We start from the raw sequence: 72,089 nt of genomic DNA on the forward strand, positions 1-72,089 counted from the left end.
TCCTATCAGCCCCTCTTGCTCTTCTTCCTCACCTTCTCCAGCTCCCTCTTATCGTGGTCCTGGAAATTCATCCCTTCTTGATATGACAAAGCTCTAGAAATAGGGAAAAAAATCTTTTGAAGGCTAACCCTGAGTGATTCTGCATTTCTGAAGCATCCAACCTTGTTGACTAGAGTGTAGTGAATCTGTCTCAAATGTCTAGCACCAGTTAGAAAGCACTTTTAAGGAAAACTCATATTAGTCCTTGACATGACACAGCCACCTTTCTAAAAATTATGGCCTATGACCTGAGATATCAAATGCTATTTAGAAACACTAAATAGACTAGCAGACCACATCCATCCTCAGGTTAAAACACTGAGTTTGCCATTTTGGAGGTAACAGGATAACGAAAGAGAAAAACCGCCCATGCTCAAATTTATGGTACCCAAAATTAAACAGCTTGAGGGAAACAAAAGATCCTTCACAAATGCAAAACAGATCAATAAGAATATGAGCACATATTGGGAAAATGGAAATAAAGAGAGAAAAAGGGTTACAGGGTCCACAGTTATCATACTTTGACAAATGGACTACTCAAATCAAAACAAAATGACTCCCCTTCCAGAAGACACACTCTAGTTTCAACACTGCCTTTGGACCAGCAAGAAATAACCAGTTAGTAAATGGTTATTTGGATCAGTTAGTAAATGGTTATTTAACCTCCTTGTGAGTAGATACCGGTGCCAAGTGCAAATGCAGCAACGCATGTTTGACAAGGGCATAGTAAATGGGGACTCAGGTTCTTCACAGATGAAGATCCAGATCACTCTACCAGATAAGCCACCTGGACAAGAAATGCTGGTCAAGAGAGCTCTGTACGAGATGGACAAATTACAACATCGTAGAGTGGCCATCCTATTGATCCTCTACTCATGCGTCTCTCCCCTCCCCTTTGGTAGCTACCCTCATCTGAAATATTGGACTCCATATTTTCAGAAAGAGATTTGATCTAAGACCTGAGGCATTTAAACAGCATGAATGTAACACTTATCGTCTATCAGACCCTGTTCTACTGCACTCTTTTTGAAACGGTCGTGTCCTGTTTCTACCTAAACTTTTCTCTCTGTCCATCTACCAGTAAGTTCCGTCCTGTACTTTATATACAGCCGTGCTTAGACAATTCCTGAGATTTTGACTGTGAATACTACGACATTAATAACTAGATGCCTTAAGAAGTGATATATCAGTGATCAATGGCTCCTCATGTGATGGTTTTACAAGATACAATGCCAAGGCAGTATATTTGGAATACCCCAGGTGTAGCACAACCCAGGACAATAATGAGCATGATAGCGTTAGCATGTATTAAGTGCCTAAGATGTTCTGGGCTCTTCTTAGTTGCTTTCCACTGATGATCACAAAACTCTGGAAAAGTACATTTCGTCTGTCAATGTAACATGTAACTTTGAATCTCTGAAAGCCTAATACTTTGGTCAAGATCACATACTTACCAGGTGGTTGAACTACTGTTGACATTCACGTGCCTGTGACACCAAAGTTTTGTATCTTCCTACTGGATCTGTCAAGGTTTCTTCTTATGCTTATTTAACACGAGGAAAAACATGAACAAATCACAAAAATCTAGTACATAACCCATTGGGAAAAAGTCCAATGAACTGTTAAACAAGTGCATACCAATACAAAGAAGATTCGCTACAGGCATGCCTATAAAACATTAGAATCCACGTTTTAAATAAACACAGATCCTCTTGTTGGTGAATCCAAGAGTTCCCTCCATTATCTACAGGAATAGTAATACCATGACCAGACATGAAATGTTAAGTGGATTTAAACACACAGATCCATTTTTACCTGCCAAGTCATTTTATTTCAAGATGACAACCTCAGAATAGTTATAGGATTATGTGATTATCAGAGTGATTATTGACCATTTCTTCCAGCAAGGGCCAATGTGAGTTTTGCCATTTTGTGCATTCCAGTTAGTATGTACTTGGATTGAGGCTGTTAGCCTTCTTCAACACTTTCTTCCTCCATTCTCTTTTCTAGAGTTCCTTCTAATTTTGAACAGACACCACCAAGAATTGCAATCCCGAAAAGAGTGAAACGTATAAGCAGTAGAAATATTCCCTTGTTGAGAGAAAATATTATTTTGGTTTGAAGACGTAGTGTTTTGTCAGGTGGAGGGCCACTGTCTAGGCTACCACCTGGTCCTCTCTCCGCGCATGATGGTGGTTTCCAACCGTCCATACAGTGGCATTGTCTCCTGTTGTTGCACACCCCTTTGAAGTTGCATGTCTGGATATCACAGTCAAAATTAATGTCTTGATAAAAAGTACAGTTCTGATTTAAACAATATCTTCCTGGCCCACATGTTGCACCATCCACTACAAGCCCAAATTCTGGCAGTTCTGTCCCATCGTGTGCATCGTAGCCAAAGCATTTTTCATTATCTGCTAGTATATGACGAAATGTAGTATGGTCACCTCCACCAGGAATCTGGCCAACTGCACTACAGTGTAGCATCCCACAAAAAACGTCATCACCTTCACATGTCACAGGTTTTCCTCCTCCTCGTGTCACCCTCACCCCACAGTTTCCAAATCGGTCACCAATTAGATTCAATTTTTCATAGCATATTGCTGCAGCATCTTTTATTTGGTGGCCAAAAAGGGCTTGACACTGCATATCACGGTCAGTACAGTTTCCACTCACACAAACAGCTAATGGTGAACATGGGGTTCCATCCTGGATATAAAGGTCATCTGGACAAACATGTGTTCTCCCGTTACAGTATTCTGGTAGATCACAAATACCAGGCGTGTCTCTGCAAACCTTTCCAGGCTGAGCATACCTACAGCCAATGCAGCAAGGTCCTATACTACAAACACTGCCGGTGCTGAGGGCACAATGGGTCTCACAACATTTATCGTCACTACAAGCTTTAAGGGAGCCACAGTCACATTCTTCATCCATATTTATGATCTTGTCACCACAACGAGGAGCTACATATGGAAAATTTGTGTATGGGTTATTTCGAACACTCCCACAAGGATCCCACATAGAAGCCCGATCATGCATTCTGCCATATGTACAATTGCTCATCATATCTAGAAGACCAGGCTCAGCAGACATGACACAGCTGGCTCTCCGAAAACAATGACAACCAGCTGTGTCATGATTAACACCAAATAAATGACATAGTGAATGCGCTGCAATAGATGAAGCTAAAAATATGTGATAATTTGCTACTAATGCGTATGCTACTCCCCAATTGGGGTTGCATATTCCATCTTGGAAAGCATAATGTGAGACGCGACTGATTTTCCGTGCTGTAAGAATCAATGAACTATCATGAGGAAGTGAGGTATACCATCCATGCCATTTCCACAGCCCAAAATCATTTAAAGCTCCCCAAGCAGTTGCCCAATTATATAAGTTCACCCTATCTGAATCATTCCATATGCATATAGCACGTACGTGAACATGGTAATGAGCTTGGCTGAAAATGGTATCCAATATGTTGTCTATAAGCACTACATTCTCTACTATACGTGTCTGGTTTGTATCCAGAACATATAGTGAGTTAGTAACCGTGTAGTGAAGTTTTAAGTATTTCCTATGTGGCCACCACAAATACACAGGGGCTGCTCTAGGAGTTTCAGCAAGTGTTGCCTCTTCATATGCGTGATCTTTATCTTCCTCCTCAATCGTACACCTTTCCACCTCTGATCTTTCTTCTGACACAAGCAGAGAAATCACATGCTCAAATTTGGAAGAAGACTCCAGTGGTTTGATCTCATAAGTGAAGTCATCCACCTGCAGCATGCCATGCAGACCCCCATAGCAGGTGTCCAGGGTGCCCATAGACCCAGGAACCCCTTCCAGGTAGCTGTAGTAGTAACAGTCCCGGGGGACATAAGGGTAGTCCTCCTGCATGGCACCTTGGTCGTCATCGGTGATAACAGGAAAATGTCTGGGCAGCAAGTTCTTCTTGACTTTCAGGTGAACCACATGTCTTTGGCCCCTGAAGTGAATCTTGTAGGAAAGCTGGCCTTGTATCTCAGCTCCACTTACCCTATGGGAGACCTTCCTGGGGATCACAACTTCAGAGGAAGTGAAGCGCCATCCTGGTCGGGCATGGGAGCAGCAGACCGGGGACAGGAGCAGACAGAGCAGAGGCAGCCAGAGATCGCCTGTCTTGTGGGCCTGGGCCCAGGAAGGCCCCATGAGTGTGGGAGACCGTGACTCAAAAAACAGTGCAGTCAGGTGGGAGGCAGGCAAGACTATTCCTGAAACAGCAACTTCTCTAGCAGTGTAGTCATGAGGAGAGCAGAGACAGGCTGAAGGCTTGGCACCCTGGGGAGGTTGAGGAGGGAGGGGGGAGCTATGACATAACAATGTGTGTTTATTAGGGGAGGCTGTGCTCAGGCATCTGGGGATCCTAGCTCAGGGGACTTAGAGAAGGAAAGAAAATGGGAGGAATTAGGAAAATTAGTGTGTATACCTGGGCTCAAAAGTGCCACGGACTCTTGGAGAAGTCACAGGGGAAGAATAAGTGGGTTTGTTGCAATTTTAAGACACTTATGACTTTTTTCCCCTCACACCTTAATAAGATAAGGGATCAACATTTAACTAAAATAGAGAATGGAGAGGAGAGTGGAAGCTTCTCTTTATAAGAATTTTGAGGAGAGACTTAGATTCATAAATGGTAAAACTTGAATGCTGTAGGGGGTGGTTGATGGAAAGAAAGAGTAAACAGAGGTCATGAGAAGACAAATTAGAGTGCATAATAGTAGTTTCTTATAAAGGGAAACTTATACCTACCGTATGTCCCAGCAATTCTAGGCCTAGGAAACTACGCACAGACACTTGTATATGAATGTTCATAGCAGTGTCATTCATGAATTTATTCCACAACCTGAAACAAACCACCAGTAATCAGTTAATGAATGGATAAATAAACAGGTGCATTCATCCAGTGGAATGAAACTCAGTAAATCTGAACAAATTTTTGACACATGTAAGAACATGGATGTAAATCACAGAAATTAAGATATGATTTAATTTGTGTGAAGTTCTATTATACTCCAAACTAATTCCTGGGAATAGAATTCATATCAGTAGTTCCTGAAGTGGGGGAATGGAGGAATAGAGGGAACTTTCTGGAGTGATGGGAAACTTCTGTATCTTCTTTGTTTTTGTTGAGCCAACATTGGTTTACAACATTATATAAGTTTCATGTGTACAACATTACAATTTGACTTCTGTACATGCTACGGCATGCTCATCATCAAAATCTAGTTTCCATTCGTCACCATACAATTGACCCCCTTTACCCATTTCACCTTCCTCTCATCCCCTTCTTCTTTGGTAATCACCAATCTGTTTTCTGTATCTGTGTTTGTTTTTGTTTTGTTTGTTCATTTATTTTGTTATTTTCATATTCCACATATGAATGAAACCACACAGTATTTGTCTTCCTCCATGTGACTTATTTCACTTAGCATAATACCCTCTTCAACACTTGTTACTTCTTCTCTTTTTATTTTCATTCATTTTTATTTTTTATTTTTTCCTGAGGAAGATTAGCCTTGAGCTAACTGCTGCCAATCCTCCTCTTTTTGCAGAGGTAGGCTGGCCCTGAGCTAACATCCGGGCCCATCTTCCTCTATTTTATATGTGGGACTCCTGCCACAGCATGGCTTGCCAAGCAGTGTCATGTCCGTACGCGGGATCCCAACCGGCGAACTGCGGGCCGCTGAAGCCAAACGTGCACGCTTAACCGCTGCGCCATCGGGCAGGCCCCTCTTCTCTTTTTAAAAAATATTTTAATTTACTAATTTTTTATTGAGGTAACATTGGTTTGTAACATTATATAAGTTTCAGGTGTACTTGATTATATTTTAATTTCTGTCTAGACTCAATCATGTTCGCCACTCAAAGACTAATTTCCATCTGTCACCATACACATCTGCCCTATCTCCTCTTTCACCCTCCTCCCTCCCTGCTTCCCCTCTGGTAACCACGGATCTAGTTCCTATATCTATGTGTTGGTTTGTTGCTGTTGTCTTTATTTGCCACTTAGGAGTGAAATCATATGGTATTTGACTTTCTCAATCTGACTCATTTCACTTACCTTAATACCCTCAAGGTCCATCCATGTTGTCGCAAATACCAAGATTTCATTGTTTTTAATAAGTGAGTAGTATTCCATTGTATATAAATATATATAGAGAGAGGCCACATCTTCTTTATCCGTTCATCTGTTGATGGGCACTTAGGCTGTTTCCAAGTCTTGACTATTGTGAATAATGCTGCAATGAACATAGGGGTGCAAATATCTTTTAGCATTAGTGTTTTTGTGTTCTTTGGATAAATACCCAGAAGTGGAAGAGCTGGATCACATAGTAGTTCTATTCTTAATCTTTTGAGGAATCACTATACTATTTTCCTTAGAGGCTCCACCAGTTTACGTTCCCACCAGCAGTGTATGAGGGTTCCCTTTTCTCCACATCCTCTCCAACACTTGTCATTTCTTGTCTTTGTAATAATAGCCATTCTGAGGGGAATGAGGTGATATCTCCTTGTAGTTTTGATTTGCATTTCCCTAATAATTAGCGATGTGGAACATCTTTTCATGTGTCTGTTGGCCATCTGTATATCTTCTCTGGAAAAATGTCTGTTCATATCCTCTTCCTATTTTTAATTGGGCATTTTGTTTTTTGTTGTTGTTGTTGCTCAGTTGTATGAGTTCTTTGTATATTTTGGATACTAACCCCTTATCAGATCGATGATTTGCAAATATCTTCTCTCAATTGTTAGGTTTGTCTTTTGTTGATGGCTTCCTTTGCTGTGCAGAAGCTTTTTAGTTTGACATATTCCCATCTCTTTATTTTTTCTTTTGTTTCCCTTGCCTGAGGAGACCGGTATTCAAAAAGACAGTGCTAAGACCAATGTCAAAGAGTACACTGACTCTATTTGCTTCTAGGGGTTTTATGGTTTCAGGTCATACATTCGCATCTTTAATCCATTTTGAGTTAATTTTTGTGTATGGTGCAAGATAACGGTCTAGTTTCATTCTTTTGCCTGTGGCCATCCAGTTTTCCCAACACCATTTACTGAAGAGTGTTTCGTTTCTCCATCATGTGCTTTAGGCTCCTTTGTCAGAAAATTAGCCGTCCATGGATGTGTAATTTATTTCTGGGCTCTCACTTCTGTTCCATTGATCTGTGTGTCTGTTTTTGTGCCAGGACTGTGCTGTTTTGATTACTATATCTTTGTAGTATGTTTTGAAGTCAGGGAGTGTGATACTTCCAGGTTTGTTCTTCTTTCTCAGGGTTGCTTTGGATATTTGGGGTCTTTTGTTGTTCCACACAAATTTTATGTATATGATTCCTTGTCCTATTTCTGTGAAAAATGTCATTGGGATTTTGATAGGGATTGAAATGAATCTGTAGATTGCTTTAGGAAGTATGGACATTTAAACTAAGTTAATTATTCCAATCCGCGAGCACAGAATATCTTTCCATTTCTTTGTGTTTGCTTTGATTTCTTTCGACAGTGTTTTATAGTTTTCACTGTACAGGTCTTTCACTTTCTTGGTTAAATTTATTCCTAGGTATTTTATTCCTTTTGTTGCTAGGGTAAATGGGATTGTATTCTTAATTTTTCTTTCTGCTATTTCATTGTTAGTGCAAAGAAACACAACTGATTGCTGTATGTTGATTTTGTGCCCTGCAACTTTACTATATTTGTTTATTATTTCTAACAGTTTTCTGGTGGGTTGTTTAGGGTTTTATATGTATAAAATCATGTCATCTGCAATAGTGACAGTTTTGCTTCTTCCTTTCCAGTTTGAATCCCTTTATTTCTTTTTCTTTCCTGATTACGCTCACTAGGACTTCCAATACTGTGTCAAGTAAGAGTGGTGACAGTGGGCATCCTTGTCTGGTTCCTGTTCTTAGAGGAATAGCTTTCAATTTTTCTCCATTGAGTATGATGTTAGCTGTGGGGTTGTCTTATAGGTCCTTTATTACGTTGAGGTACTTTCCTTCCATACCCATTTTATTCAGAGCTTTTATCATAAGTGGATGATGCATCTTGTTGAATGCTTTCTCTGCATCTATTGAGATGATTTTGTGATTTTTTATCCTTCCTTTTGTTAATGGGGTGTCTCACGTCGATTGATTTGTGGAAGTTGAATCATCCTTGCATTCCTGGAATAAATCCCAGTTGACCAGGGTTATGATCCTTTTGATGTACTGTATTCGATTTTCTAGTATTTTGTTGAGGATTTTTGCATATGTGTTCATCAGTGATAGTCGCCAGAGTTTTCCTATTTTACATTACTCTTGTCTCGTTTTGGTGTCAGGGTAACGTTGGCCTTGTAGAATGAGTTAGGAACGGTCCCCTTCTCTTCAGCTTTTTGGAAGAGTTTGAGAAGGATAGGTATTAGGTCATTGCTGAATGTTTGGTAGAATTCACTGGGGAAGCCATCTGGTCCTGGACTTTGGCTTTTTGAGAGGTTTTTGATTATTGTTTCGATCTCTTTCCTAGTGATCAGTCTACTCAGATTCTCTATTTTTTACTTCTCCTTTTTATAATAACAGCTAACCTGTTTTGTTTTTGTTTTTGTTTTGCAGGGAACGATTGGTCCTGAGCTAAGATCTGTTGCCAATCTTCCTCTTTTTTATTTTCTTTTTCTTTTCCAAAGCCCCAGTACATAGTTGTATATCCTAGTGGTAAGTCAATCTAGTTCTTTTATGTGAGCTGCCACCACCACATGGCAGTGTGTTCTGCCATGTTCAGGTAGCGTGGTTCTGCAACTGGGAAGTGAACCCGAGCTGCCAAAGTGGGGAGTGCTGAACTTTTAACCACTAGGCCATTGGGACTGGCTCTTTCTATTTCTTCTTGATTCAGTTTTGGAAGGTTATATGATTCTAAGAATTTATCCATTTCTTATAGATTATCCAATTTGTTGGCATATCGTTTTTCATGGGATTCTCTTATAATCCTTCATATCCCTGTGGTGTCCTCTGTAATTTCTCCTTTTTCATTTCTGATCGTATTATTTCAGCCTTCTATCTTTTTCTCTTGGTGAGTCTAGCTAAAGGTTTCTCAATTTTGTTTACCTTTTCCAATAACCAGCTCTTAGTTTCATTGATTCTTTCTAACCCCTTTTTTGTTTCAATAGGATTTATTTCTGCTCTGGTTTGATAATTTCTCTCCTTCTGCTGACTTTGGCTTTTGTGTGTTCTTCTTTTTCTAATTCAGCTAGGTGTAATTTGAGATTACTTATTTGGGATTTTTCTTGTTTGTTAAGGTTTGCCTGTATTGCAACGGATTTGCCTCTTAATACAGCTTTTGCTGCATCCCATATCAGTTGGTATGGCTTGTTATCATTTTCATTTGTCTCCAGATACTTTTTGATTTCTCCTTAATTTCTTCAATGCTCTATTGCTTGTTCAACAGCATATTGTTTAGTCTCCACATCTTTGTCCCTTTCTCAGCTTTTTTCTTGTAATGAATTTCTAGCTTTATAGCATCACGACCAGAGAAGATGCTTGTTATTATTTCAACTTTTCTAAATTTATGGAGGTTTGCCTTGTTTCCCACCATATGGTCTATCCTTGAGGATGTTCCGTGTGCACTTGAGAAGAATGTGTATTCTGTTGTTTTTGGATGGAGTGTTCTATATGTGTCTCTTAAGTCCAACTGTTTTAGCTTTTGGTTTAATTCCACTGTTTCCTTGTGGATTTTCTGTCTAGATGATCTGTCCATTGATGTGAATGGGGTGTTGAGGTCCCCTGCTATTATAGTGTTATTTTTGATATCTTCTTCTTTTAGGTTTGTTAATAGTTGCTTTATGACCTTTGGTGCTCCTGTGTTGGGTGCATAGATATTCCTAAGCGTTATTTCTTCGTGATGGAGTGTCCCTTTGATCACTCTATTGCCCCTCTTTGTCTCTCTTTACCTGCTTTATCTGGAAGTCTACTCTGTCTGATATAAGTATTGCAACATCTGCTTTCTTTTGTTTGCGATGAGCTTGGAGTATCATTTTCTAGCCCTTCACTCTGAGCCTGTATTTGCCATTGGAGCTGAGACGTGCTTCCTGGAGGCAACAAATTGTTGGATCTTGTTCTTTAATCCACCTTGCCAGTCTGTGTCTTTTTATTGGAGAGTTCAATCTGTTTACATTGAGGGTGAGTATGGATGTATGAGGGCTTAATGCTGTCATTCTATCATTTGTTTTCCGGTTTTCCTGCATTTCTTTTGTTTCTCGTCCTCTGTGTTTTGGTCTACCCATTGAGTTATGCAGTTTTTTATGATGTGTTTCTTTGTTCTTTCCTTGTTTGTTTTTTGTGTCCCTGTTCTGCTTTTTAGTTTAGTGGCTACCATGAAGGTTGTATTCAGAATCTCACGTATAACATAGTCCACTTTCTGATGGCCTCTTATTCCCTTAGTCTAAACTGATTCAGTCCCTTTCCTCCTCCCCTCCTAAGTTATTATTCTGATATCTTATTCTAACTTGTGTTGTGAGTTTGTGGTTAAAGTGACAAGATTGTCTTTGTTTTCAGTGTTTTCCTTCCCTCTAGCCTAATGCTATAGTTGAATATTTGCTATCCTATTCTGATTCTGTCTATCATATGTCTCCTTGCTCTGTGTTTTGTGACCCCTTTCTCCTGTTTTTTCTTTTTTTCAGGTATGATGGCCTTCTTGAGGATTTCTCATGGCAGTGGGGGTCTCATGGCTACGAAGTCCCTTAGCTTTTGTTTGTCTTGGAAAGATTTAATTTCTCCCTCATATCAGAAGGATATTTTTGCTGGATAGAATGTTCTTGGCTGAAGATTTTTATCTTTCAAAGATTTGAATATGTCATTCCACTCTCTCCTGGTTTTTAAGGTTTCTGCAGAGAAATCTGGTGAAAGTCTGACAGGGGTAACTTTGTAGGTTATTTTCTTCTGCCATGCTGCCCTGAGTATTCTTTCTTTGTCATTCATTTTTGCCAGTTTTACTACTATATGTCTTGCAGTAGGTCTTTTTACATTGACAGATCTAGGAGATCTGGAAGCTTCCTCCACACATATTTCCCTCTCATTCCCTAGATTTGGGAAGTTCTCTGCTATTACTTCTTTGAACATGCTTTCTGCTCCATTCTCCTTCTCTTCTCCTTCTTGAATACCTATACTTGATGTTGCATTTCCTCATTGAGTCGGATATTTCTCAGAGACTTTCTTCATTTCTTTTTAGTCTTACTTCTCTCTCCTCCTCTGTCTGGAGCATTTCAACATGTCTATCTTGGATTATGCTGATTCACTCCTCTATGGTGTCCACACAAACATTCAGTGGATAGTATTTTGTTTCGTCTCTTCCGTTGTGTCTTTCATCTCTAATATTTCTGGTTGATTCTTCTTTACAGTTTCAATCTCTTTTGTGAAGTAGCTCCTGAATTTGTTGAATTGTTTCTCTACGTTCTCTTTTACCTCATTGAGTTCTTTGATGATAGCTATTTTGAATTCTTTGCCATTTAGTTTGCTTATTTCTGTGTCCTCAGGACTGAGTTCTGGGTGCTTGTTGTTTGCTCTCTGGTCTGGAGATGTGAGGAATTACCTGATGTTGGAAGTTTGTGTCTTTCCCATTCTGATATTATTTGGTTGCAGTTACAGCCTATCGCCAGTGGATGAGGGGTCAAGAGCCGCATATTCTGAACCCTCTGCCTTCAGCCGAGATGGCGCAAGGTGGGTCAGGGGAGGGGCGCTTTCTCCTGTGTGCAGTCCCGGGTTTCTGGATCAGCTCTCACTATCTGGTCTCCTGGGTCTTGGTTTGAAGCACTAATTCTGTTAAAGCTTTCGCCCCATTAGAGGGCTTCCCTCTAGGCTGCAAGGACCCTAGGGAGTCCTGGATGATCCTGTGGATTCGCGACCCCTCCCCCACTTCTTCCCTCATGGAACCTCCCACGGCAGTGACTGCAGTCTTTAGAGGAGGGAGCGAAGTTCTCTCTTACCCTGTTCCAGCTCCTCTGAGTGGGGCTCCAGCTTCTCCGCCCTCTGTCCTGTGGCTGCCATGACCCTCCGAGGATTTTTGTGCTTTTAGGGTATTTTCTGTTGGAATGTGGTTGCTCCTTTTTGTTGTCTGTTGGAGGGGAGAGAGTCCCGGTCAAGTTCACTCCGCCATGACGCTGACATCTGTCTAATACTTTTGTCTTTTGACCTAGATACTAGCTTTATAGGTGGTTGATCCACTACCTTTACTGTATATGTGACCTTACCAGTGATTTTTTTCTGTCATAATTTTCTCATTCTTAGTTTTGGTATTTTCTTTTCCCTTAAATACGTCCCTTTAACATTCCTTGTGAGGCCAGTTTAGTGGTGATAAACTCCTGTAGTCTTTGCTTGTCTGGAAAACGCTTTATCTCTCCTTCCATTCTAAATGATAACCTTGCTGGGTAAAGTATTCTTGGCTGTGGGTTTTTTCCTTTCGATGGTTTGAATATATTGTGCCACTCCCTTCGAGCCTGTAAGGTTTCTGCTGAGAAGTCAGCTGACAGCCTTATGGGGTTTCCTTTGAGTGTTAACTTAGGACTCTCTCTTTATCTTTAATTCTTGATATTTTAATTATAATGTGTCTTGGTGTGGACCTCTTTGGGTTCACCTTGTTTGGTGCTTTCTGTGCTTCCTGTCCCTTGATGTCTGTTACTTTCCTCAGGCTAGGAAGTTTTCAGTTAGTATTTGTTCAAATATGTTCTCTGCCTCTTTGTCTCTCTCTTCCGCTTCTGGAACACCTATAATATGGATGTTAGTACATTTGGTTGTCCCAGTGGTCCCTTAGAGTGTTTTTGTTCTTTTTAATTCTTTCTTCTCTTTTATGTTCAGCTTGCATGATTTCCTCTACTCTTTCATCCAGATCAGTGATCTGTTCTTCTGTGTCATCTTACTCTGCTGTTGATTCCCTCCAGTGAACTTTTCATTTCCATTATTGTCTTCTTCAGTTCTGATTGGTTCTTTTTTATATTTTCCAATTCTTTGTTGAATTTTTCACTGTGTTTATCTATTCTTTTCCCAAGATCAGTGAACATCCTTATAACTGTTAGCTTGTACTCTTCATCAGGTAGATTGTTTATCTCTGTTTGGTTTAGTTCTTTTTCTGAGGATTTGTCCTGTTCCCTTATTTGGAACATATTCCTCTGTCTCCTCATTTTGCTTATTTCTCTGTGCTTAGATCAATGTATTAGGTAGATCAGCTATGTCTCTCGATCTTGGAAGTGTGGCCTTATGTAGGAGATGCCTTATGGGATCCAGCAATGTGCTTCTCTCTCATTACCCATTCCAAATGTTCCAGAAGTGTCCCCTATGTGGGCTGTGTGTGCTCTTCTGTTGTGGTGGGGTTGCTCTCGCTGCAGGCACAAGGATAGGCTAGGCTGGCCCCCGGGCCAGCTGCATTGTAAGGCTCAGCCATGTGCGGCTGCTACAGACACTTTACTGGGTGTGAGCAAGCCCCAACGTGACTGACTGTGACGTCTAGTAGCACACAACTATTGCTGTTTTGCTTTGAAGTGAGTCAGGTCTGCAGTGTGGCTGGTTGCTAGGCTTAGGGGCTCACATTGCTGCAGGCTTCTGGTGTGGTTCTCTACAGTGTGCAGCTGTTGTCAGCTCTCTCAGGATTGCAGATGGGTGGGGCTGGCTGCAGGTACATTGGCACACAATCATTTCAGGCATTCGAATGTGAAGCAGATCCCCTGTGTGGCTGTTTGAGATGGCCAGCAGCATTATTCTGCTGTGACTGACACATCCCACCACCCACGGGTCCACATGCCCTGCCAATGCAGGCACACCCTACTGAGGTGGACCCATCTGCCTTGCTGCACATGTCCCGCAAACCTTGCCTAAGCAGGCCTGTAAGTTTGCTGCAGGCTTGCTGGTAGGTGGGGCCAGTCCTGCCCCACCTGCAGGCAGGCTGCCTGCCATGGCTGTGCTTGATTAAATCGGTGCTCTAGTGGCTGGGGCAAACCCCTGCTCTAACAGCCTAGAGGAAGGAATCCAATGGCGGCTGCCAGAGTCTGTGTCAACATGACTAAACTAGGTCACGTTAATGGCTGCCACCAGTGTTTCAGTCCCTGGGTGGCTGGGGGTAGGCCCAGCCACCTCCTGCCCCTGTGACATGCACTCTGAACTTAGTAAGCAAGTCTCTTTTACCAATGGACTATGCACTTTTCTTTCTACTGTTTTTGTGTTAGTTTCTGGAATGGGTGAATCTGTGTGTGGGCCCTTTAAGAGTGGGTTTTTCTTTCTCTGAAATTCAGTCATTTTTCTGGGCATATTCCCTGTTGGTTTTGAAAGCCACCAAAGCCAGATATTATGGGATCTCCTCTCGGTTGTGCTAAATCTAAAGGCTGGGATGCCTATTGTAGTACAGCTCCCTCACTCCTCCAGGAAAAGCTTCATCCCTTTGAGATTGCTGCTGGTCATGAAGGGTTGCAGCTAGGACTGGTTTTCTCCTCAGCAGAGATGTATTTCTGCCTCTTCCATCGTGTCAGCGTTGTCCCTTGTTGTGGGGGTTCTTTTTATCCAGTTTCCAGATCTCTTTCAGAGGAAATTGTTCCACAGGTAGATGTAGCTTTGTTGTGTTTGCGGGAAGAGGTGAGTTCAGAGTCCTCCTATGCTACCATCTTCCAAACTCCCTCTCTCTATAGGAAATGCTGAAGGAAGTTCTTCAGGCTGGCAGGCCTCGTGGGCAGAAAGCTGCCCTCCTCACACCAACTTGGTGCACAGCGAATGCATTGCAGCCTCAGAGGGGAGTTGCAGTCAAGGACTCAGGCTCTTGTCTTTTTGATAATAGCCATTCTAACGAGAGTAAGATAATATCTTCTGGTGGTTCTGATTTGCATTTCCCTAATAATTAGTGTTGTTTAACATCTTTTCAGGTGACTGTTCACTATCTGTATGTCTTCTTTGGAAAAATGTCTATGCAGATCCTCCGCCCATTTTTTAATCATGTTGTTTGTTGTTTGGTTATTGAGCCTTATGAGTTCTTTATATATTCTGGATGTTAACCCTTTATTGGATATATCATTTGCAAATATCTTCTCCCAATTTGTAGGTTGTCTTTTCATCTTCTTGACGGTTTGCTTTCCTATGCAGAAGCTTTTTAGTTTGATGTAGTCCCATTTGTTTATTCTTGCTTTTGTTTTCCTTACCTGAGGAGACATATCCAAAAAGATATTGTTAAGACTGGTGTCAAACAGTGTACTGACTATGTTTTCTTCCAGGCGTTTTATGGTTTCAGATCTTACATTCAAGTCTTAGATCCACTTTGAGTTAATTTTTGTGTATGATGTGAGACAGTGGACTAATTTCATTCTTTTGTATGTCACTGACCCGTTTTCCCAACACCACTTATTGTGGGGTCTTTCCTTTCCCCATTGTGTGTTCTTGGCTCCTTTGTGGTAAATTAGTTGTCCATATATGTATGGGTTTATTTCTAGGCTCTCAAGTGTGTTCCACTGGCCTGGTTTTTCTGCCAATATCATGCTGTTTTGATTACTCTATCTTTGTAGTATAATTGAAGTCAAGGAGTGGGATTCCTCCAGCTTTGTTCTTTTTCTCATGATTGCTTTGGCTGCTCAAGGTCTTTTGTGGTTTTATACACATTGTCGGATATTTTGTTCTATATTGAATCTGTAGATTGCTTTAGGTAATATGGACATATTAACAATGTTAATTCTTCCAATCCATGAGCCTAGAATATCTTTTCATTTCTTTGTGTCTTCTTCAATTTCTTTCAACAATGTTTTATAGTTTTCAGTGTACAGGTCTTTCACTTCCTTGGTTAAATTTATTCCCAGGTATTTTATTCTTTTCGTTGTGGTTACAAGTGGGATTGCTTTCTTAATTTCTCTGCTAGTTCATTTTTAGTGTATAGAAACGCAACAGATTTTTGTATATTGATTTTGTACCCTTCAACTTTACTGTATTCATTGATTATTTCTAACAGTTTTTTGGTGGAGTCTTTAGGGTTTTCTATATGTAAAATTGTGTCATCCACAAATAGTGGCAGGCTTACTTCTTCCTTTCCAGCGTGGATCTCTTTTACTTCTTTTTCTTGCCTAATTACTCTGACTAGGACTTCCAGTGCAATGTTGAATAAGAGTAGTGAAAGTGGGCATCCTGTCTACAAAGATAGTTCTCAGTTTTTCACCACTGAGTATAATGTTAGCTGTGGGTTTGTCAAACAAGGCCTCTCCAGTCATGCACCACATTAATGATATTTTGGTCATCTAAGGACAGTGCTCCTATAAGATTATAATAGAGCTGAGAAATTCCTATCGCCTAGTGATGTTGTAGCCATTTTAACATCATAGTGCAACACAATACTCATGTGTTTGTGGTGATGTTGGTGTAAACAAACCTGCCACACTGCCAGTCATAGAAAAGTATAGCACATACAATTATGTATAGTACATAATAGTTGATAATGATAATAAACAAGTATGTTACTGCTTTATGTGTTTACTACAATTTTTATCATTACCTTAGAGTGTACACTTTCTACAAAAAAAGATAAAAGTTCACTGTAAAACACTATGCTGGATTACCTCGGCAGCAACCTCATACATCTCGTGTTTACTGCATCTCTTGATTGCATCATTTTCTCTTGTGCTTGATTTAATCTTGTGTTGTTTCGTTCATCATAGCCCCTAAGCTTACAAAATTCACTGGTATTGTTGACAGTAAGAGACCACATCAAGTGACTGACCTGGAAACAATATTAAACGGAATTAAGGACTACAAAGATGGAAAGTCAGTGATGGCTATTTCTCACCAGTCAGGCATGTGCCATGCCACCATAACTATGATCTTGAAGCATGAGAAAAAAGTGATAGAAGCTGTTAAAGGATCTGCTTCATTGAAGGCACTGAAACTAACAAAAATTCAAGTAGGGCCTCTATCACCCATGGAGAAACTTCTAATGACCAGGAATGAAGAATAGACACAGAAGCATATCCCTCTCCACACCATGATGATCACGGCCAAAGAAAAAAGTTTCTCTGTGATAGTGAAAGAAAAGGCTAGAGCTGACTATGATGCTGAATTACTGCCAGTGTTTGGTGGTTTAAGTAATTCAGGAATCATTATTCATTACATAATGTGAAAATTGAGTGGTGAGTCTGCAAATGATGCAAGGGAATGCTGCTGAAGAATTTTTGGAAACTCTGAATCAGCTGATTGTGGAGGAAAATTTCTTGCCAGAGCAAATATTCAATATGGATGAAACCTCCCTATTCTAGAAACAGATGCCTGAAAGGACTTTCATCCTTAAGGAGGTCAAGTTAATGCCAGGTTTCAAGGCTTTTAAGGACAGGATAATAGTCTTGCTTGAGGGCAGTGTTGCAGGCTACAAATCGAAACCCTTCGTGATCTGGCACAGTGAGGACCCCAGGGTCTTCAGGCATAGCAGTAAGCACACACTGCCAGTGTACTACAGGAGCAATAATATGTCATGGATGACCAAGCTCCTTTTCCAAGGTGTCCTCTTAGTTACTATACCAGTGAAATGGAGAAGTACTGTTTGGAGAATAGCATACCTTTCAAAATTTTGCATATTGTTGATGATGCTTCCAGACATCCTCCTTTTATTGGTGATGTTCATCCCAATATCAAAGCAGTGTTTCTCCCTCCAAACACCATCTTTTTGATCCAACTAATGGATCAAGGAGTTACAGCAGGTTTTAAGGGCTACTACCTGAGGAGGACCTTTGCCCAAGCTATTGCTGCAATTGAGGAAGGCACTGAGAAGACAGTGATTCGATTCTGGAAAGATTACAACATCTGTGACTGCATCAAGAACCTAGCTGGGGTTGGGGTGATATCACCAGAAAGTGTATGAATGGCAGCTGGAAGAAGACACTAAAGAGGTTCGTCCATGACTTCAAATGATTTGCCATGGATGAGGAAGTTGCAAAAATCAGCACTGCTGTGGTTGAGATGGCAAACACTTTAACATGGATGTAGATGAGGATGACATCAAGGAGCTCCTAGAGGTGGTTCCAGAGGAATTGACTAATGAGGAGTTGTTGGAAACAGAACAGGAGTGCATAGCTGAAAAAGAAGCAAGAGAAAAGGAAACTACAGGAAAAGAAAAAGAATGCCCAAGAAAATTCACAGTGAGGGGCTCTGCAGAAGCTTTTGCAGACCTCAACAAGCTCCTTAAAGAGTTTGAAAAGGTAGACCCCAACACGGAAAGGTTTTCATTAATAGAGAGGAATGTTCATGATGCATTATCTGCTTACAGGCAAATCTATTATGGAAAATAGAAACAAACCAAGCAAACCACCACGGATATATTTCTGAAAAGAGGTACACCTCCTCAAGAAGAGCCTCAGCAGGTCCTTCAGGAAGTGTTCCAGAAGAAGGCATAGGAGATGACAACTCCGTCTTTGTGTTGCTCCTGAAGACTTTTCAGTGGGACAAGATGTGGAGGTGGAAGGCAGGGCTGATATAAGTGTAGCTACCCTCCAGTTTCTTTTAGATAGCACTTGCATGGAATATCTTTTTCCATACCCTCACTTTGAGCCTATGTGTGTCCTTAAAGCTGAAGTGAGTCTCCTGTGGGCAGTATATAGTTGGGTTTTGTTTTTGTTTTTTACAAAGAGTTACAGCCTCTGTGTAACTTTTGATTGGTGATGGATTGGATTGGAATCCATTTTTTTCCTTTGGTGAGGGAGATTGGCCCTGAGCTAACATGTGTTGCCAACCTTTCTCTTTTTGCTTGAGGAAGATAGGTCCCGAGCTAACATCTGTGCCAATCTTTCCTCTATTTTGTATGTGGGTCGTCACCACAGCATGGCTTGATGAATGGTGTAGGTCTGCACCTGAGATCTGAATCCACGAACCCCGGGCCACCAAAGCAGACTGTGCTGAACTTAACAACTACCCCACCGGGCTGGCCCCTGAATTCAATCCATTTACACTGAGAGTTGTTACTGATATGTAAGGACTTACTAGTGCTATCTTCTTGTTTTCTGGTTGTCTTTTATTTCCATTGTTTCTTTTTCCCTTCGTTTCTGCCTACCTTTGTAAATTGGTGATTTTCTGTTTCCCCCTTGTGTATGGATATCCAGTTTTCTCACAACCATTTGTTTAAAAGACTAGGGTTTTTTTCCATTGAGTGATCTTGGCTCTTTTACCAAAAATCTTTTGACCAAATATGTGAGACTTTATTTCTGGGCTCTCTATTCTGTTCCATTGGTTTATATCTCTCTCCTTGTGTCAGTACCGTTGTTTTCACTATTGTAGCTTTGTAGTAAGTTTTGAAATCAGGACTGTAAGTCCTCCAGTTTTGCTCTTCTTTTTCAAGATGGTTTTGGCTATATGGGATCCTTTGAGATTCCTGATGAATTTTTGGATGGGTTTTTCTATTTCTGCAAATACATGATTGAGTTTTTGATAGGGATTGCATTGAATCTGTAGAACACTTTGGATAGTATTAACATTTTAACAATTTTAAGTCCTCCAATCTATAAACATGGGATGTGTGTCCATTAAGGTGTGTGAGTAGACGTATCTTACTGTGGATTTCTTATTATTTGATAGCACTTCTTTTTTATGTTCTGGACACAAGCCTTTCAACAGTTACGTGTGATACAAAACTCCCCACTCTGTCGCTTATCTTTTTGCTCTCTTTATGATACCTTTTGATGAACAAAATTCATTAATGTAAATTAAGCTGTATTTGTCAGTCTGTTCCAATATCGTTAATGTTATTGTGTTTTTTAAAAGCCCTCCCTAAAACCTGAATTTCTGAAGATATTCTCCTATATTATCTTCTGAAACTTCCAGTGTTTTGCTTTTCAAATTTAAGTCATTAGTTGATCTAGAATTGATTTTGATTATGGTATGAGTGGAATTCTAAAGTAATTTTTACATGGATACCCAGTTGTCCTGCTGTCACTTACTGAAAAGTCTGTCTATTACCCTACTCCTCTACATGCCATCTCTGTCATATATTAAGTATTAGTACATGAGTAATTCTTTTCCTAGGATCTTTATTCTCTTCCATTGGCCTATCTGTCTATCCCTGCATGAATGCCACCCCACATCAATTACCACATGAGAGTCAAAACATCTGACAGAGAATGTCCTTCCACCATTTGTACTTTTTGAAGAGTGCCTTAGCTACTTATTGATCCTTTGCAATTCCATACACGTTTTAGAAGTAAATTTTCAAGTTCCTCAAAAATAGTGCAATTTTATATGGATTTCATTGAAATCATAAATCAATTTGGAATGAACTGACATCTTTAAAACATTTTCTTACAATTCATTAGCATGCCACATCACTTCACTTAATTAAGTCTTTTTAAATATCTCTCAATGAAATTTCTTAATTTTTTCTGTAGAAAATTTATACACCTTTTCTTGGACTTCCTAAAAATTCTACTTTGCTAAATATTTTCTATTTTTCACACTATTGTAACTGGTATCCTACAATTACCTTAATTTCATTTTCTGTTTCTGGCATATAGAAATGCAATTATTTCTTTGAATATCGATTTTATATGTCTCAACCTTGCCATATATAGTACTTTTATTGAGGCATAAATTTGCATAACATACAATAGAATCTAATTTTTTTGGGTAAATGTATAGAGTTATACAGACATCATCATAATCCTGTTTTAGAATTAAATTTTCTCCAACACGTTATTTTCCTCAGCACATGTTATTTCCACCTTTCGGCTGTTGTGAATAGTGCTTCTATGAACATATTTGTACAAGTGCTCATTTGAACATTAGTTTTCAATTCTTTGGGGTATATACCTAGAAGTGGAATTGCTGGATCACAGGATAATTCTCTTAAACTTTTTGATAACCACCAAACTATTTCCCACACGGCCGCAGTATTTTACATTCCCATCAACAAAGAACAAGTGTTCCAATTTCTCAAAATCCTTGCCAAGATGTGTTAGTTTCTTTTTTTTGAAGTTAGAGCTAACTTAGTGAGTGTGACCCGGTATCTCATTGTGGCTTTGATTTCTGTTTCCCTGATGACTAATGCTGTTGATCCTCTTCATGTACTTGTTGCCCATTTGTGTATCTGCTTTGCATAAATGACTGCTCAAATCCTTTCCCTATTTTTAAATTGGATTTGTCTTTTTGTTGTGGAGTTGTATGTGTTTTTTAGGTATTCTGGATACTAGACTCTTACCAGGTAAATGATTTGTAAATGTTTTCTCCAATCCTATGGATTTCCTCTTCACTCGGCAGATAATGTGATTTGATACACCATAGTTTTAAATTTTGATGAAGTCTAACTACTTATTCTTTTGTTGTGATATCTAAGAAACCACTGCCAACCACAAGGTCGTTAAGATGTATCCTATGGGCTTTTAAAAAATAGACTTTATTTTTTAGAGTAGTTTTAGTTTCACGGCAAAATTGAGCAGAAAGTACAGACTTTCCGTATACTCCCTCTCCCAGCCCCACATGCACAGCCTCCCGCACTATCAACATCCCACAACAATGGTATATTTGTTCCATTTGAAGAACATACATTGACACATCATAATCAAACAAAGTCCACAGTGTTTACATTAGAGTTTGTTCTTGGTGTCATATATTCTATCAGAAAGGACAATTGTATAATGGCATGTATCCACCATTATAGTATTATACAGAGTATTTTTACTACCCTAAAAAATCCTCTGTGTTCCGGTTATACATCCCACCTTCCTCCCTAACGTTGGCAACCACTGATCTTTTTTGCAGTCTCCATAGTTTTTCCTTTTCTGGAATGTCATATAGTTGGAATCATACAGTATGTAGCCTTTCCAGATTAGCTTCTTTCACTCAATAATATACATTTAAGGCTCCTCCATGTCTTTTCATGGCTTTATAGCTCATTTCTTTTTAGTGCTGAGTAATATTCCATTGTCTGGATGTACCACAGTTTATTTATCCATTCACCTATTGAATGATGTCTTGGTTCTTCCAAGTTTTGGTAATTATGAATAAAGCTGCTACAAACATCCATGTGCAGGTTTTTGTGTGGCCATAAATTTTCAACTCCTTGGATAAATACCAAGAAGCATGATTGCTAGATCATATGACAAGTGTATGTCCACCTTTGTAATAAACTGCCAAACTGTCTTCCAAAGTGGCTGTAGAATTTTGCATTCCCATCAGCAATGAATGAGAATCCTTTTTTTCCTCATCCTCACCAGCATTTGATGTTTCAGTGTTCTGGATCTGGGCCATTGTAGTAGTGTGTACTGGTATCTCATTGTTTCAATTTGCATTTCCCTGATGACATATGGTGTGGGACATCTTTTCATATGCTCATTTTCCATCCGTATGTCTACTCTGGTGAGGTATCTGTTCAGGTCTTTGGCCAATTTTTAAATCAAGCCATTCATTTTCTCATTGTTGCATTTTAAGAGTTCTTTGTATATTTTGCTTAACGGTTCCTTATCACATATGTGTTTTGCAAATATTTTCTCCCAATCTGTGGCTTGTCTTCTCTTTCTCTTAACAGTGTATTTCACAGAGCAGAAGTTTTTAATTTTCAAGAAGTCCAGCTTATCAATTATTACTTTCGTGCATCATGCCTTTGGTGCTGTATCTAAACAGTCATCGCCATACCTAAGGCTATCTAGGTTTTCTCCTATGTCACTTTCTAGGAATTCTGTAGTTTTGTGTTTTACGTTTAGGTCTAGGATCCATTTTGAGTTAATTTTTTGTGAAAGGTGTAAGGTCTGTGTCTAGAATCATTTTTTTTAAATGTAGATGTCCCGTTGTTCCAGTACCATTTGTTGAAAAGTCTATATTTTCTCCGTTAAATTGCCTTTGTGCCTTTGTCAATGATCAGTTGGCTATATTTATGGCAGTTTATTTCTGGGCTCTGTATTCCACTCCATTGATCTATTTGTCTATTCTTCCGTCAATACCACACTGTCTTGATTACTGTAGCTTTATAGTAAGACTTGAAGCTGGGTAGTGTCAGTCCTCTGACCTTGTTCTTCTCCTTCAATATTGTGTTGGATATTCTTGGTCTTATCCCTGTCCATATAAACTTTAGAATCAGTTTGTCAATATCCACAAAATAGCACTGGTTTCTCAGAGGGATTTTGTTGAATCTCTAGATCAAGTTGGGAAGAACTGGCATCTTGATAACATCGAGTCTTCCTAGCCATGAACATGGAACCTCTCTCCACTTATTTAGTTCTTCTTTGATTTCTTTCCTCAAGCTTTGTATTCTTCCTCATATAGATTTGTACATTCTGTTTAGGTTTATACCTATTTCGTTTCAGGGGGTGCTAATGTAAATGGTATTGTGTTTTTCATTTCAAATTCTACTTGTTCATTATTGGTAGATAGGAATGTGATTTCTTTGCATATTAACCTTGTATCCTGCAACCTTGCTAAAATTGCTTCTTAGTTCCATAAATTTCCTTGTTGACTCTTTCACATTTTCTACATGGATGATTATGTCATTTGAGAAGAAAGACCGTTTTATTTCCTCCTTCCCAATCTGTATGCATTTTATTTCCTTTTCTTGTCTTATTGCACCAGCTTGGTCTTCTAGGATGATTTTGAAAAGGAGTAGTGAGAGGGGACATTGTTGCTTTGTTTCTGATCCTAGTGGAAAAGGTTCTAGTTTCTCATCATTAAGTATGATATTAGGCACAGGTTTTTTGTGGATATCCATTATCCAGTTGAGGAAATTCCCCTGTATTCCTAGTTTGCTAAGAGGTGTTTTTTAAAAATCATGAATGGATGTTGGATTTTGTCAAATGCTTTTTCTGAGCTATTGATATTATCTTGTCTTCTTTCAAATGCTGAAAGAGGGTCCCTGAAAAAAACTCAAAAGACTTCTTCTTTCATCTTATAAAAAGAGAAATGTTAAAAACAATTTGATGTGTTGAATTGTGTGCAAAGCATTGTCAAATAAGAGATGCTTATTCTTCTCCAGGTTATAGTTGTATGGGTAAATATTATTAATATAAATATCTCAGAAATTGTATGACGTTCATAGATATGTGTCAATGACCTCACTGTGCATATGTTCTGATATAATGATATGAGTCATAATTCCAGTTATCTTAAAATTTTGTATGTTAGGGAAATAACCATATTTCCTTGTGAAATGAACTCTCATCAGATCTTTAACCATGGCCATTGGAAGTCCTTTGTCATCCATAGAGCATTTTTAGTTTGCTCTGATTCTTCTCTGAAAATGTTTGCAATCTACCACAGGCCAGAATGCATCATCAAAACCTTCCTTAAATAAATTTTAGGCTACTGGGCAAAGCAAGGATTTCCAGAACTTTAGTGAAGAAGTTGATGCGTTCATGAAGCTGCTAACCAAAGATCAAGCAAAACAAGAACGATTATATGGCACTGAGTGAACCAATGAAGAATAAATATAATTATACAGCTTTTGTTTCAAACTTTCTGAATCTTTAATGTTCTCATTTCTGCTTATAAGAATCAACTTTCTCTTTTCTCTCATACCATCTGTAGCTTACAACAATTTAATAGAATATACCTTCGTAAAAACAAACATTTTTTTTCTCCCTATGTAATCACTCCAGATTTCAGAAACTCTTATTGAGTGTTTTTACTTTTTTGGCAATATGGTTATTTAGCATTAGTTCAATAAGGATCTGTTCTCCATGAAACACAACACAATTGAAAACATTGGTTATATCACCAAGGCTTTATGTGGAATGCCATATTTGAGAATGATGTATAGAATCAGATACGGCCAGGCAGCTTTAAGGAACAAAATTTGACTTTATGGACCCACTGCTTACAACGTCCTCTTGGAAAAACCAACCTGACGCCTGGCTTCCAGTGTTTCCAGTCTCCTAGGTGAGTGAGGAAGGTTATTTCCTGGCATGCCCAGAAACTTTGGGACCTTTTGGGGACATTGAGAAGAGAGGAATTCATCCAAATTTGTAGTTACCACAAGTGAAGTCTAGTGCTGAGTTTCTCACTTGACTTCTTAGCCTTGAGAGGCTTTTAAAAGTCTAATCTGAGTTTCTTTATAAAAAGTCTCAGCAAAGCAAACTCAAAAAGGCCTTTGTGGTCAATTAGCATTCTTGCTGCACTTATATAAATAATCAGGCCAAATATAATGAGATGACTTATTTTGTAGACAAGAATAACCTTACTTTGGTTATCTTTGATCAAAAGCAGGATGACTGTGGAGAGAAATTTTATGTTTAAACAGAAAATTATAGTACGCCCCTGTGAATTTTCAATTCTTCTAGCTTCCTCCAGTGTCTGGCTAAAAGTGAGAAGTTGTGACATCTCCAAATGGTGATGAGAATTTGAAGAAATGGGGTAACTCATACGTTAATGGTGGGAATGTAAAATTGTACAATCACTCTTGAAAATATTTTGGCAGTTTTCAAAAAAGAAAACTATAAAGGTAACTAATATACAATTGATAAATTTTATGCCTGGCCATTTATCCTGGAAGAATGATTTGTGTTCACATAAAATCATGTGCACGAATGTGTACAGCAGCTTTATTTATAATATCCCCAAATTGGAAACAACCCCGGTGTCCTTCACTGGGTGAGTGGTTAAACACACTGTGGTACATTCCTACCACGAAATGCTATTCAGATATAAGAAAGATTGAACTCACAATGCACTCAATAACCTGGATGAATCTCCAAAAGACTATGCTAAGTGAAAAAGGCCAATCCTGAAAATTTCCATATTGTACGATTCCATCCTTATATTACAAAATTATCGAAGTGGAGAACAGATTAGCGGTGGCTGGGGTTAAGGAGTGGGTGTGGGTGTGGGAGGGGAGGAAGAGTGGGCTTGGCTGTAAAAGGGGAATGTGAGAGATCCTGTGGCGGTGGGAATATTCTCTGTGTTGACGGTCTCAATATCCATATCGAGGTTATATTATACTAAGGGTTGCGAGGTGGGTTTTTTTTTTTTCTGCTTTATCTCCCCAAACCCCCCCTGTACACAGTTGTATATCTTAGTTGCAGGTCCTTCTAGTTGTGGGATGTGGGATGCCGCCTCAATGTGGCCTGATGAGCGGTGCCATGTCCACGCCCAGGATCTGAACCCTGGTCCGATGCAGCGGAGCCCACGAAGTTAACCACTCGGCCATGGAGCCGGCCCCTGCGAGATGTTTTTATTTGGGGAAGCAGCATAAGGAGTACATGGGATCTCTATTATTTCTTACAACTGTATGCGAATCTACAGTTATTTCAAAATATAAAGTTTATTTTAAAATTGAAGGAGAAATAAAGATTTTTCTCAAGCAAATGAAAGTTGAACAAATTTTTTGCCAGCATAATTACCCAAGAAGAAAGTTTTAAGAGACGTCAGCAAGATGGCAGACTAGGATGCTCAAGGCCCTTGTTCCCCTATAGAGATACTGAGTTAACAACCCATATGGACCAAAATACCTTTACAAGAACTCTAGAAACCAATTAAGAAGCTACAATACACAGCCAAATGCATGGCCAAGAAAGGACTGCATCAAAAAGAGTGAGAAAGTTGGTGGCATTTAGCTTGCCTTTGCCCCTACAGACAGTGACTGAAAGCCATACAAAAGTAGAAAGTTCTCTGGTAAAGCTAAATACACAGACAAATAGAAAAAGTTGTATTATTGTAATTTTGGTTTGTAACTCCACTTTTAATTTTTTAAAGGATTCATAGGACATGTGCAAATCATTCTATCCAACAACAGTAGAACACACATTCTTCTCAAGTGCAAATGGAACATTCTCCAGGATACACCCCATGTTGGGCCACAAAATAAGTCTTAATAAATTTTAAAATATTGAAGTCAAAGTATCTGTTCTGATCACCATGGAATGAAACTAGAAATAATAGCAGAAGGAAACAGGAAAATGCACAAATATGTGAAAATTGAACAATACAGTTTTAAAAACCAAGGGGTCAAAGAAGACATCATAAAGGGAGTTAGAAAATATCTTGAGACAAATAAAAACAAAAACACAACATACCAGAACATGAAATGTAGCAAAAGCATTGCAAAGGGGGAGGTTTACAGCTGTAAACCTTTACATTAAAAAGAAGAAATATCACAGACCAATAACCTAACTTTATACTGCAAAAGACTAGAAAAAACAGAGTTGGGTTTTTAAAAAATTGACAGAATTGGCAAACTCTCAGCCAGATTAACTTTGAAAAAACCACCAAGTTTGCTATTTATTTCCTTATCTTACCTTAGTAAGCTCCAGTACAATGTTATATTGGGGTGGTGAGATGGACATTTTTACTTCTTCTCCATTGCAAGTTGGTGGACATTCAGTGTTCAGCATTAAGTATTTTGATTGCTGAAGGTATTTCCTAGATGATCTTTAGGAAGTTGAGGAAATTCTCTTCCATTCCCACATTGCCAAACTGTGTCTTTTTTTTCCTCATCAGTGGTGTTGAGTTTTAGCAAATATATTTTCTGCATCTATTTAGATGATCAAGCGGTTTTCATTTTTTGTTTTTCAAACTGGTGAAGTACAATGGTTGCATTTTGAGTGTTATAAAACCTTTCCTTCCTAGAATAAACCCAGGTTGGTAATGAAGTATTATGCTTTCTATATATCATTACACTTCATTTGCTACTGCACTGCTAAGGCTGTTTCTTCCTGACTTCTTGAAGGATGGAGGTCTGGAGTTTTCTTGTCTTATAACATTTTGTCTGCATTTGGTGATGAGGCAACGTTTGGCTTCATAAAATGTGTTGGGAAACTTCTCCTTCAGTTTTATTTCCTGGAAGACTTTGTATAGAATTGGCATTATTATTTATTACTTAAATTTTTGGTAGAATAATCTATGAAGGAATCCAGACCAAGAGATGTTTCTAACAATAAATTAAATTTCACATATATCATATATATACTTAGAAATACATATTATATATACTTATATTTATGTAACATAATAAAATATATTTACATACATACACATATATTTAGATTATCACTTTCTTTAGTGATCTATGACTGTTTCTGTCTTTCAAGAAATTTGTCCATTTCATGAAAATAATCAAAATATCAACATCAGTTTGTTCATAATATTTTATTTTTGTCTTAATAACATAAGGATCTGTAGTAACATATCCTCTTCCATTGTAGGTAACGGTAATTTGTTATGTCTTATTTTTTCTTGATTTGTCAAGCTAGGCATTTACCAATATTACATATCTTTTTCAAAGAACCAGCTTTCAGTTTCATTGATTTTGCTCATTTGTTTTCTATTTTATGTTTTATTTTATTTCATTTTTTGCAGGGGAAGATTCACCCTAAGCTAACATCTGTTGCCAATCTTCCTCCTTTTTTCTTCCTTTTCTCCCCCTAGAGCCCTAGTACATAGTTGTGTATAGTTGTAAGTTCTTCTGGTTCTTCTATGTGAGCCACCACCACAGCATGGCTACTGACAGACGAGTGGTGTGGTTCTGCACCTGGGAACTGAACCTGGGCCGCCAAAGCAGAGCGTGCCGAACTTTAACCACTAGGCCATCAGGACTGGCTCTCTATTTCCTATTTTACTTATGGCCATTCTTATCTTCATTATTGTCAGTCTTCACTTTAGGTGAAGCTACTTGCAACTACTTTAGTGTGTAATCTTATTCCTCCCTTATCAGGGTTTGTACATGTTCAGCCAGATCCTGCTGGGTATGGCACAGCAGCCCAGACATAAGGTAGGCAGCCAGGAAGAGAACTAGGGACAGTTCTTTCAGGATTCATCTGGATCTGAAGAGCCAATATTTTCAGGGGCATCCACCCTCACATCACCATGTCATGTAGAATCATCCTGGGGTTCCCCCCTGAGCCCTGACAGCATAACAGACTTGCTCTGGATGAGCATGTAAAAGGCTTTAGAGCTCTTGGACCCTTATCTATACCTGTGATTTTTCCTCGGCTGTGATTTCTCTTCCCCTCCAGGAGATAAGGGCCATTTGTACCAAACAGCTTCCCAGGGAGTTGACTGTTCTATGTTTACCATTGGGAAAACATTTCCATGATTCCAAATCTCAGTCCCAATCAAAATCACATAAGTACCCAACTGCTGATAAATGGAATCCACTATGTTGACGACAAGAAATACATCCTCCTGCACTTTTGAGAAGTTACTTTGGGAGTAAATGAAGAAATTGTGATCTATCACCACAGCCAGCTCCAGAAACCATGAGTGGGTCCACCAGTTATCAGTAGAATTTTGTTTCAGAGTTGATTTCTCAGCCTTTTCAAATTCCAACTGTTGGTGTGCTATTTGCTTTTTTGTTAAGCCACATCTCATAGATGGGAATTGTGTCTCATTAGTGTTTACCGTATAAACCACGTGTTCAAATGTGGTAGAGTGCCTGATGGGCTCGATTTCATAAGTAAGGTCATTTATGTGTAACGTTCCTCGAAAGCCCCCACAACAGGTACTGAGGGCAACCAGGGACTCAGGGACCCCTTCCACATAACCATGATAGTAGCAGTCATCAGGAACAAAAGGCTGATCTTGCTGGAGAGCGTGCTGGTCCATGTAGGTGAACACCGGGAGATGTCTGGAAACCAAGAGCTCCTTGGCCTTCATGTGGACAATGTGTCTCCAGCCCCCAAACTGCAGGCTGTAGGAGAGGCAGACTGGAGTCTTTGCGCCTCTGCCCCTGTTGGTCACCTTCAAGGGGATCACCACTTCTAAGATGCTGAGGTGTTGGGAGGACCCAGCCTGGGAGAGGTCAGTAGGGAACAGAGACAAGCCATGCCAGAGCAGTAGGAGAACAACTCTCATGGACACCTCAGCCTCACTAGCCACCATTATGGAGCTGCCATTATGGAGCCATCTGTCCAGAGGAAAAGAGCGGGAGGCACTGTGGTCTGGCTCCTCCATCTGAGCTGGCCATTGTGTAGAGCTGAGCTTTAAGGATCTGTGTCCTGGCAGAGGTGAACCATCAGAGCTGAAGTGCTGAAAGTGAAAATAAAAAGAAGGATGGGGATGGTGGCAGGATTGGTTAAGGAAAGTGAGAGACAGAAAGAATCGAGTGGTGAAAAAGTGATTAACGAATCAAGGAAATGCTCTGGATTTGCTTTCAGTGAATAGTGGGAAGTTAGGGAGTATAGATATGACAGTGTTGACCATATGTTGATAATTGTTAAAGCTGGATGATACGTACTTGGGTTTTCATTATATATCAATTCATATAGGTGGTATGAAAATCTCCATAGTAAAAAGGTAAATCAAAGCTAACAAAACTTCAGAGTACGGTGACTCTATATCTCAATTTGTCCAAGACCATGTTGGGGAGTTTATGCCTGTTACCCTTGCATAACTATCGATACTTTTTCCCCTTTGACTATCAATACTGGAGAAGTCAAAAACAATCACAACAATCTGACATCAATTTGCGTGGGTCTCATAATTTACTTTAGTCTTTATCTCAAGTTATTGACTTGTTTCCTTGCTGTATTCTCCTTCACCCATAATGCTTGGTCTGCAAGGTCGCTGAGTGCAGGGTTTATGATTTTAACTCATGTTAGTATTCTCTATAACGCCGAGTATAGTTCTCTATACAATGAAGAATGGAAAAAAGCGGGAGAGGGCGGTGAAGCACTTAGGTTATAGAAGAATGCTACTTAAACTGTATTCATATTTGACTATAATTTTTAAAAGAGGAAAAAAATCTTAAAAAGCTGACATCTTCTAAAGGAACAGGAAGAATAATATTGTTCTCACCAGTTACCTGTAGGAGGATACTGAAGACAAAAAGAAATGCCCTAAGAAGAGAAAATGAGAATCCATGAAGTTTAAAGGCTTGGGAAAAGGACCTCTGTCTTCTTGGGGCAAAGGCCTCAGAGTGCCTGGTATTTTAGAATTGCCAGGTAAAATTCCTAATGTTTGCTCAAATATATTTACCAATAGTTTTTGAAAGTGGAGAATTTCTGTACCTGGCATACAATCTGGCTGTCAACACACATCCATTTCTTTCCATATTCATTAAACAAGTATTTATGTGTTTGGAGCATACAAAGTACAGGACATTGTGTTAGATACTAGGGAAATAAAATAAAAATACAGATCATTATATAACTTATCAATTTAGTGCAGAAATTTGTGGCAGGAGCAAGAATAAGCTTTAAGGGGCCTAGAACATTGTATTCAATATGTCATATATTATGTGCCCTTTTCTTTTGCCGAGGAGTGTGTCATCCATAGACTTCATCATAGTCTCAACTGAGTGACAAAAATGAGGCTAAGAAGCACTGAGCCTGGGGAAAACAGACAAGCAGTGAGACTATTATAATCTGATCTGAACCCGATCTGAGGCTAATAAAGTCTATGATTCAGCGACCCTCATTGTACAGACCTCCATGAGCCCCTGGGAGGGGCTTAGCAATGCAGTTTATGACTGTTATCAATATAAGAGTATTCAAAATTAGTCACTATGCAAGAAAATAGGAAATGCCTTGAAATATTACAACTCATATGTAGAAGACTTGATAAAGGTTTTCTGAAATTCAACAGTAATTTATGTAATTATTTATCTTATTACCAATAACAAGTTGTGAAGCAGAATTTTTCTCTAAACTATCAATAATAGAGAATAAGTTTTGATCAAACATGCTAGGGACAGTCAATTACTTTTCTGTTCTCTCCAGAGACAATATAACAAAACAGTTCTCATAAGGTGGGTAATGAAAGGGGAAGTGATTATAAAACTGCAGGGAAAACATGTTACAGAAGTGTGTCAAAAAGTTAATGAACATAAATCGTAGGTTTAAAATTTTTTGTGATGTTTATGGTGTTTTCATACTTTTGAAATTTACCAGTTGTGATTTCTTCCTTATGCTAAATAAATATTTATTTTCACCCTTATTTTTGCATTTATAATTTTGTATTCTTTTTCTTAAGGTGACCTCTCTTCTTGTAGATGCATCAGGTGCAAAAATCTGATTCCATCCCTGACTGTGATAAACTTACTGATAAAGAGAAGCACAGTTTCTTAGGAGAAAACATAGGAAGAGCAACTAAGCCAAGCTAATCTGAGTAGCCTTGCATGGGAGAGATGAAGCCAAAGATGCCTGATGCAGTACGAGTCATCTCCTAGACTCTAAATCCATTCCTATTCAATAGTTTCTTTACCCTGAATTAAATTCCTCTATATCATCCCTCCATGAAGCTTCCCCGATGATTTCTGCAGTCTTCCTCTGATGACAGAGAGAGAGAAAAAAACCAAACTCGATCCTCAACCTCTTCATAGAGCTCCCTGTGTCTACTTACCTCATTAAACTTGAGTTCCAACAGAATTTACTGCTTGCCCTAAAGCTCACTCTAGAGAAACCCAATTCATAGAAGCCCTATGTACCACATGGTCCAGAGGTTGGGTTTCTGTTCTCCCCAGCCCACAAAGTCAATTCCAAACCATTCCTCGTGCTACATTTGACTACACTAATTTTCAAGCTTTCTCACTCTTCCACCAACCACTCCCTACCATTCTTACAAAAACTGCAAAGACTTTGATATCTGACTGATAGAATTATTCTCCACCCAAAATCCTACCTTCATCATAACTAATGATAGCACGTATATAGACAACCATCTGAAAACCAGGAGGGTTTTTCAAAGTTTTTTTTAACCTCTTCAATTCATATTCAATATCCTTCAGTTTAGCCACCCACAGCCATAATCCATGCCTTGTCTTCACCAAACAAAACAAAACCATTTCTTACATTCTAAGCAATTTACCCATAATTTTAATCCTCCCAGCTCTCCCTTACTCCTGCTATACCTATTCCTCAAACTCAAAGAGAACCCAAATGCTTTTGTCTTTTATTATCTCCTGTTTCTCTCAATCTCATGCTCCTGCCTTCTATTCCATTCCATTTGAGCCTAGCCTACCAGTTCCATCACTTCAACCACTTTATGCCAAAACCTTTAACTTCCTAAAGCATTACCATAACACAAATTTGCAAAACAAACAAAAACTTGGATTAATTCTGTCACATACTTTTTGCACTTCTACATCAAAACTACCATGCACAACTGGGGACAGGGGAAATCTCAAAACACTGTGTTTGTGAAAATTTTACAAAGAGAATGCACAATTGGAACTGGAGTGGTTTGTTCTGGCTGCCCACCCTAAGGGATGGAGGCAAGATGTCAGCTGATATTTCAAACCCTCCTATGACTTACTGCTCTTTTCTTTATTCTCCTGGACATTACATTTACACATCCCTAATATTCTGAGTTCCCTCATAAATATAGCGTCAGTAGCTGAAAATATATTTTGACTCCTTTTCAATCACAAAGTTAAATAGTTAACCAAATAGACTTCATCTTTTCCTTTCTTATATATGGTATTTAAGTTTATTATTTATCTCAGATATTCTATGTGGATGCTGGTGGATGGGGAGGACTTGTTTCAGTCTGAACAATATCCTTAGCGTTAACCTGCTTAGAGAGCTTGGATCCATCTGAACACATTCCATTGCTAATGGATAGGCGCTTTATTCCAAGGTGCAAGCAGCCCACAAGAGAAAAGCAAAGTTCATAGACAAATTCAACTATAAAACACTTCCAAAGACATAGATCTCTGAATTGGGTGAAATCCGAACTTCCAGATTTGCTCTCTGTATCTCTCTTGATATGTTTGTTACTTATTATGGAGCAGAAGCTGTGGATGGGAAGATGGAAAGTGGGGAGGACTAATAAAGACACAGTGTTGTGGAGAAGGCTGATAAGCTATAGAAACCGTATCATATTTGTCTTTTTCTTAGAACTCATCTTGAAAGCAGACAATAATAGGAAAATGCTTCAAAGAGTCTTAGAGCCATGCTCTAGTCTTCATTATATTATTTCTAGGACCCCAGAGACCCAAACTCCTAAAGGGACATCACCCTACCATCAATACTATGAAGTAGTGCTATACAAAATCCATATTCTCTAACATTATTGGAATCTCAAAGTAGACAACAGCCCTCCTCCATATGTTTTAGCAACTCTTTCTTCCTTTCCCCACTGCTGTTCCAAATTCCTCAAGACCTCTACCTACCCGTCTCTGTCTCCTCTCTTACTCTATCATGCCGAATATACCATTTTCTCACCTCTCTGTGACTAATGTATGACTCAATAGAGTGTTATGAAATCAATTTAATGGGTCATTACCTCAGTTTTTTCTTAAAGGAAATTGAATATGGATATTCAAGGACATTCCTGGAAGTTCCTTAGCAACTCTTACACATATGGTGCCAAAATTTTGTGGGTGTTTGTATATGTGTGGTCACTAGGTCACAAAATAAAATGGATTCCTTACTCTGGGACACAGTAGAAAAGTATATCTATAGTGATGCCAAATTCAAAGGCAAAATGGTTCCTAGGATTTTTACCTTTACAAACCTAATCTGAATCCATGCCCATTTCTACCTCTCCTCTACCCCACTCCACATCCCAGACTCAGTGGAAAAGTGATCCTCCTGCAGATTCAGGCAGTAGCCCTCATCTTCTGTTCCAGATCATATCTCATACCTAGTTGAGGACTGGCTCTATCAATTTTCTCTGCTCTAGACTCTATTTTTTCCTATTTCACCTGTTCTTTACTGGCAATTAGGGTGACAACTCATCCTAGTTTGCCCAGGACGGTCCTGGTTTTAAAACCGAAAGTCCCACATCCAAGCAACCCCCTTAGTCCTAGGCAAACTGGAATGATTGGTCACCCTACCTGCAATACCTTTACCACCACCCCCCACCCATGTGCAAGTCTCTCCCATCTTTAAAAAGGAAAACAAAACATAAATTAAGAAACTTAACATTATCCAATGTACTACTCTGGCTACCAACTTATGCATAGAGCCAAACTTGATGAATGACTTACCAACAGAAGAAACAATCATTTCCATGGCCTTTTCTTTCTAGATGATTTGTACCACACCTATCAATGGACTAAGACTGATAGCTGAGACTTCACATAACAGAGGGAAACATAAACCCTCCCCCTTTGTCTCTCAGGAGACTAAGTTCTAGATTTAGCTGCTTAGCAACAAGGATCTTTCACTTCTCCAGAAACAACTAGTTCTCAAGGATATCTTGCTCTGGCTCCACCATTTCTATACAACTTTATGTCTGACTTCGATATAATTGGAATTGGATAGCCTCCTTAACTCCATCCTATGGCCTCCTACAATATAGATTTATTTCTGCTTCATAATTTTGCTTATGCTGTTGCATTGGCCTAGACTGTCTAATCACTTTTCACTATCGGACTCAATTATAGTAACTTTCTAGGTCAAGACCAAATCCACATCCAGGATCAAATATTTTCTAAATAATCTAGACAACATTGATATTCTGTAATTCCATTTATAATTACAGTGTTCAATAAATTTTTGTATTATACAATTTATAACCTTGCTATTTTTTATATACAAGTTTTTAAAATTGAATTCCATACTAAACTATAGTGTTTTGGAGAAAAATATGCTCAAAATGATTTGGTCAAGAATTTATGGTATGGTATTTGACAAAATATATAATCCAAAAGACGATTTCAACTATATAAATATTGCATGGAATAAAAATAATTCAATAAAATATTAACTCTAACTCTGGGAAGGTTCTGTTTTAAAGAGATTCTTGGCCAGCAAGCCTTGCCACCTCCTAATTTAACTGGAAGATTCAGAACCCTGTGAGATAACTATCAAATAGAAGCCTTTTTAATGACAGTCTCTTTCTATTTCCTCTCAAGAAAAGGTTCTTCTATTCATTCTGGTTTCCTCAGAAATCTGCTTGGGAGCTTCCTTTTCATAAACTGTTTCATTCGTCCAGGCAGAACCAGAGACACCTCTGTCTTAGGAGGGGTAGGTAAAAAAAGAGGTTTGTCTCTAGCTGAACGCAGTGAATAAAATCTGCTCCCATACCAGAGATAATTAACAGTGAAGAAACCATACCCCAAGAAATGAGAGAGTAGGAAACTACGGAAGATCAATCCTGGAAAAGTTTTAGTAGCTAGCTAGTAGCACCAGTAAGCAGAGCAAAGAAACTCAACCCAGGGAGATAGATAACTGAGGAAGACTAAGAGTGACTGCTTCAGAGAGACAGAACAGTATCCTGGGAGATCTAGAGATGGGAAAGGATTGAAAGCTTCCAAAATTAGTTTTGGCTTAATCTCTCTTGCTTTAAGAAGGAATGATAGTTATTTCTTTTAAAAATAGCATTGTCGGGGCTGGCCCCGTGGCCGAGTGGTTAAGTTCACGTGCTCCGCTGCAGGTGGCCCAGTGTTTCGTTGGTTCGGGTCCTGGGCGCGGACATGGCACTGCTCATCAAGCCATGCTGGGGCGGCGTCCCACATGCCACAACTAGAAGCACCCACAACAAAGAATATACAACTATGTACTGGGGGGCTTTGGGGAGAAAAAGGAAAAGAATTTAAAAAAACTTTAAAAAAATAGCATTGAGGTCTTCTGGGTCCTGAAAAGATACAGTAAACACTCTTATTCCCATTGCTCCTACTCAGTATAGGTTACAACACTATACTTGATACATAAAACAAACATAAGGTTTGGAAAGGTGGAGCAAAGAATATAGACCAGCTAGGGACACTGGGACCTAAGGAACAACATGGTGGTGATTTCTCTGCATTTTCTTTACCCTCATTGCAGTCTGGAGAAGCCTGCAACCCTGAAATGAAACAGATGCAGCCAAAAAGAAAAAGAGCCCCAAGACAAGTTTTCTCTTTCTAGCCAATGGGCCAAGAAATGAGCAGTTTGCCAAGACAGAAAACTTTCAGAAAATAACCATCCTACTCCAGCCAAATGTCATGGGAAAATTGCACCTCTGCATGCATCCTCATCAGCAAAGGCAACATGGTGGGGCTTAGACTTCCAATATCATCCAGTTCTAATGAGGTACTTCATCCTCCTCATTGGAGTGATGAAAGAGAAGCTCAAAATAGAGTTCTGGGACTTGCATTCTCACCATGTAGTAATGAGGCCCCCGTTCCACAATGTTAGTGGAGGTCGGTTGGGCAGCAGTAATCAGGCATCCTTCAACCTCCCAGCCGGGGTGGTATCAGCAGAGGCCAAGGAGGGGGAAATTAACTTCTACTCCTTAACAGTATCAGGATTCCCTTGGCATGTCAACAGAAACTGAGTGGAGAATCCGGACATCTACTACCATCTAGCAATAGTGATGCTTTTCTTCTTCTGCTAGTGCAAAGCCAGAGGGGGCCTGACAGTTGAATAAGATCTAGATCCTCAAAATATGACACCCAAAATGTTCAGAATCCTCCCTTGTCATGCGCACTTGTCATACAAAGAACTAGGAAAGTTTCAGCTTGAATGAGAAAAGATAACAGACGCCAACTCCTTGATGATGCAGATATTGGAATTATCTGATAAGGATTTTGAAGGAGCCATCATGAAAATGCTCCCATGAGCAATGACAAATATGATTGTAACAACTGGAAAAAATAAAAAACTTGCAGAAAAGGAAAGTCTCGCCAAAGAAATGCAAGATATAAAAAACAAAATGATGGAAATTTTATAACTAAAAAGTACAAAAGCCAAAGCCAGAAAGTCACTGGATGGGCTCAACAACAAAATAGAGGCAATAATCAGTGCACTCGAATGTAGAGAAGAAGTTATTGTAAAATCTGAGAAGCACAGAGAAAATAGACTGGAGAAAATATGAAGAGCCTCTGGGTCTTGTAGGACTATCACAGGAGATCTAACATTCATGTTATCACAGTCACAGGAGAGGAGAATAGGCAGAGCCAAAAAGTACTCAAAAAAATAATGGCTGAAGATTTCTCAAATTTGGCAAAAGTCATAGCCTACAGATTCAAGAAGCTGAGGGAATCAAAAACAGGATATACCCAAAGAAATCCATGTCAAGACACATCATAATCACAATTTTGAAAGCAGAAGACAAAGGAAAAATCTTGAAAGTGCTTGGAAAGCAACAACATCTTGCCCAATCTTACCCATAGGGGAAAACTGTTTGAAAGACAGCAGATTTCTCATTAGGACCCACAGAGCCCAGAAGGAAGTAGCAAAATATTTCACAGGAGTTTAAAAACTGTCAATCCAGAATTTTCTCTCCAGTGAAAATATACATCAACAATGAAGAGGAAATCGAGACATTCTCAGATGAAGGAACACTAATAATTTGTCACCAGCAGACCTGCTGAAAACAGTGGTTAAAGAAAATTCTTGAAACAGAAAAGAAATTATAAAACAAGAAATCTTGCAACATCAGGAAGGAAAAAGGACAATGAAAGAGTCAAAATATGGGGAAATACAATGGAATTTCCTTTTTCTCTTGAATTTTCTAAATTATGTTTGATAGCCGAAGAAAAATTATATTGTCTAATGTAGTTCTCAGTGTATATAGAGGGAATATTTAAGACAATTATGCTATAAGGGGATAGCAAAGGGTTTTAAGGGAACTAAGATTTCTAGGCTTCATTTGAATGAGAAATATTTTCAGAATGAAAACCACAGAAGGCAAAAAAACACAAAACCACACAACAACAGAAGAGTGGAAGGCAAATAAAGAAACAAAGAACCAGAGCAATTAACAGAAAAAAATTATAAATATGGTAGATATTAATCAATTATATCAATAATCACTTTAAATGTGAATGGTCCAAATATGCTAATTGAAAGACAGAAACTATCATGGGGTCGGCCCAGTGGCTTAGTGGTTAAGTTCAGTGCACTCGGCTTTGGTGGCCTGGGTTCATGGGTTTGGATCCCAGGTATGGACCTACACCACTCATCAAGCCATGCTGTGGAGGTGACCCACATACAAAATAACAGGAAGATTGGCACAATGTTAGCTCAGGGCCAATCTCCTTCAAGCAAAAAGAGGATGATTGGCAACAGATGTTAGCTTATGGCCAATCTTCCTCACCAAAAAAAAAAAAAAAGACAGAAATTGTCAGAGTGTATAAAATACAAGACCCAAGTATATATTGTCTACAAGAAACCTGCTTTAAATATAAAGATACAGATTATGAGTAAAAGGATCATGCTAACATGAATGAAAAGTATGCTGGAGTAGCTATATTAATTTCTGACAAACTGGACTTCAGAGCAAGGAAAATGTTCAGAGATAGAAAGGAGCATTGAATAATGATGAAGTCAAGACGTAACAGGAAGACATAACAATCCCTAACGTGTATGTGCCTAACAACAGGATGGCAAAATACTTAATGTGAAAAATGATAACCCTGCAAGAAGAAATTGACAAATGCACTATTATATTTGGAGACATCAACAACTCTCTATCAGTAACTGGTAGATTCAGCAAGAAGAGAATCAGTAAGGAAGGATATAGCTGAACTCAACAGCACCATCAATCAACTGGATGTAATTGACATTTATAGAACACTTTAAAAACAACAGAATACACATTCTTCTGAAACTCACACGAAACATTTACCAAACAGAACATGTCCTGGGGCCTAAAACCTACCCTAACAAATTTCAAAGACTGGAAATCATACAACTTATCAAAATTCGTGGGATGCAGCAAAAGCAATGTTTGGGAAAATGTATAACACTAGTTGCATATATTATAAAAGGAGAAATATCCAAAATAAATTATAAACTACCTAATTTAATCCAAAGTAAGAAGAAGAGAAGGGATAATGAAAATTAGAGTAGAAACTAGTGAAATTGAAAACAGGAAATTAATAGAGATAATCAATGAAACCAAATGCTGTTTCTTTGAAAATATCAATAAAATGGATAAACTTTTACCCAAGCTAAAAACAAAAAGGAAGAGAGAGATCAAAATAAGCATGGAACAGGTTCTGGAGAATTTCTCTCAGTAGAAACGAATCAGTCTTTCCCAGCTACAGGATGATGCTGCACATATTTTCATAAAAAATTCACTTATAATTGTACTTGGTATAGACTATGTTGCAGGAATATGTCATCCTCCTATTGATTGTGGCGTTAATAATTTCCAAGGAGACCCCTGGTCTCTTTTTGCCATCACAGTGGTCCGTGAGTTAGGTCATACTTTGGGTATGCAACACGATGAAGAAGTCTGTGTGGACAAGGTGGTTGCATCATGAATGCTGTCAGAGCGCCTGCGGAGAGATTCACCAATTGTAGTTATGCAGATTTTACAAAGACCACTTTAAACCAGGGATCATGTCTGCACAGTCCTCCAAGTCCAGGGGAAGTCTTTATGCTGAAGCGCTGTGGGAACAGCGTGGTTGAAGGAGAAGAGGAATGTGACTGTGGATCTATAAAGCAGTGTGAGCAAGATCCCTGTTGCCTGTTGAACTGCGCTCTGAGGCCTGGGCTGCTTGTGCTTTTGGGCTTTGTTGCCAAGACTGCAAGTGCATGCCATCAGGGGAACTCTGTAGACATCAGGTCAACGAATGCGACCTTCCAGAGTGGTGTAATGGGACATCCCATCAGTGCCCAGAAGATGGATATGTGCAGGATGGGATTCCTTGTAGTGACAGTGCTTACTGTTATCAAAAGAGATGTAACAACCATGATGAGCAGTGCAGGGAGATTTTTGGTGAAGGTGCACAGAGTGCATCTCAGAATTGCTATAAAGAAAATCAACTCGCAGGGAAGCCATTTTGGCCACTGTGGTGTAAATGGCACGACATACCTAAAATGTAATACCTCAGATATCTTTTGTGGGAGAGTTCAATGTGAGAATGTGGGAGATATTCCCCACCTGAGAGATCACTCTGCTTTGCGGCACAGTCACATCAATGGTGTCACCTGCTGGAGTATTGGCTACCATTCAGGGATGGACATGCCAGATGTTGGTGAAGTGAAAGATGGCACCATGTGTGGTCCAGGAAAGATCTGCATACGCAAGAAGTGTGTCAGTCTGTCTCTCCTGTCACAAGTCTGCCTGCCTGAGACCTGCAACATGAAAGGGATCTGCAATAATAAACATCACTGCCATTGCACCTATGGGTGGTCCCCACCCTACTGCCTGCACAGAGGCTATGGAAGTAGTGTTGACAGTGGCCCAGCATCTGTCAGAAGAGGAGTTTTCTTGCCACTCATTGTGATTCTTAGTTTGTCTGTTTTTCTTTTACTGTTGACTGCTTTATTTATGCACCATAGAAAACACTTTGGTCCCAAGGAGACTAAGGCTCACTCTTCAGGATAAGAAAATACCTCTAATTTGACATCCTGTGCATTATTAAGTTTTAGTCTCTTGGCAATAGAAGTGTACTACCTGTCTAAAACTGAGCACATTTCTGACAGTTTACAAACAAATGCAGAGAACTTCCCTTCTGTCAGTATCAGAAACATTGCCATCAAGCAAAGGCATTTGCTAACATCCTCGTATCTACAGTTCATGGTTGTAAGTAGCAAAGAAAGCTCCATTTCCCCCCTGAATTGGTTCCCCTTGTGTTTCTTGAGCACAGATATGACTCATGGGAAAGGCAGGAGACAGACATGTGAGGACCCAGGAATGAGTTTTGCCTCTCTTTGTTTACTCCCAAAGTAACTTCTCAAAGGTGCAGAGGATGTATTTCTTGTTGTCGACATAATTGATTTCATTTGTCAGCAGTTGGGTACGTGTGTGATTTGGGACGGGATTGGGATTTGGAATCATGGAAATGTTTTCCCAACGATATGCATAGAACAAGCAGAAACTGCAGGTTCACACCATCAGGGGAAGTCTATAGACATCAGGTCAATGAACGTGACTTCCAGAGTAGTGCAATAGGACATCCCATCAGTGACCAGAAGGTGGACATGTGCACAACGGGATTCCCTGTAGTGACAGTGTCTACTGCTATCAAAAGAGATGTAATAAAGTTGGGAAAATTACTTAAATTTTCTAACATTCTTCTCCAAAATCGGAAAAGGAGCATGATAATAATGCTTGTCCCACCCAACCTCTTGGGTTTATCTGGTAATGGAAAGAGAGGAAGAAATGAATTCTTGTTAAAGTGTAAGCAAATTGTTGTTTGTTTAATAAAATCTCCTGACCCTGTTCCTACTGTGCTTCCTGGCTAAGCTTGTCTGCTCTAACTCTTCACCTTAGTTTGGCAGTATGGGTATCCTCTTGGAGGATTTGCTTTGAATACCAGAATATAATCTCCATGAAGGCAGGGTTCCTTTTATCTGTTTTGCTCACTGTTGTATTCCAACACCTAGAACAGTGCCTAAAGCACAATAAATATCTGATTGAAGTAATTAATTTGAATAGATTACTAATTGCATAAAATTAATTAGGAAAAGTAAAAATAAGACTTTGGTCCTCTTTTTGAAACTGCTGCAGCTCTTGCTCAAAATTGAACTTTGAATATTTAAAATATGTGTATTGTAATGCTCCCTTTGGTACTTGCCCTTCACCAGTGTCTTTGTCCCCAGTTTGTCTTCTCCTCAGTCTATTCTCAGCGTTTGGGGTAATCCTGTCTCTTGTAAACACATATCTAATCAGATATCCCCTATATATCTTCCCAATAACTTCTGAATGCCACTCTTTGTACGCTGTGTCAAATGACCTTTTTGATATCATTTTCCATTATGCTTTGCACACTTTGCATCCTCTGGCTATTTTCTGTTTTGAATATACTTGACTGTGTCTTGTCTCTGTACATCTGTACATGCAATTCCCATCCCCCAAATGCTATTTACCACCTTCCCTCACCCCCTTGCCCTAGAAAACTCCAATTTTTTTCTCTCAATGAAGATTAAACATCAAATCTTTGGAAAGGCATTTCCTTGTGAAATGTTAGGTGTTCCACTTGTGTGCTCCTGTCACTTTGTGGTCATCCCTTTGATGCACTCTAGGAATAGATGAAGAGAGAGGTGAACAATGTACCAGCCAGGGATAGAAAGAAGAAAGGCCATCTAGTGGAGCCAATGAAACATGGAAGCATGAACCAAGACAATCTGATTAAACTTGGTTTTAAAAGACAAATCAGAGAAAGAGTCACATGTTTTAAGTATACACGTCCATATGGAGACAAAAGGCAACTGCTCCAAGTTATTCTCTTTTGAATATGCTTTTTGTAAAAAGAAAAAACAAGTTAAATTTGACTATAGTCAAATTTATCAATCAATTCTTCATATTTACTGGGTTTTATATTTTTCTTTGAGATTACTTTGAGAGAATCCTTTTTATTTTCTGGGATTATGTTGGCTTCAGTATTAATGCTTAAATCTGGAATTTATTTTGCTGTAAGGAATGAAATGGGAATCCAGCCATGTTTTTTCAAATGGCTAGCCAGTTGTCCCAATACTCTTTATTGAATAAGCCATTGTTCGCTGCTTTACTGGTAAATTCAGATTTTGTATTATATTTTAAAGCTAGCTTGTTAGAGTCACATTATTTTACTTGTAAATTTTTACAAGAAGCTGTACTTTTTGCAATATTTCTAATTGTAGGAAAAGCTGCATTGTTATTTTATGTTGGTTGAGTTAATTAGGGCTGGATCAGTCAAATACAGTAGTCCTCCCCTTATCCGAGGGTGTACGTTCCAAGACCCCCAGTGGTACATTCCAAGACCCCCATCCTGAAACCCTGGACAGCACAGAACCCTATAGACTACATTTTTTTCTATACATACATATCCATGATAAAGTTTAATTTATAAATTCGGCATAGTGATATCGACCCTGATATCAGTTTCCCCACATTAAACCCAGCATATATGAGGTTAAAACCAAAACGCTCATTCCCTGCTTACTCTCTGGCTTCCTGGCTCCAGAATCCACTCTCCTCCATGGAGAAAGACACCATCAAGGACAAGCACCTGGATCATCTCCTCCCCACAAAGAGATACAGGTTGGTGGGAAAGCTGCTGACCAGCAAGGTCACGGGCTCCCTCCTCTCTGCGAGTGTCTCAAGACCAAAGACAGGCTGGTGGGAAAGCTCCAACCAGCAAGGCCATATGCTCCCCCTCCTCTACCTAAAACCCCAAATAAAAATCCTTCCTTTTAGCTTTTTGGGAAATTTGGGATTTCAGCGTTAGCTGCCCTCTCTCCTTGCTCAGTGCTGTGCAAAAATAAAATTCCTACTTTCTTCCACCACACCCAGTGTCAGAGGTTGGCTTGCTGTGCAACGGGTGAGCAAACTCACTTCAGGTTCGGTAACAATTTGGCGACGCAGACGGGACAATGTCCTGGGTGGACGTCTCACCTGTGGCACACTGGCCTCTGGCTAAAGGCCTCTCTTGGAAACTGTCCTGCAGGTGCCTGAGCCCCTTGTCTCAGGGACAGCCCCAAGCGACTGGCTGCTAACCAGACGTCGTTGGCCCACAGCACTTTTGCTTTGGTGGTGGAAGAAACTAGGTTTAGGACTTCGGAAGACGTCTCTTGTAAGTAGCTGGTAGTTTTTGTTTTTGTCTTTGTGTTAACCTTTTCCAACAGGAAAGGCTGAAAATAATGGGTACCTTGGCAGCCCTCTGGGCTCCATTTGTTTTGAAGTCACCGCGATGCCCTGGCCAAACTTTGGTAAGTCCCCCAGGTGTGCACAACCAAGGTCTCTTGTCCTTGCTCATTTGGGAAGATCTGCATGGTGGATCTTCATTTGTTGGGCGCACACCGAGTGTTGGACACGGACTGAGCTGGGACTAGAAGCACTTTGGTTTTCGGTTTTGGTCTTTGTTTTGGCTTCTGTTTGTGGCCGAGGATTTTTGGGAATGCGCACTTGTTTGGTATTTGTTGTTGTCTGTCTGTTTATCTGTCCTTTTAAAAGTGTTAACATGGGAGGTGCTGCATTTATTCCATCTAAGAGCCCCTTGGGAAAAACTTTGGCTGATGGTCAACCTATAGCTATAAGGCAATGTCTAAAGAGGGATGCTTTTCTTTTGTAACACCACGTGGCCACAATATTCTTTAGACTCTGGAGAGACAAAAATGGCCAAACGATGGATCCTCAAGTTGGGAAACTTTTTAGAGAGCTCTTATGGTAAACAACTATTTTATTGGTACCTATGGAAAGACCAAATTAAGAGGAAACTATAATGACTAGTCTTAAGAACTTAATCAAACTTGGGGTCTCAGCTTCTCGTAGTCTTACAGATGCTAATAAAAATGTTAAGTTAACAAAGAGAAATCAGAAAGGGAAGAGTCACAGGACTCATCCCAATGGGATAAATGGAACAGATATAAATGAAGTTAAAACAAAGGTTGTAACAAAACACTGCTTAAGGTTGGATGGGCTAAAGGGACCCCCCCATTTGCTCCCCAACATTAAAGGACATCAGACAAATCTGTTCTATTTACCCCAGTTGGAAAAATTTAAAAGGTCAGGAGGCAAAAATCAGAGTGAGAAACCTGACCAACAATTGTTTGGGGCCACAGTTAGGCTACTAAGATTAATAAGACTATAAAGATTAAAGTATTTAAGCTAATAATATATGAAGAGGTTATGTCAACATTGCCTGGATGTTTTCTTTGGGAATAAATGTTATGTCTAACTGGGAATGCTTCCGCTGAACAATATTGTAATACCAAAACTTATTAATAAAATTCTAATGTAAAGTATAATTAAAAGTATAAGCATTAGTAAAACTAAGATAAAGTTTTGTAAAAATTGATATATTTAAACAGGCGAATTTCAGTTCACCCAAACTGATGTATGCAATTGGAAAAGCCAGCGCAAAAACTGGGAGCCTGTTTTAATCTTTTGAGGCTTCTAAATAAAATTAGAAATGCTTTACTGCCTCTTTAAGAGAAAATAATTAAATAATTAAACATGCCAGCAGCCAACCCAAATCTGCCTCTTTTGTCTACTCTCCTGCTGAGCTTCCCAGCAAGGTGAGCTTTGCTTCAACTCCCCCAAAATTCCTGATCTAAAATTGAACAAGTGAAAATAAGTAAACTTCTGAGATAATTTGGAATTGTAATGGCCATTCTGAAAACCTGTTTCAGAAGAGGATTCAAAATCTCTCATAATGGAATGCAGTCTTTAATGAATATGCAAAAACTTCTAAGAGACAAAGTTATTTAACATGATACAAAATGATCTTTGATGAATGAAAGCCTGTTTAAGGTTACTGTTTTCATTTAAAATGAACATGTCCTCAAAGTTATCAGCATTGGCTATAATGCAGACATACAGCCTGGGTTTACTGTTCAAATGAGCTCATGTCATGTCTGTTACAAAATTTATCAGCAAAACTTGTAACTCAGTATAATAGCTAATTTTATTTAATGTCTCATGGAGTTTTTGTAGACGATCTAAATATGATTGTTAAGAACAGGTAAACTAAATAAATGTAAAAAAATAAAAGTTTTTGGAAAAACTTTTTAACAATAATTATATGTATAATAATTATATTATAATATACGTACTTAAAACAGCTGAGGATGGTAGTTAACTGCTGTAATGTCACTTGAAGTTTTTAAGAGTAATTATTAAAACTGGGTAAGAGTTTTAAGTACAATAATTATGTTTTATAGTCTGCATACTTAAAAAACAGCTTCCAAAATCTTTTTGGAAACAAATTTTATAGCTTTACTAAGTTAAATTAAATAATAACAGTTTATTGGGTATCTAGATCATTTCCACATAAGATAAAATATTAAAAAAATTAAAGGTTAAATACTAAGCATATATTTATCTGCCTCTGGTTTCTTATATCAAATAGACTGAAAAGTGCTTAGGTTTACTGATAAACAGGTTTTATATATGCTGAGAAATTTTCTATGAGAAAACATATATTTCTAAAAGGTCTATATACAGGGAAAGTAAAATATATGTTTTCAGTAAAAAGATATAAAGAACGGAAATATTTTTGTTTCTTGAGTTGAGAAAGATAAATTTGTCCTAAAGTGCTGGACAAATTCTGAATGTAAAAAAGTAACCAAAGGTTTGTAAAAATAAAGCCCTAAAGAGATTCATGTATGGTCAAGTTGGCCAGGATTAAAGTAAATCCAATTAAGTAAATAAAGTTATATGTCAAAAGTAACCAGGTACAAAATTAAAACTTGGTTTCCTCTTTCTTAAAAGGTTAATTTTCGTAAATTTTTAATCTGCTCTTGATGAAAAAAATTAGAAAAAGGCTTTTTTTTTTTTTTTACTATTTTAACTCTGTTTCCCTTGGCTATTTCTGTTGTCACTTTGAATAGATACCTGAGCATGGTTTTGCAGCGAGCTTTGTTTCCTATCTGAACAAATGTTTTAAAGCTTTTAATATTTTTGACAAGCTTCCCCCCACACACAAATATTCAAGTCTTAAATAAAAGCTTTCTTTTGACCTGGAAGAGGAGGGAGAGTTTCTCTGGGGATTTTCAGAGGGCCCCTGGGACTTCTCGGAGAAATTTGCTCTCTTCCTATAAGAAAAGAATGCTAAACTAATAGGGCTTATTTTTCATGTTAAATTACATGAGAAGCATTGTCAAATAAGTAATGATAAACTTTCTTAAATGGTATTATATAAATGAGTATTATTGATATAAATATTTAAAAAATTATCTGATCTGTTCTGATTGTCAGCTATAATCCTGGTTATTATCTCAAAATGTTACATATCACAGACATGGTCAAATGTCTTTGTCAGTTACCATTTTTAAATGTTTTGTTATTTATAAACAGTGGCTGTTTCACTTTGATGTTTTTAAAAATATGTTTCATCTTCAGAGAAATTCATGCAAATGACTCTGACACTCTAAAATACAGGTTTTGAATAAGCGTTCAGATTGTAAAACTAAACTAGGTAAAAATTACAGAACTCCAACAGAGAAACTGATGACCTCACAAACTGCTGACAGAAGATTAAGATCAAGAACCAATTACACAGGACAGAATAAACTGATAGGGATGATTACAATTTTTTATGACTTTTTCATTGAGATATTGCTGATTTTTGATGTTTTGCTTTTTTTTGGAGTTAAGAAAATTTTTTCTCTATTCTCTTAAAGAACTATGACTTACAGCAATTCATAAACAAAATCGAAGCATTTGTCTTTTCCTCCCTATCTGAGCCCTCCAAAATGGAAAAACCCCTGATGAGTAAGTATTCTTCTTCTCATGGCAATATAATTGTTTGCATAAGTTCCATAAGCATCTGTTCTTTTAACAGGACACAATTGGAAAGACTGGTTATATTACCAAGGCTTTGACTGGAACATCATATTTAAAAAAACATACGGGCTTGGATATATAACAAGACAGCTTTTGAGGAATGAAGGTTGACATTCTGGACTAAAACCACTTGGAAATATTGGCCTGGTACTGTGCTTATGGATTCTGTAACCTGGTAAGGTTGAGCAAAGAATGTCGCTCCCTCTGGCAGGTACAAGGAACCTCAGTATTTTGGGGAACCTCACGAAGAGAGGAATTCACCCAAATCTGTAGATACTGCAGACAGAATCTGATAACAGGTCCTTTGCTTGGCTTTCCTCGAGAGGCCTTTAAAGTTCAACCTGAGATTCCTTATAAGGTTCCAGCAAAGCAGATTTAAAAGAGCCTATATGATCAATGATTATTCTTGCTGTACTTATGTAAATAATTATGCCAAATTTATTAAAACTAGACATTGTAGGGGGGGAGAAGATCCAAGATGGCGCCGTGAGTAGTCCTCTTTGTCTCTCGCCCTTCGAGTCTACAATTATTTGGACACTTATCGCTTGACAAAGGATATCCAGACAGCATCTCAGGACGTCTGAGACACCCACGCGACTATACATCGGAAGGCGGATGGACTTTCCTCCGGGAGGATGTGGAAATAGGTGAAAACTCTCCGACCCCGACGGGCAGCCTAGTACCCGCAAGCGGCTTTCTTCCAACGGACGCCCCCAGAGGATCCACACACATCTAGGGCAGGAGCGAGAACACAACAGAGGAGCGACGGTGGAAACAGGTGACCAGAACCCTACCTAAACCCCCCGCAATTACTCCTAAACGCAGAGGGAAACTTTGGAGTTGCACACCTGAGCCCACGGGAAGAGTCTCTCCCCGCCATTGGCGGGGAGACCCAGCCTGGTGCTCGGGGCGCCCGGAGGGTCCCAGAGAGAGTCACGGAGGGTATGGAGGTCTCCCAGCTGCCGTTGCCCGCCCCGTGGGACTAGGGATTGCCGGAGATCTCGGAGAGGACCGGGGCTGGGGGAACTTTCAAAGGCCAGTTCTGCGACCCGGAGGGGAAGCGCCAGAGCTCCGCCCGGGCAGCAGACAAAACTCTCTGTGTGCCGTTAGCAGAGAGGCCACGCTGAGCATTCACGGCTCTGGGAGAGGCCTGGAGAGAAGTCCAGAGGGCGGGGTGACCCCCAGCTGCCGTTGCCCGCCCCGTGAGACTAGGGATTGCCGGAGATCTCGGAGAAGACTGGGGTGGGAGAGAGTTCCAGAGACCCAGCTTAGTAGCCTAGGGGGAAACTCTACAGGCTCACAGCAGCCTTAGGGAAAGCCTCTGCACAGCATCAGTAGAAGGCACCCAGCCGCCAGCCACAAGGCTGGAAGACCCCAGGGCAAAAGCAGCATAGCTAGGTGTACTAACCACAGACTGTAGAAGATGCCAATAGCTCTCCTGCGACCCATAGAGGACAAGTGAGATTCGGTGGGTGCCGACAGCAACGGAGCGACAAATATAAGTGATCCCACCCCTGGCTGCTGGAAAAGCCCATAACACCGTTGCAGACCCCAAGGAGAGAGCACATCTAGGTGGGCTGCAACAGTAGGCACCTGCAGCCTGAAGCCCCCCTGTGACGGCCCCCACGGCAGAGGAGGGAATCCAAAGGGCCACTGTGGCTACGAAGAGGGGCCCAGGCCCAGTTAGCAACTACGGACAGGGTTCCTGGTTGGTGAAGTATAAACAGCTGCTCCCCCAACCGCAGCAGCTGAAACAAGTGAAAGGAGCAACTAAACTCTATCTCCATGCGGAGGCACAAATCAACAACATCAAGCAATATGAAAAAATACATTAAATCTCCAGAACAGAAAGAAAGTAACAAATACACAGAAAACAATCCCAAAGAAAATGAGATATATAACCTAAATGATGATGACTTCAAAACAGCCATCATTAAGATTCTCAATGAGTTAAGAGAGAATTCTGACCGTCAACTCAACGAGTTCAGGAGCTATGTCACAAAAGAGTTTGATACGATAAAGAAGAACCAAACAGAAATATTGGAAATGAAGAACACAATAGAGGAGATTAAGAAAAATCTAGATGCTCTGAACAGTAGGGCCGATAATATGGAGGAAAGAATTAGCAATTTGGAAGATGGCAACATAGAATTGTTGCAGGCAGAGGAGGAGAGAGAAGCAAGACTTAAAAGAAATGAAGAAACTCTCCGAGAATTATCAGACACAATTAGGAGATGCAACGTAAGGATTATAGGTATACCAGAGGGAGAAGAGAAGGAGAAAGGGGCAGAAAACCTATTCAAAGAAATAATGGCTGAGAACTTCCCAAATCTGGTGAGGGAGATGGATCTTCAGGTGACAGAAGCCAATAGATCTCCAAACTTTATCAATGCAAGAAGACCAACTCCACGGCATATAGTAGTGAAGCTAGCAAAAGTCAACGACAAGGAGAAAATATTAAGGACAGCCAGGCAAAAGAAACTAACCTACAAAGGAACCCCCATCAGGCTATCAGCAGATTTCTCAGCAGAAACTTTACAGGCTAGAAGAGAGTGGAATGATATATTCAAAAATCTGAAGGACAAAAATCTACAGCCGAGAATTCTCTACCCAGCGAAAATATCCTTCAAATACGATGGAGAAATAAAAACTTTCCCAGATAAACAAAAATTAAGGGAGTTCATTGCCACAAAACCTCCTCTTCAGGAAATCCTCAGGAAAACCCTCATTCCTGAAAAATCCAAAATAGGAAAGGGGCTACAAAACCAAGAGCAGAGGAGATAAGTAGAAGGACAACAACAGAGAGTAGCAGCTCTACATCAGAACAGATTAAACCATGGGACGAGAAACAAAGGAAACTGGAGAAAACTGGAAAACAAGACACAAAATGGTAGTGGTAGGCCCCCACGTCTCAATAATCACTCTAAATGTAAATGGATTGAACTCCCCAATCAAAAGACACAGAGTGGCAGGATGGATCAAAGAACAAGATCCAACAATATGCTGCCTCCAGGAAACACACCTCAGCCCCAAAGACAAACACAGACTCAGAGTGAAGGGATGGAGAACAATACTCCAAGCTAATAATGAACAAAAGAAAGCAGGTGTCACTATACTAATATCAGACAAGGTAGATTTCAAAGCAAAACAGATAAAGAAAGATAAAGAGGGACAGTATATAATGATAAAAGGGACTCTCCACCAAGAAGACATAACACTTATAAATATATACGCACCCAACACAGGAGCACCAAAATTTGTAAAGCAACTCTTAATAGAACTAAAAGAAGACATCAACAACAATACAATAATAGTAGGGGACCTCAACACACCATTAACACCAATGGACAGAACATCCAGACAGAAAATCAACAAGGAAATAATAGAATTAAATCAAAAATTAGACCAGATGGACTTAATAGATATATATAGAACACTTCATCCAAAAACAGCAGGTTACACATTCTTCTCAAGTGCACATGGAACATTCTCAAGGATTGACCATATTTTGGGAACCAAAGCAAACATCAATAAATACAAGAGAGTTGAAATAATATCAAGCATCTTTTCTGATCATAACGCTATTAAACTAGAAATCAACTACAAGAAAAAAGCAGAGAAAGGTGCAAAAATGTGGAGACTAAACAACGCGCTTCTCAACAAACAATGGATCATTGAAGAAATTAAAGAAGAAATCAAATATTATCTGGAGACAAATGAAAATGAGAACACGACATACCAAATCATTTGGGATGCAGCAAAAGCAGTCCTAAGAGGGAAATTCATCGCAATACAGGCTCACCTCACTAAACAAGAAAAAGCTCATGTAAGCAACCTCAAACGACACCTAACAGAACTAGAAAAAGAAGAACAAACAAAGCCCAGAGTCAGTAGAAGGAGGGAAATAATAAAAATAAGAGCAGAAATAAACGACATTGAAACAAAAAAGACAATAGAAAGGATCAATGAAACAAAGAGTTGGTTCTTCGAAAGAATTAACAAAATTGACAAACCCCTAGCCAGACTCACCAAGAAAAGAAGAGAGAAATCGCAAATTAATAAAATCAGGAATGACAGAGGAGAAATCACAACAGATACCAATGAAATACAAGAGATCATAAGAGAATACTATGAAAAACTATATGCCAACAAATTGAACAACCTGGAAGAAATGGACAAATTCCTAGACTCCTACAATCTCCCCAAACTGAATCAGGAAGAAATGGAGAATCTGAATAGACCAATCACAAGTAAGGAAATAGAAACGGTAATCAAAAACCTCCCCAAAAACAAGAGTCCAGGACCAGACGGCTTCTCTGGAGAATTCTACCAAACATTCAAAGAAGACTTAATACCTATTCTCCTCAAACTGTTCCAGAAAATTGAGAAAGATGGAGAACTCCCTAACACATTCTATGAAGCCAACATCATCCTGATCCCCAAACCTGACAAGGACAACACAAAGAAGGAGAACTACAGGCCGATATCACTGATGAACATAGATGCAAAAATCCTCAACAAAATTTTGGCAAACCGATTACAGCAATACATCAAAAAGATTATACACCATGATCAAGTGGGATTTATACCAGGGACACAGGGATGGTTCAACATCCGCAAGTCAATCAACGTGATACACCACATCAACAAAATGAAAAACAAAAACCACATGATCATCTCAATAGATGCAGAGAAAGCATTCGACAAGATCCAACACCCATTTATGATAAAAACCCTCAGTAAAATGGGTATAGAAGGAAAGTACCTCAACATAATAAAGGCCATATATGATAGACCCACAGCCAACATCATACTCAATGGACAAAAGCTGAAAGCCATCCCTCTGAGGACAGGAACAAGACAAGGGTGCCCACTTTCACCACTCCTATTCAACATAGTACTGGAGGTGCTGGCCAGAGCAATTCGGCAGGAAAAAGAAATAAAAGGAATCCAAATAGGTAACGAAGAAGTAAAACTCTCGTTGTTTGCAGACGACATGATCTTATACATAGAAAACCCCAAAGAATCCACAGAAAAACTATTAAAAATAATCAACAACTACAGCAAAGTAGCAGGGTATAAAATTAACGTGCATAAATCAGTAGCATTTCTATACACTAACAATAAACTAACAGAAAAAGAACTCAAGAACTCTATCCCATTCACAATCGCAACGAAAAGAATAAAATACCTTGGGATAAACTTAACCAAGGAAGTGAAGGATCTATACAATGAAAACTACAAGACTTTCTTGAAAGAAATAGGCGATGACATAAAGAGATGGAAAAACATTCCTTGCACATGGATTGGAAGAATAAACATAGTTAAAATGTCCACACTACCTAAAGCAATATACAGATTCAATGCTATCCCAATCAGAATCCCAAGAACATTCTTCACAGAAATTGAACAAACAATCCTAAAATTCATATGGGGGAACAAAAGACCGCGAATTGCTAAAGCAATCCTGAGCAAGAAAAACAAAGCCGGCGGAATCACAATCCCCGATTTCAAAACATACTACAAAGCTACAGTGATCAAAACAGCATGGTACTGGTACAAAAACAGGTCCACAGATCAATGGAACAGAATTGAAAGCCCAGAGATAAAACCACACATCTATGGACAGCTAATCTTCGACAAAGGAGCAGAGGGCCTACAATGGAGAAAAGAAAGTCTCTTCAACAAATGGTGCTGGGAAAACTGGACAGCCACATGCAAAAGATTGAAAATTGACCATTCTTTTTCACCACACACCAAAATAAACTCAAAATGGATCAAAGACCTAAAGATTAGGTCTGAGACAATAAGTCTTTTGGAAGAGAATATAGGCAGTACACTCTTTGACATCAGTTTCAAAAGAATCTTTTCGGACACTGTAACTCCTCAGTTGAGGGAAACAATAGAAAGAATAAACAAATGGGACTTCATCAGACTAAAGAGCTTCTTCAAGGCAAGGGAAAACAGGATTGAAACAAAAAAACAGCTCACTAATTGGGAAAAAATATTTACAAGCCACTTATCCGACAAAGGGTTAATCTCCATAATATACAAAGAACTCACACTGCTTAACAACAAAAAAACAAACAAGCCGATCAAAAAATGGGCAGAGGACATGAACAGACATTTCTCAAAAGAAGATATGAATATGGCCAATAGACACATGAAAAGATGTTCATCATCGCTAATCATCAGGGAAATGCAAATCAAAACTACACTAAGATATCACCTTACCCCCGTTAGATTGGCAAAAACATCCAAAACCAAGAACGACAAATGTTGGAGAGGTTGTGGAGAAAGAGGAACCCTCATACACTGTTGGTGGGAATGCAAACTGGTACAGCCACTATGGAAAACAGTATGGAGATTTCTCAAAAAGTTAAAAATAGAAATACCCTATGACCCAGCCATCCCATTACTGGGTATCTATCCTAAGAACCTGATATCAGATATCTCAAGAGTCTGCTGCACCCCTATGTTCATCGCAGCATTATTTACAATAGCCAAGACGTGGAACCAGCCTACATGCCCAGAAACTGATGATTGGATAAAGAAGATGTGGTATATATACACAATGGAATACTACTCAGCCATAAAAAAAGACGAAATTGGCCCATTCACAACAACGTGGATGGACCTCGAGGGCATTATGTTAAGCGAAATAAGTCAGTCAGAGAAAGACGAACTCTATATGACTCCACTCATAGGTGGAAATTAGTATATTGAGAAGGAGATCTGATCGGTGGTTACCAGGGAAAAGGGGGGGTGGGGGGAGGGTACGGAGGGGGAAGTGGTGTACCCACAACATGACTAACAAAAATGTACAACTGAAATCTCACAAGGTTGTAATCTATCATAACATTAATTAAAAAAAAACACAAAAACTAGACATTGTACAAACCAATTAGTCTTAATTTGGCTATGTCTAGTGAAGTTGAGAGTGATTTTAGGGAGGAAGATTATGTTTCAATAGAAACTGTAATACACGTTTATAGATATTGGATTTTAGTTTTTTCAATTCTCTTTGAAATTTTTGTTTTACTTCTGCTAACTCACTGGATCTTGAATTCTTCTAGTCTCCTGAAATATCTGGCTAAAAATCTCCAAACTAACATTTTCAGGGGTTTTTTTCCCCATTATTTTCATATAGAGTCATTGAAAACTAAATCTGCCCTTTTTCCTAAAGCCTTACAAACTGAAGCTGGAGGACCTAATATAAACTTAAGAGAGATTCATGTCTACTGCTGTGTAAGCCACTCAAAAAGCTACCTGAATGCCCAATGACACCATCAGAGACATTTCAAACTGCAAAAGATGCTTCGACCCTGACTTCTAGGAATCTTGATTAGCTGCCCCCTGGGCTCAGAAACTGGTTTGTAATTTGCTCCAACCATTAACCTTGTTTTCCTCTTTTTGTTTCTCTAGAAAAACTTCTTATTAAATACCTGGTTACTAACTTACATGATACAGGCCCACCTTCAGGAGCCCACCAGCATCACTGCCTTATTAAAAGACTGGTTCAATGAGATGAAACGACCTATGCCCCATTTCAGCAGGAATTAGCTAGATCGATCACTGCCCCAAATCCCTCAAGATTGAGGGATGGACATAAAATAGGGAGGAGTTGATATCGACCCTGATATCAGTTTTCCCACATTAAACCCAGCATATATGAGGTTAAAACCAAAATACTCAATTCCCTGCTTACGCTCTGGCTTCCTGGCTCCAGAATCCACTATCCTCCATGGAAACAGACACCATCAAGGACAAGCACCTAGATCATCTCCTCCCCGCAAAGAGATACAGGTTGGTGGGAAAGCTGCTGACCAGCAAGGTCACGGGCTCCCTCCTCTCTGCGAGTGTCTCAAGGCCAAAGACAGACTGGTGGGAAAGCTCCAACCAGCAAGCCCATATGCCCCCCCTCCCCTACCTAAAACCCCAAATAAAAACCCTTCTTTTTAGCTTTTTGAGGAGTTTGGGATTGCAGCGTTAGCTGCCCTCTCTCCTTGCTCAGTGCTGTGCAAAAATAAAATTCCTACTTTCGTCCACCACACCCAGTGTCAGACATTGGCTTGCTGTGCAATGGGTGAGTGAACTCACTTCAGGTTTGGTAACAAAAGTAAGAGATTAACAACAATAACTAATAATAAAATAGAACAATTATAACAATACACTATAATAAAAGTTACTGTAGATCTTAGCAACCTCAGCATATGATTTTTTTCTTTTCTTATTGAGGACTTTTACCTTTTCACTGAAAGAAAGCACTTTATGGTTTCTCTTTGGTATAACCGAATTGCCAGCATCATTACTCTTGCGCTTTGGGGCCATTATTAAGTAAAGTAAGGGTTACTTGACCACAAGCACCGTGATTACCGCAACAGTTGCTCAGACAATGGAGAGTGCTACTAACGCGCGGGTAGCATATACAACATGCATACACCAGACAAAGGGACGATTCACGTCCCAGGCGGGACAGAGCAGGGAGGTGTGAGATTTCACCACGCTAATCAGAATGGCATGCAATTTAAAACTTATGAATTGCTTATTTCTGGAATTTTCCATTTAACGTTTTTGGATGGGAGTTGACCATGGTCAACTGAAACCATGGTAAGTGAAAAAACAGATAAGCGGAGACTACTGTATATCAAGATTAGGAGATAGAACTAACTTCCTTATACGAAACATAGAGTCTTACCTACTGTTTTAATTTGGGCTCCTCAAAAAGCAGACACTGAGACCAGGATTTAGGTGGAGTTAGTTTTTTTGGAAAGTACAAAAAAGAGTATATTAATGAGGAAGTCTCCATTGTGGGCTACTGGGGTCATCCCCTGTGGACTCTCTAAGAAGTCATGTGAAACACGCCTCAGAATATTTCTCCTTGGTACGGGAGAAAGTTGTCAGGAAGAGAAGTGAGATACAACACTTGAAGCAGAAATCTGTCAGAGCACGGAAATTGTCTACTGCAGCTGCCAGTGAACTCAGGTGGGACAAGGGGATGGAGGGTGGGCCATCAGCATCTACTGTACCCAGTTTCCCTAGAAAACAGAGCTTGAGGCAAAGATTAAATGCAAAGGTACCTTCTGCATACTGGTCACAATTCCTATAGACACTAACGGCTTTCTACTTCACAGGAGTGTGCTTGGCTCATTCATGGAGCAGGCTGGCAGCAAGAAGAAGTTAATACATCTGGAAACAACTCTTAAACAATGAGAGATGTTTTGTGAATAAACCTCACAGCTTCCACAATCCTCATGGGACAATTCAGAGGTGTCTGACAGTGTGTCTCAGAGAGTCCACAATAGAACTGTGTCCTGGTTGTTGCTCACATGGTCACACAGCCATTAATGTATGCTTGATTTGCTTTTACCCCTTTCTTGTCACAGTTTTCCACTCCTTCACCATGCACTCACATCTTGGGATTACATCCCAAATAAACTGCTCAGACTCAAATCCTTGTCTCAGGGTGTGTGTCTGACAGTTGGTAACAGAAGTGTTCCTTAAAAGGCAGATCCATGGGATGTGAGATTTTAGAACTGGATCAGTCACTTGTTCGATGGCAACTAGGACTCACAGTTACAGACAGAGAATTTGTGGCAACTGGTGTGCTGCAACATCACCAACTAAGACTCTCATTTGTGGTATGTTAGGATGAGGTATAGATGGAAGTGGCGCCCTGGCTTATACAATAGCTCTAGTGTTTGAATTAGAGATATGAGAATTATGAAGTTAGTTAACTGCTGAAGAAGCCGTGAAGAGAGAAAATGACAGACTCAGGTCAAATAACTTGGGCATGGTGTGAAAGTCATAAGACATCCATGACAATGTTTCAAAAGAATCTCATCTCACAGACTGTGCTGCAAATAAGACAAGATTTGTCATAAATGTGAAGAATTATAAAGATACTGAATTTAGAGCTCTGGTATGTTTCCTGTGTAAAAATCAGAGGTTCATTAGGGAAGAAGTATTATCCTGAGATTCTGAATGAGGACATTTGAGTGGATGCATTTGAAAACTTGAATCCTGAGATTCTCATGGACACTCTGGGCCAGCAGAACTCACTTGTTACCCCTTGTTAGAAGAGAGCAGCCTCTCATTGTCTGGTGACCATGCTTCATGAAAGATTATGCTTATCTTCCTGAAGATCTGTTCTTAATTTCCCCCCATTGCATCTAGACCAATAACTAGGCTCAGTCTTCAAAATGGCCCAAAGGGGGATAATGCTGACCTTAGTATGAGAGGAACTGGATCATTGATCAAGAAAGCTTTGGAAGCTAATATGTGCCATCAGGAGCCAGGAGAATAGATATAGGAATAGATTCTGAGGCTACCGGGTTAGGGGAAATAGAATATATGATTATACAGGGAAAAGCCTTTTAATAAGGTGGTGGTCAGGATTTAATATTCTTTCAAAAATGCCCAGTGCTTATCCTACGATGCTGCTGGAATTATTGCATCTTTGAGGCTTGGAAATGTTGATAGACGACAATAATTGAGGTGGAAATGTTAGCACCACTTTGACAGAGAAGTGTATTAGGGGGTGAGAATATACAGGGAAGGCATGTTAGAATGGATTTATTAGAAAAGATCAGACAAACCACCACTGACCCTGTTTCTCTGGAGATCCTAGAGGACACCGTCTTTACTCAAGCAGTAAGAAATGCACTAGTCAGAGCAAAGTAGACATCACTGGAGCCTCAATGGTGGCTGTGTTTGTAGGCCGGGGTTGATGGCAGGACATGGTGCTTTAGAACCGGGCTCCCTAGTATCAGCGAAAGTGATAATATTCCAGAACAGTAGAAAAAAGTTGGTCCTTGACTGTTACAAACAAAGTTGGCATAATTACCATAATGGACAATAAGACTGGAATGGCAAACACTGGGCCCTGATCTAAGTGTATTTGCAGCCATGTCTCATAGAGTTGGGTCCTCCTAGGGATGAGATAGGTGAGCAGGCAATTAGGGCATTTATTATCTTATACAAGCAAAAGCTGGTCATCCGTAAACTGATGCCAACTTCTGCGGTGGGTATCTCTTATCCATTTCAGACCTGAGACAGCTCAATCACTGACCTATTGCCAATTGAAGGAGAGACCAGATATGTTTCAGGAAGTACCCTGCAATGTCACCACAAATATATACGATAAATATTCCCCTGCATAGAGATCTCATGAAGATGGCGGCTTAGGCAGACTCTGAACTCACCTCCTCCCACAAACACAACGAGGTTACAACTATTATTGGAAAATTACCCTGGAGAGAAAACTGAAAACTGGATATAAAGAACCCCCACAAGGGACAGTACTGACTGAGGCAGAAATTCCTTCTGGAGAGAAAGAAAGCAACCTTGAAGAGCTGCAGGGCTTCACAGCCAGCCAGGCAGGAGCCACCCTAACATATGCAGACTTCTCTGGAGAAGTGGGGAGCCTAGAGGGAACATCTTACCACTATAACCATCCTTGAAACTCAGCACAACTGAGACGACTGTCCTACTATCTGGCTTCATGGGCTAGTAACTGCAACAGGGGAATACCCCCAGAAAAGCTATCGGGCAAAAGCCAAAAACGCAGCTCTTAAAGGGCCCAAACACGAATTCACCCATCTCAGAGAACAACGTAAAATCACCAAAAAGAAAGCTGCACAGTCCTTTGGTGAAAAGAGACTCACCTGGTAGGCTCTAGGTGCATCTCAAGAAAGGTGAGGCCTCTCTAGAGACTGAGACATTGGTGGTGGCCATTGGTGTGACCTAGTACAGGCATGCTGACACAGACCCTGGCAGACGCCATTGAAGTTGTTCCCATGGCCTGTTAGCCCAGGGGTCTGCCACACCCACTAGAGTGCAGATTTAATCCACTACACCCAGAGCAGACAGCTGGCCCTAGGGACTAGCTCCGCCCAACAGCAAGCCCTCAGGCTACTTGTTAGCCCGCATAGATGGGTGCCTTGATCCTCTACAAGCAGGTGAGTGTGTCCACCTCTGTGGGGCAGGGCCTGTGTGAGGACGAGGTGAACTTGGAATGTGTTGGTGGAGAGGTGGGGGCCTCTGCAGTGGGGCAACTAGGTATGTTCTAGGGAGTCAGGACGTGTGCATGGACCAGGGCTATGTTGACAGTGTGTGTGGACCTGTGGGGGTGGGGCTTATTGGTGGCAGAAGACCTGTGCTTCACAAACAGCCACAAAGAGGATTGGTCCCACCTTCCAAAGCCTGAAACAACTGGGTGCTCCTGTACCTGGGGCCAGCCTCACTGAGCTGCAATCCTAAGAGAGCTGACAACAGCTTTGCCAGTCTGAGGCCTAGAGCAACTGTAAGCCCCTGAGCCTAGCAACCAGCCTTAGGATACCTACTCAATTAACAGGAAAACTGCAACAGGAGTGTGCAATTAGACCTGTAGCCAATGGTGTTGGGGCTCCCCAAATCTGATTTACAGACAGACAGCCAGCCAGGGAAGGAAAGACTAGGCTCCCTGGGTACTTGAAGTAACAGCAACCCTGCCACAGCATAAGGACACAAGTAGCCTACAGAGGGGTCACTCCTGGATCATTTTTCTGGTGAGGAGAGGCAAGCACACTGCTGGGTCTCCAAAGGCATGGCTTACGCAAGACCACTTTTCCAAGATCAGGAGATATAGCCGATTCACCTAATACATAGATTTAAGCACAGAGAAAGAGGTAAAATGAGAAGGCCAAGGAACAGTTTCCAAGCAAGGGAACAGGGCAAAACCCCAGACAAAGAACTAAATGAAACAGAAATAAGCAATCTACCCGACAAAGAGTTCAAACAGAAACTCATATGGAAGCTCACTGATATTGGGATAAGACTGGAGGAACACAGTGAGAACATCAACAAAGAATTGGAAAATGTAAAAAAGAGCCAATCAGAATTGAAGAATACAATACTGTAAATGAAAAATTCACTAGAGGGACTCAATAGCAGAGTAGAGGGTACAGAAGTACAGAGCAGTGGGCTGGAAGAAAGACTAGAGGAAATCACCAAGCTGAACAGATAAAAGAAAAGAGAACTAAACAGAATGAGAACAGTCTAAGGGAACTCTACGACAATATCAAGCACACTAACATTCATATCATAGGTGTCCCAGATGGAGAAGAGAGAGATATAAAGGGGCAGAGGATCAATTTAAAGAAATACCAGCTGAAAACTTTCCTCACCTAAGGAAGGAAACAGACATCCAAGTACAGGAAGCACAGAAAGCATCAAACAAGATGAACACCAAGATGCCCACACCAAGACACATTATAATTAAAATGTCCAAAATTAAAGGGAGAGTCCTAAATGCAGAAAGAGAAAAGCAACAAGTGACCTACAGAGGAAAGCCCATAAGGCTATCAGAAGACTTCTTGGCTGAAACCCTACAGGCTAGAAGAGAGTGGCATGACATATTTAAGGTGTTGAAAGGAAAAAACCTACAGCCAAGAATACTTGATCCAGCAAGGTTATCATTCAGAATGGAAGAAGAGATAAAGAGCTTCCTGGACAAGCCAAAATTAAAGGAGTTTATCACCGAGAACCCAGTTCTACAACAAATGTTGAAGGGGATTATTTAAGTGGGAAAGAGAAGGCCACAAATAGGGATAAGAAAATTATCAAACCAAAAAAACACAACCAGGCCCTAAAATCACTAGTAAGGGCAAAAATACAGTAAAGGTAGCAGATCAACCACCTAGGAAGATAATATGAAGGTCAAAGACAAAAGTACTAAAATTACTTATTTCAATGAAAAGATAGCAATGGATAGACACACACACAGGAAGCAAGAGATTAGATAGGATTTCAAAAACATAAAATGTGGGAGGAGGAGAGTAAAGGAGTTGAGCTTTTGGAAAGAGGTTATGCTAAAGAGACTATCAATTCAATAGAGATTGCTATGAACATAGAATATTATATAGGAACCTCATGGTAATCACAAACCAGAAACCTATAATAAGTAAACAAACAAGTAACAGGAAAGAAGTCAAATGTATTACTAAAGAAACCCATCAAACCACAAGGGAAGAGAGCAAGAGAAGAAGAAAGGAACAGAGAAGAACAACTAAAACACCCAGGAAAAAAAGTAACAAAATGGCAATAAATAAATATTTATCAATAGCTACTTTAAATGTCAATGGACTAAATGCTCCAATAAAAAGACATAGGGTGGCCAATTGGATTAAAAAAAACAAGACCCATGTATATGCTGCATACAAGAGACACAGTTCAGACCTAAAGACACTTACAAACTGAAAGTGAAAGGATGGAAAAAGATACTCTATGAAAACGGCAAAGAAAAGAAAGTTGGGGTAACAATACTTAGACAAAATAGACTTGAAAACAAAAAGTATAACAAGAGACAATGAAGGGCACTACATACTGATAAAGGGAACAATCCAACAAGAGGATATAACACTTGTAAACGTCTATGCACCCAACATAGGATCACCTAAATATATAAAGCAATTATTAACAGACATACAGGGAGAAATACACAGGACTACAAAAACAGTAGGGGACTTTAACACTCCACTTGCACCAATTGGATAGACCATCCAAACAGAAGATCTATAAATTGGCCTTAAATGACACATTAGACCCCATGAACTTCATAGATATATAGAGAACATTCCATCCAAAAACCACAGAATACACATTCTTTTCAAATGGACATGGAACATTTTCCAAGATTGATCACATATTAGGCCACAAAACAAGTCTCAATAAATTTAAGAAGATCCAAACAATACCAAACATCTTTTCTGAATACAATGGTCTGAAACTAGAAATCAACAGCAGGAAGAAAATCAAAAAAGCCAGAAAGTGTGGAAATTAAACAAAATGCTACTGGACAACAATTGGGTCAATGAATAAATCAAAGGAGAAATCAAAAAATACCTGGAGACAAATGAAAATAAAAATATGACATGCCAAAATCTGAAGGATACAGCCAAAGTGGTTCTAAGAGGGAAATCTATAGCAATTCAAGCCTACCTCAACAAACAAGGAAAATCCCAAATAAACAATCGAACAGTGCATCTAAAGGAACTGGAAAAAGAAGAACAAACAAAGCCCCAAATCAGCAGAAGGAAGGAAATAATAAAAATCAAAGCAGATATGAACGAAATAGACACTAAAAAAATAGAAAAATGCAATGTAACCAAGAGTTTGTTCTTTCAAAAGCTAAACAAAATTAACAAATCTTTAGCTAGACTCACCAAGAAAAAAGAGAGAATGCTCAAATAAATAAAATCAGAAATGAAAGAGGAGAAATTACAATGGACACCTCAGAAATACAAAAGATTATAAGAGAATACTATGAAAAGGTATATGACAACAAATTGGATAATCTAGAAGAAATGGATAAATTCTTAGAGACATACAACCTTCCAAAACTGGACCAAGAAGAAGTAGAAATGTGAATAGACCGATCACCAGCAAGGAGATCGAAACAGTAATCAAAAACTGTCCAAAAAGTAAAAGTCCAGGACCAGATGGCTTCCCTGGTGAATTCTACCAAATCTTCAAAGAAGACTTAATACTTACCCTTCTCAAACTCTCAAAAACTTGAAGAGGAGAGGAGGCTTCCTAAATCATTCTACAAAGCCAACGTTATCCTAATACCACAACCAGACAAGGACAACACAAAAAAAGAAAATTACAGGACAATATCACTGATGAACACTGATGCAAAAATCCTCAACAGAATACTAGCAAACTGGGGCTGGCCTGGTGGCACAGCAGTTAAGTTTTCATGTTCTGCTTCTCTGTGGCCCAGGTTTTGCCAGTTCGGATCCCGGGTGTGGACATGGCACTGCTTGGCACGCCATGCTGTGGTAGGCGTCCCACATATAAAGTGGAGGAAGATGGGAACATATGTTATCTCAGGGCCAGGCTTCCTCAGCAAAAAGGAGGAAGACTGGCAGTAGTTAGCTCAGGGCCAATCTTCCTCAAAAAAAAAAAAAAAAAACCTAGCAAATTGAATACAACAATACATTAAAAAGATCATACATCATGATCAAGTGTGTTTTATTCCAGGGATGCAGGGATGGGTCAACAACCACAAATCAATCAACGAAATACACCACATTAACAAAGTGAAGAAAAAAAATCACATGATCATCTCAATAGATGCAGAGAAAACATTTGACAAGATACCGCATCTGTTTATGATTTAAAAATTCTTAATAAAATGGGTATAGAACGAAAGTACATCAACATAATAAAGGCCGTATATGACAAACCCACAGCCTACATCATACTCAATGGAGAAAAACTGAAAGTTATTTCTCTAAGAACAGTAACCAGACAAAGATACCCACTCTCACCACTCTTATTTACCATGGTATTGGGAGCCATAGCCAGAGCAATCAGGCAAGAAAAAGAAATAAAATGGATTCAAATTGGAAAAGAAGAAGTGAAAGTGTAATTATTTGCAGATGACATGACTTTATCTATATAAAAGCCTAAAAATTCCACAAAAAAACTGTTAGAAATAATAAACAAATACAGTAGAGTTGCAGGGTACAAAATCAACATACAACAATCAGTTGCACTTCTTCACATTAACAATGAAATAGCAGAAAAAAAGTTAAGAATACAATCCTATTTACAATAGCAACAAAAAGAATAAAATACCTAGGAATAAAGTTAACCAAGGAAGTAAAAGACATGTACACTGAAAACTACAAAACACTGTTGGAAGAAATCAAAGAAAACACAAAGGAATGGAAAGATATTCCATGCTAATGGACTGGAAGAAATAATGTAGTTTAAATGTCCATACATCCTAAAGCAATCTACAGATTCATTTCAATCCCTATCAAAATCCCAATGACATTTTTCACAGAAATAGGACAAGGAATCATATACATAAAATTTGTGTGGAACAACAAAAGACCCCAAATATCCAAAGCAACCCTGAGAAAGAAGAACAAACCTGGAAGTATCACACTCCCTGACTTCAAAACATACTACAAAGATATAGTAATCAAAACAGCACAGTCCTGGCACAAAAACAGACACACAGATCAATGGAACAGAAGTGAGAGCCCAGAAATAAATTACACATCCATGGACGGCTAATTTTCTGACAAAGGAGCCTAAAGCACATGATGGAGAAAGGAAACACTCTTCAGTAAATGGTGTTGGGAAAACTGGATGGCCACATGCAAACGAATGAAACTGGATCATTATCCTGCACCGTGCACAAAAATTAACTCAAAATGGATTAAAGATGCAAATGTATGACCTGAAACCATAAAACCCCTAGAAGCAAACAGAGTCAGTGTACTCTTTGACATTGGTCTTAGCACTGTCTTTTTGAATACCATGTCTCCTCAGGCAAGGGAAACAAAAGAAAAAATAAAGAGATGGGAATGAGTCAAACTAAAAGGCTTCTGCACAGCAAAGGAAACCATCAACAAAAGACAAACCTAACAATTGAGAGAAGATATTTGCAAATCATTGATCTAATAAAGGGTTAGTATCCAAAATATATAAAGAACTCATACAACTGAGCAACAACAACAACAAAAAACAAAATGCCCAATTAAAAATGGGAAGAGGATATGAACAGGCATTTTTCCAGAGAAGATATACGGATGGCCAACAGACACATGAAAAGATGTCCAACATCACTAATTATTAGGGAAATGCCAATCAAAACCACAATGAGATATCACCTCATTCCTCTCAGAATGCCGATTATTACAAAGACAAGAAATGACAAGTGTTGGAGAGGATGTGGAGAAAAGGGAACCCTCATACACTGCTGTAAACTGGTGGAGCCTCTAAGGAAAATAGTATAGTGATTCCTCAAAAGATTAAGAATAGAACTACTATATGATCCAGCTCTTCCACTCCTGGGGATTTATCCAAAGAACACAAAAACAATAATGCTAAAGGATATTTGCACCCCTATGTTCATTGCAGCATTATTCACAATAGTCAAGACTTGGAAACAGCCTAAGTGCCCATCAACAGATGAACGGATAAAGAAGATGTGGTCTCTCTCTCTTATATATTTATATACAATGGAATACTACTCACTTATTAAAAACAATGAAATCTTGGTATTTGCGACAACATGGATGGACCTTGAGCGTATTAAGGTAAGCGAAATAAGTCAGATTGAGAAAGTCAAGTACCATATGATTTCACTCCTAAGTGGCAAATAAAGACAACAGCAACAAACCAACACATAGATATAGGAACTAGATCCGTGGTTACCAGAGGGGAAGCAGGGAGGGAGGAGGGTGAAAGAGGAGATAGGGCAGATGTGTATGGTGACAGATGGAAATTAGTCTTTGAGTGGTGAACATGATTGAGTCTAGACAGAAATTAAAATATAATCAAGTACACCTGAAACTTACATAATGTTACAAACCAATGTTACCTCGATAAAAAATTACTAAATTAAAATATTTTTTAAAAAGAGAAGAGGGGCCTGCCCGATGGCGCAGCGGTTAAGCGCGCACGTTTGGCTTCAGCAGCCTGCAGTTCGCCGGTTGGGATCCCGCGTACGGACATGACACCACTTGGCAAGCCATGCCGTGGCAGGAGTCCCACATATAAAGTAGAGGAAGATGGGCCCGGATGTTAGCTCAGGGCCAGCCTACCTCAGCAAAAAGAGGATTGGCAGCAGTTAGCTCAAGGCTAATCTTCCTCAGGAAAAAATAAAAACTAAAAATGAATAAAAATAAAAAGAGAAGAAATAACAAGTGTTGAAGAGGGTATTATGCTAAGTGAAATAAGTCACATGGAGGAAGACAAATACTGTGTGATTTCATTCATATGTGGAATATGAAAATAACAAAATAAATGAACAAACAAAACAAAAACAAAAACAAACATAGATACAGAAAACAGATTGGTGATTACCAAAGAAGAAGGGGATGGGAGGAAGGTGAAATGGGTAAAGGGGGTCAATTGTACGGTGACTAATGGAAACTAGATTTTGACGTTGAGCATGCCATAGTGTGTACAGAAGTCAAATTATAATGTTGTACACGTGAAACTTATATAATGTTATAACCCAATGTTGGCTCAACAAAAACAAAAAAGATACAGAAGTTTCCCATCACTCCAGAAAGTTCCCTCTATTCCTCCATTCCCCCACTTCAGGAACTACTGATATGAATTCTATTCCCAGGAATTAGTTTGGAGTATAATGGACCTTCATACAAATTAAATCATATCTTAGTTTCTGTGATTTACATCCACGTTCTTACATGTGTCAGAAATTTGTTCAGATTTACTGAGTTTCATTCCACTGGATGAATGTACCAGTTTATTTATCCATTCACGTACTGATTGCTGGTGGTTTGTTTCAGGTTGTGGAATAAATTCATGAATGACGCTGCTATGAACATTCATATACAAGTGTTTGTGCGTAGTTTCCTAGGCCTAGAATTGCTGGGACATACGGTAGGTATAAGTTTCCCTTTATAAGAAACTACTATTATGCACTCTAATTTGTCTTCTCATGACCTCTGTTTACTCTTTCTTTCCATCAACCACCCCCTACAGCATTCAAGTTTTACCATTTATGAATCTAAGTCTCTCCTCAAAATTCTTATAAAGAGAAGCTTTAACTCTCCTCTCCATTCTCTATTTTAGTTAAATGTTGATCCCTTATCTTATTAAGGTGTGAGGGGAAAAAAGTCATAAGTGTCTTAAAATTGCAACAAACCCACTTATTCTTCCCCTGTGACTTCTCCAAGAGTCCGTGGCACTTTTGAGCCCAGGTATACACCCTACTTCTCCTAATTCCTCCCATTTTCTTTCCTTCTCTAAGTCCCCTGAGCTAGGATCCCCAGATGCCTGAGCACAGCCTCCCTCAGTAAACACACATTGTTATGTCATAGCTCCCCCCTCCCTCCTCAACCTCCCCAGGGTGCCAAGCCTTCAGCCTGTCTCTGCTCTCCTCATGACTACACTGCTAGAGAAGTTGCTGTTTCAGGAATAGTCTTGCCTGCCTCCCACCTGACTGCACTGTTTTTTGAGTCACAGGCTCCCTCACTCATGGGGCCTTCCTGGGCCCAGGCCCACAAGACAGGCGATCTCTGGCTGCCTCTGCTCTGGCTGTTCCTGTCCCTGGTCTGCTGCTCCCATGCCCGACCAGGATGGCGCTTCACTTCCTCTGAAGTTGTGATCCCCAGGAAGGTCTCCCATAGGGTAAGTGGAGCTGAGATACAAGGCCAGCTTTCCTACAAGATTCACTTCAGGGGCCAAAGACATGTGGTTCACCTGAAAGTCAAGAAGAGCTTGCCGCCCAGACATTTTCCTGTTATCACCGATGACGACCAAGGTGCCATGCAGGAGGACTACCCTTATGTCCCCCGGGACTGTTACTACTACAGCTACCTGGAAGGGGTTCCTGGGTCTATGGGCACCCTGGACACCTGCTATGGGGGTCTGCATGGCATGCTGCAGGTGGATGACTTCACTTATGAGATCAAACCACTGGAGTCTTCTTCCAAATTTGAGCATGTGATTTCTCTGCTTGTGTCAGAAGAAAGGTCAGAGGTGGAAAGGTGTGCGATTGAGGAGGAAGATAAAGATCACGCATATGAAGAGGCAACACTTGCTGAAACTCCTAGAGCAGCCCCTGTGTATTTGTGGTGGCCACATAGGAAATACTTAAAACTTCACTACACGGTTACTAACTCACTATATGTTCTAGATACAAACCAGACACGTATAGTAGAGAATGTAGTGCTTATAAACAACATATTGGATACCATTTTCAACCAAGCTCATTACCGTGTTCACGTACGTGCTATATGCATATGGAATGATTCAGATAGGGTGAACTTATATAATTTGGCAACTGCTTGGTTAGCTTTAAATCGTTTTGGGCTGTGGAAATGGCATGGATGGTATCCCTCACTTCCTCATGATAGTTCATTGATTCTTACAGCACGGAAAATCAATTACCTCTCACATTATGCTTTCCAAGATGGAATATGCAACCCCAATTGGGGAGTAGCATACGCATTTGTAGGAAATTATCACATATTTTTAGCTTCATCTATTGCAGCGCATTCACTATGTCATTTATTTGGTGTTAATCATGACACAGCTGGTTGTCATTGTTTTCGGAGAGCCAGCTGTGTCATGTCTGCTGAGCCTGGTCTTCTAGATATGATGAGCAATTGTACATATGGCAGAATGCATGATCGGGCTTCTATGTGGGATCCTTGTGGGAGTATTCGAAATGACCCATACACAAATTTTCCGTATGTAGCTCCTCGTTGTGGTGACAAGATCATAAATATGGATGAAGAATGTGACTGTGGCTCCCTTAAAGCTTGTAGTGACGATAAATGTTGTGAGACCCATTGTGCCCTCAGCACCGGCAGTGTTTGTAGTATAGGACCTTGCTGCATTGGCTGTAGGTATGCTCAGCCTGGAAAGGTTTGCAGAGACACGCCTGGTATTTGTGATCTACCAGAATACTGTAACGGGAGAACACATGTTTGTCCAGATGACCTTTATATCCAGGATGGAACCCCATGTTCACCATTAGCTGTTTGTGTGAGTGGAAACTGTACTGACCGTGATATGCAGTGTCAAGCCCTTTTTGGCCACCAAATAAAAGATGCTGCAGCAATATGCTATGAAAAATTGAATCTAATTGGTGACCGATTTGGAAACTGTGGGGTGAGGGTGACACGAGGAGGAGGAAAACCTGTGACATGTGAAGGTGATGACGTTTTTTGTGGGATGCTACACTGTAGTGCAGTTGGCCAGATTCCTGGTGGAGGTGACCATACTACATTTCGTCATATACTAGCAGATAATGAAAAATGCTTTGGCTACGATGCACACGATGGGACAGAACTGCCAGAATTTGGGCTTGTAGTGGATGGTGCAACATGTGGGCCAGGAAGATATTGTTTAAATCAGAACTGTACTTTTTATCAAGACATTAATTTTGACTGTGATATCCAGACATGCAATTTCAAAGGGGTGTGCAACAACAGGAGACAATGCCACTGTATGGACGGTTGGAAACCACCATCATGCGCGGAGAGAGGACCAGGTGGTAGCCTAGACAGTGGCCCTCCACCTGACAAAACACTACGTCTTCAAACCAAAATAATATTTTCTCTCAACAAGGGAATATTTCTACTGCTTATACGTTTCACTCTTTTCGGGATTGCAATTCTTGGTGGTGTCTGTTCAAAATTAGAAGGAACTCTAGAAAAGAGAATGGAGGAAGAAAGTGTTGAAGAAGGCTAACAGCCTCAATCCAAGTACATACTAACTGGAATGCACAAAATGGCAAAACTCACATTGGCCCTTGCTGGAAGAAATGGTCAATAATCACTCTGATAATCACATAATCCTATAACTATTCTGAGGTTGTCATCTTGAAATAAAATGACTTGGCAGGTAAAAATGGATCTGTGTGTTTAAATCCACTTAACATTTCATGTCTGGTCATGGTATTACTATTCCTGTAGATAATGGAGGGAACTCTTGGATTCACCAACAAGAGGATCTGTGTTTATTTAAAACGTGGATTCTAATGTTTTATAGGCATGCCTGTAGCGAATCTTCTTTGTATTGGTATGCACTTGTTTAACAGTTCATTGGACTTTTTCCCAATGGGTTATGTACTAGATTTTTGTGATTTGTTCATGTTTTTCCTCGTGTTAAATAAGCATAAGAAGAAACCTTGACAGATCCAGTAGGAAGATACAAAACTTTGGTGTCACAGGCACGTGAATGTCAACAGTAGTTCAACCACCTGGTAAGTATGTGATCTTGACCAAAGTATTAGGCTTTCAGAGATTCAAAGTTACATGTTACATTGACAGACGAAATGTACTTTTCCAGAGTTTTGTAATCATCAGTGGAAAGCAACTAAGAAGAGCCCAGAACATCTTAGGCACTTAATACATGCTAACGCTATCATGCTCATTATTGTCCTGGGTTGTGCTACACCTGGGGTATTCCAAATATACTGCCTTGGCATTGTATCTTGTAAAACCATCACATGAGGAGCCATTGATCACTGATATATCACTTCTTAAGGCCTCTAGTTATTAATGTCATAGTATTCACAGTCAAAATCTCAGGAATTGTCTAAGCACGGCTGTATATAAAGTACAGGACGGAACTTACTGGTAGATGGACAGAGAGAAAAGTTTAGGTAGAAACAGGACACGACCGTTTCAAAAAGAGTGCATTAGAACAGGGTCTGATAGACGATAAGTGTTACATTCATGCTGTTTAAATGCCTCAGGTCTTAGATCAAATCTCTTTCTGAAAATATGGAGTCCAGTATTTCAGATGAGGGTAGCTACCAAAGGGGAGGGGAGAGACGCATGAGTAGAGGATCAATAGGATGGCCACTCTACGATGTTGTAATTTGTCCATCTCGTACAGAGCTCTCTTGACCAGCATTTCTTGTCCAGATGGCTTATCTGGTAGAGTGATCTGGATCTTCATCTGTGAAGAACCTGAGTCCCCATTTACTATGCCCTTGTCAAACATGCGTTGCTGCATTTGCACTTGGCACAGGTATCTACTCACAAGGAGGTTGAATAACCATTTACTAACTGATCCAAATAACCATTTACTAACTGGTTATTTCTTGCTGGTCCAAAGGCAGTGTTGAAACTAGAGTGTGTCTTCTGGAAGGGGGGTCATTTTGTTTTGATTTGAGTAGTCCATTTGTCAAAGTATGATAACTGTGGACCCTGTAACCCTTTTTCTCTCTTTATTTCCCTTTTCCCAATATGTGCTCATATTCTTATTGATCTGTTTTGCATTTGTGAAGGACCTTTTTTTCCCTCAAGCTGTTTAATTTTGGGGACCATAAATTTGGCCATGGGCGGTTTTTCTCTTTCGTTATCCTGTTACCTCCAAAATGGCAAACTCAGTGTTTTAACCTGAGGATGAATGTGGTCTGCTAGTCTATTTAGTGTTTCTAAATAGCATTTGATATCTCAGGTTATAGGCCATAATTTTTAGAAAGGTGGCTGTGTCATGTCAAGGACTAATATGAGTTTTCCTTAAAAGTGCTTTCTAACTGGTGCTAGACATTTGAGACAGATTCACTACACTCTAGTC

At 39.6% G+C, this 72,089-nt stretch overlaps 2 protein-coding genes across 2 annotated transcripts; one reads left to right on the plus strand and one right to left on the minus strand.

The window, feature by feature from the left end:
- Positions 1 to 1,860: 1,860 nt before the first annotated feature.
- Positions 1,861 to 34,955, minus strand: LOC103545618 (disintegrin and metalloproteinase domain-containing protein 21-like). Its single transcript, XM_070594622.1, has 5 exons — positions 34,858 to 34,955; positions 30,723 to 30,763; positions 28,896 to 29,954; positions 16,595 to 16,755; positions 1,861 to 4,387 (listed from the first exon to the last, which is right to left on the minus strand). Exons 3-5 carry the CDS (start codon positions 29,877 to 29,879, stop codon positions 2,008 to 2,010), a joined length of 3,525 nt encoding a protein of 1,174 aa, XP_070450723.1. The 5' UTR covers positions 29,880 to 29,954; positions 30,723 to 30,763; positions 34,858 to 34,955; the 3' UTR covers positions 1,861 to 2,007.
- A 4,831-nt stretch (positions 34,956 to 39,786) lies between these two features.
- On the plus strand, positions 39,787 to 41,135 carry LOC103544602 (disintegrin and metalloproteinase domain-containing protein 21-like). Its single transcript, XM_070594623.1, is given in 4 exon segments — positions 39,787 to 40,051; positions 40,054 to 40,296; positions 40,299 to 40,564; positions 40,566 to 41,135. Coding segments are annotated over 4 exon segments (1,344 nt in total).
- Positions 41,136 to 72,089: the final 30,954 nt, after the last annotated feature.

The sequence above is a fragment of the Equus przewalskii genome, chromosome 25 (genome assembly GCF_037783145.1).
Source record: "Equus przewalskii isolate Varuska chromosome 25, EquPr2, whole genome shotgun sequence".
Taxonomy (NCBI): Eukaryota; Metazoa; Chordata; class Mammalia; order Perissodactyla; family Equidae; genus Equus; species Equus przewalskii.

What these genes read in the sequence shown, in the direction of transcription:
- LOC103545618 (XM_070594622.1), bottom strand. Translation starts at nt 29,879, where the DNA reads ATGGAGGAGCCAGACCACAGTGCCTCCCGCTCTTTTCCTCTGGACAGA. An exon ending in GGAAAAATCACAGGTATAGA is followed by an intron (nt 16,756 to 28,895) that starts TAAGGGTCCAAG and finishes TATTGTTTCCAG; the next exon opens with GTCAGTCACTTGATGTGGTC. An exon ending in TGTATGAGGTTGCTGCCGAG is followed by an intron (nt 4,388 to 16,594) that starts GTAATCCAGCAT and finishes GTTATGTCATAG; the next exon opens with CTCCCCCCTCCCTCCTCAAC.